General features: G+C 32.5%; 1 protein-coding gene across 2 annotated transcripts; it reads left to right on the top strand.

Annotated features, from left to right (window-relative positions):
- The first annotated feature begins 1,253 nt into the window (after positions 1–1,253).
- LOC128551902 (T-cell-specific guanine nucleotide triphosphate-binding protein 2-like) lies at positions 1,254–50,239 on the top strand. 2 transcript variants are annotated; one of them, XR_008368917.1, is made up of 3 exons: positions 1,254–1,379; positions 47,235–47,471; positions 48,362–50,239. XR_008368917.1 is itself a non-coding variant. In XM_053532854.1 (2 exons), the coding sequence occupies exons 1-2, from the start codon at positions 1,345–1,347 to the stop codon at positions 19,725–19,727; spliced, it is 1,254 nt and encodes a 417-aa protein (XP_053388829.1). In that variant the 5' UTR covers positions 1,319–1,344; the 3' UTR covers positions 19,728–19,904. The 2 variants fall into 2 exon arrangements, 1 of the variants encoding a protein (XP_053388829.1); XM_053532854.1 differs by lacking the exons at positions 47,235–47,471; positions 48,362–50,239 and adding an exon at positions 18,509–19,904 and having other exon boundaries at positions 1,319–1,379.
- Positions 50,240–67,237: the final 16,998 nt, after the last annotated feature.

Below are 67,237 nucleotides of genomic sequence, written 5' to 3' on the forward strand. Positions count from 1 at the left end.
GATCGATCTTCCTATTGCATTGCCATCAAGCAATTCATAAAGTACGATAATTAAAAAGATTGACAAAAATTATTACTAAGATCAGTGCGAACTTGGATGCATTCTTACAATTTAAAACAGGAACAACAGTAGCAAAGGTAAAATTAGTGTAGCATGAAACTTCATAATAAAGCCTCTGTACTTTTCCTTACAACATTACTCTTTACTAGGTGTATAAGCATTTGTAAGCCGTTTAAATATTATACATTTTGCAACAAGAAAACCAGCAGGAAAACTCTGACTACAATTGTGGTTTGGCATTCGATATTAGCAGGCATATATATATGTCACACAGAATTCATGTTTCGAAAACAAATGCTGTTTTACCTGAAGGCTTTGTTTGTTATTCATGCCGTTCTTCATCCCGGTAAATGTAAACGTGTTTTATGAATACACACTTCCGTATGAATTTATATGTTATTGTTAAATTGTTAGGATATTAAAGCTCGACAATTAAACCATTTTAGTACATTCTTCTGAAATGGAGTTATTATACCGAGAGAAATGAGGTGTCAGTTTAAGTGCATTACGATGTAATGTGATTAACATGCGATTTAGTAGTCCTTATATGACTTCCCATATCATCTTATCACATTTTATAACACTTTCTTCCGTAAGTTACTTTGACTAGTATTATTTTGACTCCACACATTTTCACCACTATTCAGCATCAAACAGAGGAATAATTTCCGAGTAAGCACTTCATTATTGTGGTCAACCAAGGGCAAGTAAGTGTGCTCTTGTGCCTATCTGATGCGCTCATAGTACATATTGTAGCGCTCATTATGAAAGATAATCTGTTAGTAAGATCTTGTTTTAACTGTCTTATTCAATACTATCATTCAATCCAGAACACGGACACTTTTTCGTTTTAAAATGATTTTAGTAAATTCTAAAGAAAGAAACTTGGGTTTAAATTCTTTAATTCCACTTAACTTGTTTTGGGCTACTTTGACAAATACAAAAACAAAATTCTATACTTCTTTTTTATTGATAAATATGAAAATAATAACACTAGACCATTTTGTTTTAGTAAAACTCTTACATTTTATTTGCATGCGCTAAATTACTTTTTTCATAACCCTTATCAATTATCTTTTTATCTCCATCACTATCACTTCATTCTTATTGCCTTTTATAGTATCTTTATCTCTAGAGTAAATCGGATGTGTCATTTTGGCCTGTTTTGGCAGCATGTTCTTAACTGTTCCATATTAACACTCACCATATAGAGAACTTTGATTGACTTAGACAATGTGTTTACTTATTTTGCAGTTCTACACCTTCAAACGAAAACGACGTACTATGGATGTTTATCAATACTGTGAACCCTTCATTTCGTAAGTAATTTCATATTTGCTTTAATGTCTAATGAGGGGTCTCCGTGGCCGAGTGGTTAAGGTCGCTGACTTAAAACCACTTGCTCCTCACCGACTAACCGATGTGGCTTTGAGCCTCACTCGGGGCGTTGAATTCTTCATGTGAGGAAGCCATGGAAGGTCGTTGGTTCTACCAAGTTACAGTATCACTCAAAGTGACATAGCTGAGATAATTTACATTATATAATTATTGCACTAAGTACATTTATTTGTATCCTTGCATTAACTTGTTTTCAGATTTAAAAAGTAAATTATTGTTTAAGATTTGACCTGCAGTTTAAAGACGCATAAATTAATTAAAACATAAAGATTTCTAAATTATTCGTTTTTGATTGTGTATACAGAAGCATTTTGCTTTTTTCGAACTAAAATAAACATATTATACGTGTTCAACTAGAGTTATAGAAATTCAATGATAAATGAAATGCAATGCCAGTTTTAACATCAGTAATATTTTTTCTGCTTCTTTAACCCATGACGTTTACAAAATCCCAAAGAAGAATTGCGGCTAAACATTCTATCTATATTTGGGTCGAACGTACCAACAAAACTAGTCAGTAATGCTGAAAATTCAGATTATGTTTAAAATTTGTAATAGTTTATTTTGAACCCGGGTTTTATTAGACGTTTCCCACATGATTTCTTCTTGAGATATATAACAATACAAATTTTAGTATTATAATTAATCTGAAGAAATTGTTTTTTTCTTTATTTTCCTAATATCTTAGGTCTGAATTTATCATCAAGAACACAATAGCGTGTGCATCTATTTACTAATATAATAATAAGTATTACGAGTGGAAGTAATGGGTAATACGTATGTACGTAGTAGCAAAAACAAGTGCACGCAATAGCTAATGCATACGCGGAATTCTAGAAGTACTGTTTCACGATCCTGATTGCCCATACTGCGGTGTTGATGATTGCTGCATTACCATGTACCTACGTATTAGTCATTAAGTGCTCACATATTAGCTATTTCGTGCGCACGTATTACTTATAACATAAGCATGTGCTCACTAAGTAACATTTGTATTGGGTTTAACGTCACACTTCACAGTCACATGGCGATTTTGTAACTTTTCGCTGTGGAGGAAGACCCCAAGTACTCTTCTGAACATTATTTCATGTACGGACGGACTACTTGGTAGAATTGCCGACATTTTGCAAGCAAACTTGATGGTTTTCTCACATGAAATAATTTTACGTCCAAAGCGAGAATGCTAAAATATGGTGTAAATGGGCAAGTGATTCGAAATGAAGTCAGCAACCTTACCACTCACCACTCGATCGCAGAGGCCGACCTTCTAATACGTACGCATGGAACTGCATGAAGCATCTTTTTTCTGTGTCACCCTCAAATGTCCCTTTAAAAGTTTTTGTATTCTTTATACAAATCCTGTCAAACATTGAGTCTATAAAAAGATCCTTTTCAAGCATATCTAACATAGCCAAACAAAATCTGTTCATAAAGAAATAAACAAAATGCAAAACTGTATGAAATTCAAAATAGATCATACATTTTCATTAATTGCAGCTAAAATAGAAAGAGCGGAAAACCACAGTTCGCCCAATACGACATAAATAAAAATATTCCAGGCTCAGTTTGATTGTGACGGTAATTGAAATTTGCAAGCTGTCGTCCACGCCCTTTAGTCACGGGTTGAGAAGAACTTTACATTTACACATGTTATAAGTATAGCATATAATTTAGTGACATCCGAAAATGTAACACGAGGAAAGAAACTGTAAAACAGCGACAAGATCAGAAATTTAGTTAAGTACGTGAGTCAACCACGAAAGTATAAGAGCTTGGAGTAAATGCCCGAGTTTAAATTTGTTGTTAGAGTAAAAGCAAAATTATCATTTTTTAAGATTAGACCTGCAGTTTAAAGAAATAAAATAGTTTTTGGTTATTCAGCTTCTTTCAGTAAATCAATTTGTCAATCGACAATGATTAAATCAGTCAACCTAACGCTTGATGTGCTCTTAGATACTAATATGTAATTATTTCGATGTATACAGCAGTCTTCAGAATGATCAGCAGAGTCAGTTGCCAATTAAATTCATGTGCGAAAAACCGAACATTTTGGCAACTGGCTCATCTAGAGGTTTTGAAGACTGCTCCAAATGGTAAAAGAGCTGGATATTGATATCTAAGAGCAAATTAAGCGTTAAATTGAATGATTTTATCAGGAGATTCAGTTGTCATTTCGCCTGAGGGTAACCAATAGCCTACATGTTATTCGACATTTTTCAATTAATCAATTTTCAGTCAAAAATGAAAAACAGTCCTTTTTACCATTGGCTTGTTCTGAAATATCAATATCTTACCATTTAAATGTATTCAGCAGTCTTAGCAACGACCAGGAGAGCCAGTTGGCAATTCGCGATGTTTCAGAAAATATTTTTCATAGGCGTAAAAGATAAAATCACAATAGAACGCTTTATTTGCTCTTAGTTTTCAATCAAGTTCGTGGAATCTAGTAGCTTAGTTCCAATTCTTCATAAAATTTGAAAAATCTAGACAAACCGGACAAAAGTACCAAATTTTGCACACAGGTAGTTTGGACCAACACAAGACTTTTGGCTGTAAGGGCCAAGGTCACAGCTCTTTGGAATTCTATTTTTAGAACATTCAAAATGGCCGCCATTAAAACAAATAGCTATTTTAGCAAAAGTTAGTTTTTATCTTATTCTTGGTACATATTTATGCGTAAACTGATTCATACATACTCTAAGAGTCAAGTGATACATTGGCAGGAAGTGATGTCAATTTTCACGTCCGTCTGTTTGTAAATCCGTCCGTCTGTATGTCAAAAATGCTGTTTATAAACAGCATACTTGTGATTATAACTATAAGATGAGCCCCGTAATGTGCAGCTTGACTTTAATTATGTATTGGTGCATCTGTCTGTCTGTCTATTTTTGGGTGAAGCATGTTTTTATTTGTTCCGTCCGTCTGTCCGCCCGTCCGTCGCAAAATTCATATATTTCAGAACAGCTTTTTTGGCTAAATCTGAGTGTTTTTTAAGATTTTTGACATTATTTATTCTATAAATTGTTAAATGTCTATTGACGTTTGGAATATCCAAGTGACTGTTCCTGAAATACCCTGTTAAAAATGAAAACGAAATGTATAAAAACGATTTGTTTTAACTGTTTATAGGGCCATAATGGCTTTGTTTATTATGTGACTGCCGCATGTGCTGTTATAAACATAAAATATATTAGTAACTTGTTAAATCTTATTTTTGATACTTTATTAATAACATATTTTTCAAAGGTATTTAAAGTATGATTCATAAAGTATAAAAAGTATTACTGAGTCCGTTCCTTTTTATAACCTCCCTTTTATGCAAAAGGATAAATACATGTGCAGTACTGAAAGAAGTGCTTTTCCAACCATGTAATTACCATGCATATTCTCTTTTTTATGAGAGTTGCTGTATCGGGTTTTAACATTATGGAATTTTAACACAGTGAAGTTCACCTAAACAGACGTGACAAAATATCATATTGAAAAGTACTTTAGGCATATTGAACAACTGTTAAAGATGGTTGAGGGGGAACATTTTCTTAATGTCTATTCAAATCATGTTTGATACATGTACCTATTTCTTAATGTCTTATGTAGAGAGCACCAATTACTACATGTACCTATATTATCTAAAACAACTGTGTAGATGGCAAAGTTTTTAATGGTGAGATTGTCATTCTTATCTTTTATCTATGTGTCAACGGGGCTGTTGCATTCTAGGGGTTATTTGAAGGTTAGAGAGTTAGGTGTAAGGTAATTTCATAACATTACTAACTGCAAATTGCTTTATTTATCAATATAATGGTGATAATTGTATATTACATTGTATTTTACATGTTGAGGAAGAATGCTATGCTTATAAATGACTTATGCATAGATCAATCATTAATTTAAGTATATCTGAAATAAATTACCTAACTGCCCGAACAATGCCATTTTAAGCCAGTGTGATGCAAACATATTAAATTAACATTGAAGATAAAGGGAAACTAGTTTATTCCATTTCTTTTATTGCTGGTGTAAATTCTGCATGCTGTTTTCAATCTTTTAAAAATGAATTGAGGTCATTAATCTAAGTGGGACATTTCTAAGTATTTAAAAGGCAAGACATGTATGCTGCAATCAAGGCTTTGACTGTGTCATTATGCTTTACAATTTTATTGCATAGTATTTCCATTTATATATTCATAAGGAGTATGTCATAAAGGTGCATATACTTCTGACGATATAAATTGTAGTGTAATAGCATAATTACTTGGGAGCTTTTAGTGATAAATGTCAGCATTCTATATCTTTCTATATCTCCTTTTGGCTTTTAATCATCATACAGAAGAAAATGTCTATATAAAAGAAGAGGCTTTTTAAAATAGAAATAAATCATTATGTTAAAAAAATGCATGTGCATACATCTATTCCTCTCTTGTCTATATGAATAACTATAGCTTTTTAGTTTATACTAATTTTTTTAAGCTCATTTGTGATGAAAGCTAGAAGCCACACTCGAATCCTGGAAAACCGAGTACTGGTGTCATTTGAGAAGGTTTAGTTATGATCCAAGGCGGTATCAAACTCTGGGTTGAGCGGCCAATACCTTAACCTCTAGACAACCGCTTCCCTTACCTATAGTTTATTGACGAGTGACTCATCCCAACAAAAATGTACCAGTACCAGAAGGCTCTGGCATGATATGTGACCAGGATAAACATGAATAGTATCACACCAGAAGATGTCGGTTTGATGATTTGAACAGGAAAAATGTCCTGTGTGGTCAAAGCTTTTAGTTGCAAGTAATGTTAAATTTGTTTGAGGCAACTATTTGTTCATGTAAAAGATGAAGAAAGGGTGCATATAAACCATGCAAACACCTCTAAATGATAAATTATAATAAGAACCCAGTAAATAAAGACATAATCATTAAATAAAAGTTTTAACTTTCCATTACAATTATAAAGCTTTTCAAGATACATGTATATAGATATGACCATATTGATACTTAGCTATATCAAAGTAAAACTATTTGAATAATTATAGAGATTTTATATAAATATATGTAATATGAGTTCTATTATGGGAATTACAAAGCTAATCACAAAGCTTATTTAGTCACCGTATGACCTAGAGTTGTGTTAATGCGATGCTAAAACTACCAAAAAACAAAAGAACAAAGCTTATTATTTGATACATGTATATGATGCAAAAGAACCATAAATGAAAATGAACCATTTCTCCCAATATACTTTATTTCAATAGAAGGATGAATGGAATTGCCATCTGCATGTTATCTGAGGCACTAGCGGACAAGAAATGCTGCCTTTATATCATTTGATCTACACTGTACAACAGTAATATTAAACTGATGTTGCGTCCCACATGCGGTTTCATTATGACTACAAATACAGAGCGGACACGATTTTTCGATAGACAGACAGACAGACGGACGAACGAAACAAAATGGAACATATTTTCTACAAACCTTTAGTCGGTTACACATATTTGTCACCTCTTGATCGAGATCAAGCAGCACATTACAGGGCTTATTATGTAAGCACGTAAAAGCGTATGGTTTTAAAAAAGAAGACATTTTAACGTACGTACGGACGAATGTACAGACAGACTGTTATGTAGCATGACCTAACTTTATGCAAATGCATCACTTTACCCTAAGAGTAAGTATGAATCAGTTTACACATAAATATGTATCAAGAATAAGACAAAAATTATATTTTTCTAAAATAGCTATTTGTTTTATTGGCGGCCATTTTTAATTTTCTAAACATAGAATTCCAAAGAGCTGTGACCTTGGCCCTTACAGTCAGAAGTCTTATATTGTTTCAAGCTAATGTTGTGACCTTGGCCCTTACAGCCAAAAGTCTTATATTGTCCCAAGCTACCGTGGTCTCGTTATGACTAAAAATACAGAGCGGACACGACTTTGCGATAGACAGACAGACAGATAGACAGACGGACGAACGAAACAAAAATGGAACATATCTTCTACAAAAATTAGTCTTTACACATATTTATCTCCTCTAGACCAATCGAGATCAGGCAGCACATTACAGGGCTTATGATGTATGTACGTAAAAGCGTAGGGTTTTAAAAAAGATGACATTTTTAACGTACGTACGGACGAATGTACAGACAGACTGTTATGTAGCATGACCTTACTTTATGCAAATGCATCACTTGACCCTAAGAGTAAGTATGAATCAGTTTACACATAAACATGTATCATGAATGAGATAATAACTAACTTTTACTAAAATAGCTATTTGTTTTAATGGCGGCCATTTTGAATGTTCTAAAAATAGAATTCCAAAGAGCTGTGACCTTGGCCCTTACAGCCAAAAGTCTTATATTGCCCCAAGCTACCGTTTTACAAAATCTGGTACTTTTGTCCAGCCTGTCTAGATCTTTCAAAATTGGCACTCTACTATAGGTCTCTACAGGTCATGAAGCACATTCGTTTCAAAGACTTAACCGTTTTCTGGCAAATGCTCGGAGAGGAAATAACTGTTCAAGGTCACAGTCACTTTGGCTTTTAATCTTCTAAATCCAAAGTAAGTACGGGACCACCTACTTGTAACGACCAACCATCTAGCAGTGTCTAAACAAAAACATGATCCTGTACTGGTCCGACGAAGTCAGTGTTGACAGTTTCTTATGCCTTCTGATCCCATTATATATATTCATCATCTGCTTGTTTTGACCAACTCCCTGCTAGCTTTAAGGACCACCGGTGGCTCCGTCGTTCATATGACTGAATAATTGTTGAGAAAGACGTTAAACACACACACACACACACACACACACACACACACACACACACACACACACACACACACAGAGTCGTTCTCCAGTAATTAATCGGATACCATTTTATGTTCAGACAACTAAAAAACCTACACCGATGTGCAAAAGACTCAGTCCTGTTTCGTGTGCACTTTGTTGTTTGATATCCAGTCTGCAATCGGGTGAATGTGTCTTGAGGGACGGAGAGCGGGAGTGCTTATTATCAAATATATGTAATGCAATGCGATTAAATGATGCTGAAAAGCTAATGGCATCACGCTGTCGAGGTAACTACGTCGCGCTTTTTAACGATAAGGTAGGAAAATTGTAACGGTGATGCAAAAATTATTATATCATTGAAAACGTAAGCAAAAAAAATGTATATGTTCAGAATAGTTTCTTAATATATGTGATAACGAGAAACCTCTTTGTTGTAATTTTGCCCATATTGTTATATACATAGTTATGTTAACGCAATGAAAATGGAGCAAGGACAAAATTAGTGTATTAGCTATTCTATTTAATAGCAAAGATTATATTGACAGTCATGTTTTGCTTAAAAGCAAACAAATAGCTAAGATGGCATTATGTCTTTCATCAGTGTCATGTTATATCAAAAATATGTTGATGCAGTCAAACAATGTAAACACGGTTATTTTGAAATTGGATTTGTAACAGTGCACAGCATGAAAAGTGTAACGTTAACATTAAGGAATAACAAATCTTTAGGGAGACAGTCAGCTTGACTATTAGGAAAGATTACACAATTGCTAAAACCCTCTTCATTGCATTCAAAAATCATTACAAAACACGTATCAAAATACGTGTCCAAATTTAGAGTTGATTGTGATACAATAATTAATAGTTTACGACAGCTTTAATGTCTTAAAGAGTCATTGATTGTAATATTCTTGTAGAACACACCGAAATTAGCATAATTCACTTCTAAACCAATACAGATTTAAGATAATATTTCGGACAAAATTTGGTTCAATACTCTGCTACATATTATTGAACTATATGTCAGAGTAAAAGCTATTAGATTCGAGAAAAAGAAAAAGTATACAAAGTACTTAGCTGCCTTAGAATAAAAAGGAATACAGACTTCAAACTCAAGTTATCGATTAAAAGTGAAATTTTAAAGATGGAAACATCTTTTATAAATAATTTTATAACAAAAAAGAAGAAAAGAAAACATATCATTACGATCTTGTACCTAGATAAAAAATGAACATCTAAAACTGAATATTTTGAAGCTCTGGAGATGAAGAATCAAGATTCACATGATACTGCCGATTTCAGAAAACCCCGCCGAATGGGCGTCTACATCAAACGCAGGTAGTAAATGACGTAGCTGTCACCCTAGTTAACCATGAGAGGGTAATTTGGTCACGCTTGTAGTTTGCTCCGCCCAAAAGTATATTTCCATCGTTCACAGTGGTTTAAAGTTACAGAAAAGAAGCGAGAAAAGCAGCCGTGTAAAGGGTTAGTTATAGAAGTAAAATATTACGCGAGTTTATTTCAAGATAATCCTGCATAATCATGATAATACATACATACATGTGCATGTACATATACGCAGCATATACAAAACTATTAAGATTACAGATTTGAACTGTCTGAAGATCGACATTGATGTATATAATTTGTATTGATAGCAACTTTCGACGAAATACAACAAAACTGCTACCACAAATTTTGTCTGTTAAGGTTTCATGCATTTATTTTAAATTGATGTATCAAGTCTTCGTAAAATGTCCACGGATGTCGGTCATGGAATTTATTTCGAACATACTCGATGTTGTCTTTACACATCGAACTATAAGGTTCGTTTTTTGATTTTACTTTCAATTGTGAGAAAACAAAATAGGCAATATTTATTTATTCATTTATTTATTTATTTAGTCGGATTACTTCTTCCATGTTTAAAGTGGGTTAATTCAGGTTGTCTAAGATGCTGTGTATTTCGATTTTTCCAAGTTCGACGCCGAGAATTGTCGAAGTTGGACAAGCTTATGATAAGAAAACTATAGTTATGATTTTAATGTAACAAAAGCACATGTGATTCTGATTAAATGCATATCATAGTCAAATGGTACGATCGTTAAATACTAGTATTTGTGACAGGCAAAAGTATCTTACAAACGCTGTGAACATAGAGGTTCAATTTTTTACTATCACAGTTTTAAATCAAAAGATAAAAATATATACTTTTACCGATATTTTCTCTCAAACGAGTCCTCTTTTGAGATATGTAAGTTCTATAGAATCTATTTTGTATTTACGACATAATCTGTAAAATACCAAACCAAAGGATCGACATCGATTAGAATTTCATTGGAAAAGTTTTCCATATAAAACATTATACATTATTTTATAGAAATCCGTCAAGTTATTACTGCATACAGAAGACATGTGGTACGCAATGTCATGAATACTAAAGTAGAGATAAAAATAACCTGTTAGTCGACCTCATCGCCCTTAATAATCTTGAGAGTTCTATACCGACTTCCGCTTTATTGCAACTACATGCCCGTATGATTTCTAGAATCCGAATTATAGTATTCATCCATCGTGTGACCGCCCCCGTAGTCGAGTGGTTAGTCGCTGACTTGAAATCATTGTAACCTTCACATATTTCTTTATGTGAGAAAGTTGGAAGTTTCTTACGGAGGACGGGAGTCTAGTACTGGTTTTTCCCAGGAGCGACGGTTAGGTAAACTGCCCACCCAACATACAGAAGAACTGTTGAAAACGGGCACCCAAGAAAATAAATAAATGAATTTCCGTCGTGAGCAAGTTTCTTGGCAAGGAAACTTACTTAGTCATGAATCCCGAATCAAATTTCAATTCGCTTTCAATCCAACACTTTAGGCTTTTAACTTCATGTACAACGACTACATGACCGGAAGTTGAATTGTTGATAAGTAGGACCAAATACATGTTCATAGTACGAAAACAAATGATTCCAGTTAATTCAAGCCTGTCTTTAGAATCACATGTTTGCTAGATTTTCAAGCACACAAACCTTTATATCTTGAGTAATGTATTTAAAAAGGGCATTTATGTTTATTGAATATTTTATTTTTTAACATGAAAAGTGATGCCCATCAGGCAATGATTTACTATTTACATGTGTAATTTTACAAGTGTAAACACATCTTTTGATCCTCATGCACCCGCTTAATTTGCTTAGAGCCATATTTTGGGTCCCGTGCGATTGGAAAAATGATTAATGGCGACATATACCAAACTGTTCAGTAATGTCTGAAGTTCATTTTAAGCCATGTCGCCAGTCCGAATTCCGCGACTGGACCGAGTTATGACGTCATCAAAATGGCGGCCATTTCTTAGAAATAGATCTATCATCATCTTCAAATGACTGATAAGAGTTTAATTTTGATGCTAAAAGTGAGTTTTTTTGTAGTTTACATCGTACACACACAATATTATCTCGCATTTTGTTATTCTGAATAAAGATAACGTCATTTATACAATGTTAATGATATATTATGCCCAAATTTCATATCTGAATATATGAAAATTACCGTACTATCGATGTGATAGTAAAATAAACATGTTTGTGAGTAATGTTAAAATACTACATACTAATAAATGTGTAACAAAATCTATAAGAAGATAATCTGGAAGCACAGAAGCAACCAAGCAAGGTAATAGCAGACTCGGTTTGATTGAGTCTGTTCATAAAAGGATATAGAAAGTGCGACATCCATTACGCTCACTAGCGTCGGCCTAAGCGAGACTCTATTACATAGGTATTGAATGAACTCCATGATCCCAAAAGACCAGAAAATATAACAACCTTGAATCCAAGTACCGGGAGACTTTTTACAGCCGCCACATAAACACAGTATGAATATGTTACGCCACCACAAATATGGAAGTTTGTTTGGAACAAGTGGTCGTTACTATACAGACATGTAATTGTGACTGCAGCGAACAAATTTAGTTTATATATTTACGGCTGAGTTAAAAAATGTTTGATGAGGATTTTCTAGATTTAAATCAATACTGTATGCAATGATGAAATATTTACGTGAGCATAGTACATCTTTAAAGGAACATGGAATAAAACATATTCTTTGACAAAGTCATTTCTATGCTGTTTCGTAATAAAATGTAAATTAAATACTAGTATAGAATCCCGTTTCATAATAATAAATTTACATAACTGAACACAATGTTAATAACAAAAAACAACTTCATGCCAAAAACACCATTACCTCGCTGGGGCTTGAACTCAATACCCTTCAAAAATTGTATATTTAATAATATTCTGTAATATAATTCTATATGTGCGTTATTTCACGAATCTTTCTGAGTGAGTGAACGCTTTTCTTTCGAATGAACTCTTGTTTTTTCTATTACCACTATAGAATAAAACCCAGTAGTAGGTATAACTATATATGATTTAACTTTTATATTTAGTAATTACTTTCTACTTTCGTTGCTGTTGATGTGACATTCATATATCGGCGCTATTCACCCATTTAAATCGATGTGTCGCGAAACCTTTAAACCATGAAATATCGCTCTTTCGTAAAACAGACATAGCATCCAGTGAAAACTGACACGTCTATGGGGCATTTACAACCGTTTCAGAAATGTTCTAATCTCAGAAAAAACATCAATAAATTTGCTTCAAATATTTCATTGAAAATAATCTAACTTCTGTTGTAATTATCTTTTTAACTAATATTGTTTTGTACCTGTAAAGATATATCAACATGTCTGATCAGGAGCAGATCTTTGCAGGATATGGAAAGTATGTATCATATGTTAACTGTACGGTGATAAAATGTATGCTAGCGCTTATACAACGTTCTTTTCTACTATTCGAGAACGCATCTGATATAGTGATCGTGATATGACATGATAGACTGACTTTGCACCTTGGTAAAGAGATTGTGATAGAGCCGCGGCAAGTAAGTACACAGTAGTTCGCGCTACAATCAAGTACGAACCTATTGTTATTGCAAAAGCGGTATTGAAAATAAACAAACTCTCCTAGTACTTACTAGAAGTTATGATGATCCTTTCAGGGTATCAACCTGTTTGTTTTCTGTCAAGAAAGGCAATCGCAAATATCAGTTGTTCAAAGAGACCAATGCTCTGTCGGTAAAAAATACAACTTAATCTTAACACTTCAAATACGTCTAAATTCGGCAATAATCACAAAATATGCTAATGCGAATATCGATATTTAAAAAATTATTGGGGATAACATGTTATTAACTCCATGACTTGACAAATACAAAATAGTCGCACAAACTTCAGAAATAGAGTTATTGTCGACGAAAAGAACACATTGCAACTAAGTTTTGGACGGAAAGATTATTGTACAAGATCTTTCCTCTACAGCTATATACTTTAGGGAAAATGATACTAAGTCCTGGTATTTAAAGGATCAGTATCAGTTACTGCTGATAATCAAGATCTTCTTTGGAAGTCCATACCTATTTTATTGCACGTTTTCCTCGTTGGGTGATTCTGGGTCCTTCCGCGGAAAGCAAAAGTGACAATTTGAACATGTCGTAGACAGTCGCGTTCTCAACTCGTCACAGAATCTTACGTGTTCTATCCTTGCATGTACTCAAACATCCACAAACCTTCTGCAGCTGTTCGTGGTCATAGCTAATATCATTTAAAACTTGCAGTCGGTGTATTATGCATTCAACATTAAGAAGTACTGAAGTAAAAATACTACTTAAAACACATCAAAAGCAGATAATAACCAGCCAGTAATAACATATATTAATCGTTCTCTACTTAAGGTGAATACATATTTAAAAACAAAACTTTGTAAATGGTCGCCATACATTCTTAGCCGTTGAAAAATGTGATTTCAAGGAAGGTACTTGTGATAGCAAGAGTGCTGTCATAGAACTATTACGAAAATGCTCCAAACATGTTATGAGATATTGTTTGCAAGCCCTTGACCATTGATAAAATTATCTTAGAACTTTCAAGAGTTAAATCAGCATACCAGACAATGGAAAATGCTTTATCACCCAACCGTGACACCAATCATGAAAAGTTTCCTTCTCGCAAATTGCATGCCACAGACCAGCTTAAAATGGCCAAAATATTCCAAAATGACGGGAACAATGGAAGCTGTGGATTGTTCAAAGACTCTATTATTGTTCAATAAGTTTTGAGGTCCTATGGAAACTACCAATCTAACATTTTAAAGGCTTCTATCAATATAAAACATATCTACCGGGAACGAAACGTTATAAGAAAAGTAGGGGTTGCTAATCATTACATTGATTAAGTGCAGATGTTTAAAATCATTGTGCAGTTCAACGCGATACGAATGCTGAGCCGGCAAATTGGTATAGAATAATGTTTATGTGTAGCAGAAAATGAGCTTTGTTCAATTACAGGGTACATAAATATTGAAATTGACATTTATTCATCACTAGGTAGTTTAAAGCACATATAAAAACTACACTACTGTTGGAATATGATGATATTCGTATATTTTAAAGGTTAAGCCTACACGAAACAAATATATTCAACAAAAAATAAATTTGTTAAAAAAAGTGGGTGGGGTAAGATATATTTTGATTATTTCACACCATTTAATTGTTTATATACTTCAATATTGTTATTATACTGACAGCATATATTCCAGGATAGAAATTAAGGAAAATAATATGAAAATCTGTAGTGTAACGTAAGTAAATTTTAAGATAAGCAAAGTTATATTTTCAAATTTGGCCGCCATTTTGATGACGTCTTAGATCGGTCCAGTCGCGGAACTCGGAATGGCGACATGTCTTTTTGTGACCTTCGGACATTGTCTAACAATTTGGTATATGTCGCTATTAATCTTTTTTCCGATCGCACGGGATTCCCGTTCTGTATACACTATTTGATTTGAAACTGATTCTGAGATACGGCTAAAACCTTATATCATCAATTTAAAAACCATAAATGCATTGTATGACTGACTTTTCAGTTACTTGTCTCGCGTCTAGGGCGGAGTTTATGTAAATGACGGTTACGAAATTAGCCACTCACGATAGGAAAATCGATATCAGTCAGTGACTACATGTGTATGATGCAAACACTGAATCGGCGCCGTATTCTGAAATCAGCAGTATTTCTGTGGTTTTGTATAAAATAATATGGATAGATATTAAAACATGTTTCAGTCTAAAGTAAACGAGATAATAAATTTCTTGACATCCACTTACCATTTTCGGAAAACATTACAGTTTAGGTCTTCCTGCTCGCTACAAGCTAATATTGTCTCAGATGTTACACTACGAAATCACTCCAATTCATCCCAAATTAACCTGTATGTTTATACTTTAATTCTATCTCTGTAATTAAGTCATCAAACTTTTATTTTGTACTCTGTTTTCTGGCCCCTCTCTTGTTGCATTACATCTGCCTTACCATTTTTTTCAAAGTCAATCTCCAGTTAAAAAAGATCACAATAGTATTCCTCTGCTTAGTATGTACTTGTATTTTGATGTGTGAAAACATACTGTTTAAACCAGAAAAAAAAAACATTCAGGAGAAAAGGTTGTTCGAAACCAGCTAGCTGACGTATTAAAACGATCATTTGTTATAATCCTGAAGAACTTCGAGGTCTTCGTGATCAGTTGAGCTATAAACACTATACAACAGTTTTAAAATAATGTTTCTAGTGTTTTTTTCTGCATTTAGCATCTGCGTGAATTCCACTTTGTGAATGTTATAGCCTTAAATGTAAAAATCTTTTACATCTTCAAATTTAAATTTGAAAGTTTGATAATAAAGTCTTAACATTATCTTAAATATTAAGTTACATTCTAAAATCTTAAACATTAAAATACATTTTTTTATTCAATATTATTTTTTAAATGTTGATTTTTTTTTACATATTAAAATCCAACTCACTTGCTTCTTATTATCGTTTGATTTACCACGGTTCCGAGTTCAGATGTGCAAGAATTGAATCACGTGAAGCTTAGCCGGAGTGGTTGATAAGACGATAAAATACGAGTTGTTTAATTTCAATCTTACATGCTTATTAAAAATTAATGATAAAAATTATGCTGAACTTTGTTCATAAGTGATGTAATGAAAGAGGGGTCATGCGACTATGTGACGTCCCCTGTTCGCGCGACAACCGTTGTTTATCGCAACTCTCGCCTTTCCTTTTTCATTTAACGAACAAAAAAATCAAGCTCTGTTAGAATATATCACTTTTGTTTATATGTAGATAAGATGAATTCATGTGGTACTACGAATTATGATATAATGTTGAGAGACTTAATAACTTATAAATAGCATTCATATAATGTTTTCGCCAGGCACCTGTCTAACATCACTGATAAAACACGATATTTTCAAAGCTGTCATTTCCGACGTTTGTTTGTTGGTTTGTTCGTTTGTTTGTCTTTCGTTTAACACCATTTCAACAGTATTTCATTCATGTAACAGCGGGCAGTTAATCTAATAAATGTTCCTGGATTCTATGCCAGTACAAACAGTTTTCCGAAAGTACCTTCCAACTTCCCCACATGAATCAGAGGTGGAGGACGAATGATTTCAAACACATTGTCTTTTATAAAATCGTCAAGAATAACATATGCCCCGCCCGGGTCTCGAACGTACGATACCGCGATCTGTAGTTCTGCGCTCTACCTACTGATGTATGCGGGCGGGCTATTTAAATAAGAAGTTATATATAGTCTACCTACCGTCTGCTTTTCCTCTTTCTTGTACATTAGACACCTGGTTTAATCTTCTAAGTAGACTCCACATAAAATTGAATAAATTTATTTGTTTAAGACCAGCCGCATGATCTAAATAGCATGTATAGACTGAATACAAATATCTCTACTTTTTCGACTAAGTGTTGGTTGAATGTTTGCAAGTCAGCTAATATCTTAATGAACACATACATAAGATCTTCAAATGATCTTAAACTTGCAAGTCACTTTGTGAACTGATGGCATAACCCTCCCGATGTATATCAAAACAATTTTTAAAAAATCCCAACTTCTATAGAATATTGAATATTTTCAGCCAATATTATATAACTTGATATTTCATATGTTAGCTATATAATGCTAATTTTTCTGTCTTATGTCGTATAATTGCTATGTGATTAACGCAGTAGAGAGCTTTTATACATAACAAAAGACTAGATGATGATTATATTTAATACATTCTACCAAGTAGGCACTTGTTTCTTACTTATAATTAACAGATGGAAGTACGTTGAACTTCGCAGTTGTGACAATGTCTCCGAAAGATAATGGATTTCCTTGCATATTTACGAAAAGAGTGTAATCTGTCTACCTAATGTAAAAGAGACCCGGCTAAGTCGTAAATTTCTTGCAACAGTCTATGTACGTCAGACTCAAAACGAAGTATGAAATTTCTCAAGATTTAGTCATCAACATAAATTTCGGGCAAACTAACAGTTGTTGTACTACTGCTACAACTATTACTACTAATAATAATAACATATCGCATTTAAGTGACAAAAACTCACTTCTGAGAAGGCCTTTATATAAACTGTATTGATAAAAATACACAAGAGAAATAAATGCAACTTTTATCAACTAATGACTGACAAACCATTATATTTGTATCTTCAGCAAAAGTTAGAAAAATGAATGTGCAAGTAATGTGTAGTATTTTCTGTATCTTATATTTTCTGTATTTGCATCGCATTATGTTAAAAAAGTATGATCATAAAATCATACTGAATTACAAAACAGCTTAGATTTTTTTCAAAGATCTTAATAAATCTCGAACGCATGTTTTTGTGTTATAACGTCTGTTCAGTAATTTAGTGCCATCATGGCCATCTTGTTGCGAACAAAGTCTATATATGTTTAGAACAAAGTGTTGTCTAGTCCAGCAATTATGAGAAGAGTTTTTCGTCATTTTTACTGCACATATTAAACACCCAATCCTTCTTTAAACGCATTGGTGATTTCAAAAATAAATATTAGAAATTGAACGTAGGAAGTCTGTCAAGATTTTCGCTTGACATATTCCCGGCAAGTGTTGACGGAACCTCAAAAAGTACGTTTTCAAAACGCTTCAGTTTTGAGTTCACAATTTTAATTTGATCTTTCAAAGTGCGTACACGGTTATTTGTTACATGTAAAAATACGCGTGTAGTAAATGGCCAGTAATAAAACGCGTGTAGAATAGAGTTACACAACGAACGGTCAAGAGTGCATGCCGTCCGAAAATAACGTTACAATGTTTGCATTTTCAGAATACTGACTCAACAGTTTGGAAGTGAAAAGCCATTAGAAACTCAAAGTTTTGATGAAGCTGAATGCAAACAGGAGTTTGAAAGAAACGGCCTATCAGGTTTAAATAGCAAACTAACCAAGGAATTAGAGAAGTGGAAAACAATCCCAATACATATAGCGGTGACGGGAAAATCTGGCTGTGGAAAATCCTCATTTATCAACGCATTACGAAATTTGAATGCAGAAAGTGCAAATGCAGCGATGGTTGGGACAAAGGACACCACGAAGCGTTTAACGCCATATAAACACCCAGAGAACGAGAAATTTATCATTTGGGATTTGCCTGGAGTAGGGACTCCAGAATTTCCGAAAAAATCGTACATGAAGGCTGTAGAGTATACGATGTATGACTTTTTCATTATTTTGTGTAGCAAGAGATTCGAAGAGACCGACTTGTGGCTTGCAGAAGAAGTAAAGAAGCAAAATAAAAAGTTTTATTTTGCTCGAACACACATCGACGAAGACCTTAGAAATGAAAAGAGAGATTATCCAACCTCTTTTATAGAAGAAAACGTGCTGTCAATGATGCGCAAAGACTGCGAAGACAAACTGCAATGTAAAGGTCTCCTTTCTTCGTCGGAAGTATTTCTGATCGATAACTCTGAAACCGACTCGTTTGAATTTTCAGCCTTGAAAGAAACTCTTCTTGTTTCATTAGATTCTCTCAAGTCAGAGACAGATGCTCTGAAGAAGGAAGCAATCGCTTTAACTCTTACATCAGCTACAAAGAAGTTTATGGATGAAAAGAAAAAAAGTCTTCTCAGACGGATTCCGCAAGTATGTCTCGCTATAACAAATGCTGAAAATGATTGTGAGCAAAAGAGAATATTCAAAGAAACACTGGAAAATTATCAGAAGCAATTCAATATTGACGAAGCAAGTCTAAACGAGAATAAAGCCCTAATGATGCTTACGAAGACAGACATTGAACATTTTCGAATTGTATATGATAATTTTGAATCTAGCCCTGGGAGATATGTTAAAACACCAACAGAGGAAAGGACTGAAACCCGTGCATGGGAGCGTTTCAAGGACTTTTTTACGAGTCTGTTGTCGAAAGAACAGACACTTATATACTTGTATAGTAAGGCAGCTTTAAAAAGAAATTTAGAATACTTTCATCAACAGGCTAAAAAAGTATATGATGCGAAGTTGGCACGAAAAATTGTAAAGAAATAAAAGTTTAAAAAAACACACACATTTCATGCACGTGTTGACTACCTAGACACTTCATGATTGTTTCACAAACACCACAGTTCATCAAGGTATATTGAACAATGAGTAGCAAAGGAAAATCTGAGAGATTGTTTGTCAAATGTTTTTTGTTGTTTTACGGCGAAAAATTATTTAAGCTAGGTTTCTATTATCTTGAAAATGTATAGGGACTTCCAGGCGTTAATTTGTTAAAAGGGACCTGATTTAAAAATTTAAAAGAACATATAGCATGTCTATGTAGATTTTGTATTCATCGTCATGTCGAGTATTCTGAACAAATTTTCAGAAAATGTCAGTTCCTCTAACACTCATATATCATTCACTTGTACACTGACGCCTTAAGTAAATCTTAACAAATTCAAGGGGATTAGTGTAGTTCCGTAAGTGTAATGCTGTCAATTTTGGTTATTATCAATCTCGTTTGAGGCGTTCTTGCCATTTGCATTCAGTTTAAAATTTAGTTAAGATTGTTTGATGAAGTTTAGTTAATATGTAAGTAAGCTCGATTTAAGTTGATTATGTATTTACAAAGTTTCTTTTCTGATGTCTATGATATGCTGCAGCTGATTTTCCTATCAGATATGCACTGAAACAAGATGCCCCTAAGTCGCTTACCTGAGAAACACAACATAACAGTGTAAACATGTTTGACCTAGTGATTTCGTGGAGACAAATATTCTGACCAATCATTCATTAAGGTTGGACCAAAAATGTGGTCTCTTGAGTGTAAACAAGTATTCTTTGATTTAACCTAATGACCTAGTGTTTGGCCCCACATGATCCAGATTCACACTTGTCCAAGATTCCTTAAAAACAAACATTCGAACAAAGTTTTGTAAGATTTGAGCAAAAATGTGGCCTCTAGAGTGTATACAAGCTTTTCCTTTGATTTGACTTAGTGACCTAGTTTTTGGCCCTACGTGATCCAGATTCGAAATCGTTCCAGACTGTATAATAAAAACATTCTGACTAAGTTTTGTGACCTAGTTTTAAACCCAAAGTTACTAAGATAAAAACATTTCCGAGACTTTATACAGATAAACATTCTGACAAAGTTTCATGTACTTAAAATGAACAATGCAGCCCCTATTGCATACACAAGTTTATTTTCATTTTAACAGGTGACCTAGTTTTTGATCCCAGATGACCCAGATTCAAAACTGGGCCAAAGTACATTAAGATAAACATTTTGACCAAATTTCATGAAGATATGATCATAAACGTGGCCTCTAAAGTGTTTTCAAGCTTTTCCTTTGATTTGACTGAATGACCTAGTTTTTGATCCATCACGAATCAGATTCGAACGTGAACTAGAGGTCATCAAGACAAACAATGTGATCAAATTTCATGAAGATCCAGTGTAAAATGCAGTCCAAATTGCATACACAAAGTTTTTCTTTGATTTGACCATGCGTCCTAGGTTTTGACCCCAGATTACCAATATTCACCAAGATTTTATCAAGGCAGCCATTCTGACTAAATTTTATGAATATCCAGTGTACAATGCAGCGCCTATTTCGTACACAAGGTTTTTCTTTGATTTGACCGGGTTACCTAGTTTTTTATCCAAGATAACCCATATTCAAACTTGACCTAGATTTTATCAAGGCAATCATTCTGACTATATTTCATGAAGATCGGTTGAAATATACAGTCCCTATTGCATACACAAGCTTTTTCTTTGATTTGACCTAGTGACCTAGTTTTGGACCTCAGATGACTTATGTTCGAACTTGACCTAGATTATATCAAAGCAATCATTCTGACCAACTTTAATATAGATCAATTGAAAAATACAGCCTCTATCGCATACACAAGGTTTTTCTTTGATTTGACCTAGTGACCTAGTTTTTGATCCCAGATGACCCATATTCAAAGTAAACCTAGATTTCATCAAGGCAGTTATTCTTAATAAATTGCATGAATATCCAGTTTAAAATGCAGCCACTATTGCAAACAAAAGGTTTTTCTTTAATTTGACCGGGTGACCTAGTTATTAATCCTAGATAACCCATATTCAAACTTGACCTAGATTTTATCCTGACAAACATTCTGATAAAATTTTATGAAGATCCGGTGTACAGTGCAGACCCAATTGCATACACAAGTTTTTTCATTGACCTAAAGGTCATCAAGACAAACATTGTGATCAAATTTCATGAAGATCCACTATAAAATGCAGTCCATATTGCATACACAAGTTTTCATGAAGATTAATTGAAAAATACAGCCTATATCGCATACACAAGTTTTTTTGTTTGATTTGACCTAGTGACCTAGTGTTTGATTCGAATGATCCATATTCAAACATGACTTAGATTGTATCAAGGCAATCATTCTGACTAAATTTCATGAAGATCGGTTGAAAAATACAGCCTCTATGGCATACACAATCTAAATGCTGACAGACAGACGACAGACGCCGGACATCAAGCGATCACAATAACTCACCTGAGCATTGCTCAGGTGAGTTAAACAGTGCTTCTTGCAAAAACAAATCGACTGCAAGATGTCTAGCTAAAAAATCAAGGTCAAACCTGGAGGTCAAATGCTAATAAGGTTTCGTCCTGTCCGGATTGTAACTCAAATATCCATAAAGGAATTTATCATTACCTGGCTTAAATGGTCCCCATAATGAGACAAAGTATCGAGCATAACCTTGAGACCCTAGCTTAATCGTCACTGTCACTAAGGTCAAAGGTTAACATGGACTTAGGCGGGTATGATTCGTGTCCAGTCTATAACGCTATCAAGGGATTATATTATTACCCGGCATAAATGTTCCCCATAATAAGATGATGTGCCACGCGCAATACTGAGAGGTCCCTTACTTAAAAGTCAAGTTTGGTTCTAGGAAGAGTTTTTTGTCTGTCCGCTCCATAAGACAGCCTTCCTTCAAGAAAGTTTAATATTAGTAGGCACAAATGTTCTCCATAATAGGACGACATGTCATAAAAAACACACATCCTAACACAAATTCCAAGATAACATTTAGAGGTCAAAGTTAATGGGGTCTGTTCCGTGCCTGCTCAAACCTCTGCCATCCATCAAGGAATTTTAATGTTACATGGCATAAATGTTATCCGTAACTGGTTTATGTGTCATGCGCAACACCAAGATCACTAGCTCGCTGAAAGAATAATGTCAAACTGGAGGTAAAACGTTAACATTTTCTGTTCCGTGTCCTCAATCTTAACTCTTCAATCCATCAAGCTTGGCATATATGTTCCCCATAATGAGATGATATGTCAAGCGCAAGATCCAGTCCCCTAGCACCAAGGTTATACTTAGGAGTCAATGACTACGTTATTTTTCTTATCTAGTCTTTAACTTGCATCGATGTGTAAGTAACTTTACATAAACATACAACGTACAAATGTAGTAAGCTGATGTGTCATAGGTGCCCAATTAGAAAAATGTCGGTGTATTTTCTTCAGAATAACTTCCTTTTGACACGATGACATGTCTCGGTATACTTTTTTCTCTATGTTCCACCATATTTGAAAATGAAATGTTATTACAGATATTTTTATATTGATATATGTAAAAAGCAATTATCTACTGTAAATTTCAATATATACAAATTTAGCAATTCAGTCATTTTGCGTTATAACACATTGTATATATAACACATTATTACATAGTCATTTTAGCTCGACTATTCCGCGTCGGCGTCCCGATTTGGTTAAGGTTTTGTATGTAAGTTGGTATCTCAGTAACCACTTGTGGGAATGGATTGAAACTTCACACACTTATTCACTGTGATAAACTGACTTACATTGCACAGGTTCGGTAACTAAATTTTGCAATTTTACAACATTATGCCCCATTTTCGACTTAGAAAATTTTGGCTAAGGTTTAGTTTGTAAGCTAGTATATCAGTACTCACTAATGGGAATGGATTGAAACTTCACACACTTGTTCACTGTCATGATCTGACATGCACTAAGCAGGTCCCATAACTCTACTTTGTTGTTTTTTTTCTCAAAATTATGCCCCTTTTTCGACTTAGCATTTTTTGGTTAAGTTTTTTGTATGTAAGCTGGTATCTCAGTATCCACTAATTGGAATGGATTGAAACTTCACACACTTGTTCACTGTTATAATCTAACATGAACTGTGAAGGTCCCATAACTCTACTTTGCAATTATACAAAAATATACCCCTTTTTCGACTTAGCAGTTTTTTGTTAAGTTTTTGTAAGTAAGCTGGTATCTCAGTATTCACTGATGGGAAAGGATTGAAACTTCACACACTTGTTCACTGTCATGTTATGACATACAGTGCAAAGGGTCAATAACTCTACTTTGCATTTTACAAAATTATGCCCCTTTTTCAATTTAGCAGTTTTTGGTTAAATTCTTATATGTAAGCTGGTATCTCCGTACCTACTAATGGGAATGGATTGAAACTTCACACACTGTCCACTGTCATGAGCAGATAAGCACTGTGCAGGTTCCATAACCCTATTTTGCATTTTTATAAAAATATGCCCTTTTTCGACTTTTGTATTCACTCAACTGACAAGGCTGTTGAATAGTCGAGCACTGCTGTCCTCCGACAGCTCTTGTTACTCCGTTATGCATAGAACCGGAAACGCCAATATTTTTTCCATATTGACGTCTGAATTTCATATCGGGTGCATGACGTCATTTTAGTGAATTGAGGTATTTTTGTAATTTACGTGAGTTTAGTATAATATTAAAATGCGTAGATATGTATGTAATAAAATCATAATTAGCATTGCATCGAAAAATATGCACTGGAATAAAATTGCGCTCCTAAAGTCGCACAATATTTCCGCTGCAGAACTCGTTCATATTTCTTGATACAAAGCTAATAACCTTTAGATATTGTATAAATATCAACATATTTATCCAAGATTTAGGTAATGCAGGTGTTCCGTAGATATGATACAAGCTTTTAACACGAAAATTTCATGCATGTGTTTATATATGAGGATAAGTGCATATGTATTTGCTAAGTGTAATACTAGTCTTATTCGTGTGTGTGTGCGTCTGTGTGTATGTGCGTGCGCGCGTGCGTGCGTGTGTGCGTGCGTGTGTGTGTGTGCGTGTGTGTGTGCATGTGTGTGTGTGTGTGTGTGTGTTTGACGTCTTTTTCAACAATTTGTCAGTCATATACGCCGGTGTCTACTTGTAGCAGTAAGCACAATGCCCAACTTTGTAGTGCTGCCTCATTCGAATATCACGCCGTAGATACGTGGCATGACACTCCACCCAGTCACATTATATATTATACTGACACCGGGCTGACCAGTCCTAGCACTATCCTCTTAATACTGAGCGCCAAGCGAGGAAGCTACTAGTACCATTTTAACGTCTTTGGTATGCGAATTAATCCGATGCCGAATCCGAATCTGACTTCAGGTATACTTAGGGACTTTCTCAAAACATTTAGTGGTTTAAATGATAAAAATGGTTGTTAGCTAACATTTTAACGTTGAGCTTTTCTGTCGATTGACTACATTTTTATGCTTCCAGAAGGGCGAGCATATAGTTGCCGCTTCGTCCGTTCTTCCGTCCGTCCGTCCGTCCGTCACACTTGTCCGGGGTATAACTTGAAAAGTATTATTCGTTTGATTGAAACTTCACATAATCATAGAAGCCATTGACGAAAATTGCAGTGTCAAAGAACCATAACTCTACTTTACCTAGTTTTTTAACTACATGTATCTCCCTTTATTATACAAAATAAGGCTTGTCCAGAGCATTACTTGAAAAGTATTAATGGCATTTCATTGAAACTTCACAAAATGATAGAGGCCATTGACGGAAAATGCAGTGTCAAATAACCATAACTGCAGGTTATATAGCAATAATTCAGTCAAAATGTGCTTTCGTGGTGTAGCCGAAAGAAGTCCCTAATAAAAAGATCTTAATTTTTCCATTTAACGCGCATTTGCGCGTAATCCGGGGGTCAAATGGGTATTATTTCACTGGTGGAATCAATTTTACATGAAATAAGACACTTTTCATGCTTATATTTGCATGTTTTCGAGTTGTTTACTTGAAAACGAAAGTAGGGTGTTTTTCTGCGGACCGCTTTCTGAAATGCGGCAATATGAGGATACCTAACTTCAGTTGCCTTGCATCTAGAAACTGTATCAAAATTGATATGAAGTAGCTAAATCTTATATAAAACAAAGAACAATTTCTTTCATGAGTATACTCAGTATAGCCTCTACCTTACCTACTTATTGAATTATCTCCCTCAAGCAAATGCATCGGGGAGCATCATCCGGTTTTACCGATTCCTTGTACTAAACTGTCTACCATACTTACCAAGTTGTCGTCCGAATAAATGCAAACTTTTTACTGTCTACAGATCATACTGAAGACATTAAACAGATCGCAACCACACGTTTTTCAGAATTTTGTCTACCATATTTCTAAGTAATGTGAAATCATTTTTGTTCACGCAGGACGATTTTTTTGCGTATTTCGAGCTAAGAACAATGCGCGAATTTAAGACCGCGCTATTATTTAACCATTTAAAATATAGTTATCCGAATTTATTTCCTGTCCGAAATATATATATGTTATAAGACCCTTGTATTTCCATCTTTCTCAAAACGTTACAGTTTATAGACAGTTAATTAAAGGTTGTCTTGATAGCAACTTATTTTTTTATCAAAATGGATTATGAAATCTGATTAAATTATTTATATTAATTGGTTAGTTGGTCATTCTTTACGAACGCTTCGATTACCTACGCTGGTTTTATATCGTTGTCATCGTCTTACAAATGCTGCGAAATATTTCTGGCAGAAACACTATTGGGGAGCTCAATACGGTTTATGGTGCGCACCCAACCTCACTCTTACCCCCACCATGTTCAAAAGACACGGAACAGTGTAAATAAAAGTAATCCCCGCCAGGTGAATATAAGTCTGCCTTTATTCATTTTTGAAAATTCACACCCTTTTTGCGGCGTTTATATACAATGGAAATCTTCCACTGTTACCTTTAAACAGATGCATTTCTAGTATTTTGACGTACACACATAACGTTAACAAGCGTTATTATGAATATTCCGTTCAGGTGTGCCTTTGTATACCACAAAATCAGTAAACTAGGGCGGATTTTGGTTTCGAACTTATATTTTTAAAAGACAATGCTACGAAAATGTCCCTATGGAATATGGCGAATTTTTACCAAATCATAAAACAAGGCGTATCTCTTTTTATATGAGGAACTTTTAACTTGTTCTATCAAACGGTGCATACAACACATTTTTCTTTATACAATTCGAACCAGCAGCTACCGAACTACCCTATTATGTTTTCCGTGTGCACGAATATAAGACGAATGTTTTCTTCCTTATGTTAACAGGGTATTTTTAATGGTTTTCATATACAATACAAGGTGGACGGATAGCTCAGTGGTTTGCACACTGGCCTTCCAATCCTGAGGTCGGGGGTTCGATCCCCGGCAGCTACTCGGGAATTTTCAGAAACGCTTTTCAGTGTTTCCCACCCAACTAGAGGTGTACTGGTCAGGAACCCAGGCAATCCTTGCGTGTATCAGTGCTATACACTGGGCACGTTAAAGAACCAGGCTGTCTATTCGCAACGAGCTAGGCTAAGTTAGCCGGACAAGCCTGTATCTGATTTCTGATCTCTCTGTCATGGGGGCTTTGTCTCACTCTGTCCCTATGGTCAGATCGCTCTGTGTCTGTACTAGAGGATGCATTATGCGCCCTGTGTGGCTGCATTTGAACTATGTAAAGCGCCTTTGAACGTGGAATTGATCATGAAAAGGGTGCTATATAAATCTGGTATAATAATAATAATAATAATAATATTCATATCATTATAAATTAACAGATAAAATCAGACTACGTTACAACATGAGAGACATCTTAACCTATTAACAAATATAATGTTCTGCTTTGATGACTACATCTCTGTAGATTCTTCTCGACTTGAGAATGTTTAGGATAAGGTAGAATGAAGGTAGAATGTTTAGGATAAGGTGTTATACATTGTCATCAATTTGTTTGAAATGAAAATCATATTTTTGCTTAATTTTAATAGGCTAATTTTAAGTAAAACTTCTTTTATAGAATGTTCTATAATGGTATTTTCCCATGAAAATATATAACATATTATACATGTTTATGATAATTATCCCCCACACCAAAGAGAAAGTTTTACATGTACCATATTTTTATAAACATCGACATCTAATAAGGATATATGCAATCATTTTCAAGTTTAGTAATTTAAAAACAAAACATTTGGTAAGTTAGTGCCAATTACCTAAAACAACAGAAAATCTCACGTAGGTCGGAAGTGGAAAACGAATTTAGGCTCCGCTAACATATTTCTTTTGTTTAATTGACTGAACTGTAAATTGCAATGTACCTGTATTGTACTTTCAAAGTGTTTACTGAGCAGCGATACAGCTAAATATGGATTCCTCCTGGTTATAGAGTTGTAATGTCATGTTTGCAAATGCAAGAACCGGGTTTTTTTACATAGCCGGTCTTCATAAACGAATGAGTTAGCATCACTTTGTCCTGTGCACATCATTCTCGTGCACGGTACATCTTTTACAGAAAAAAACTAAAAGGTTCCACACTAAGTCTTATCTCGACATAAAATTGTGAAGTATTCCTCTGACGAAATGAAATATAGAGGCGATACAAGGAAAATAACAACATATGTTCGATTTGCCCAATGGAAAAGCGTAAATTGAATATTGTTTTAGTTCAGTCTGTTAAGAAGATAAGTACTCAAATTAAAGTAATTAGAAAAAAAACGAATGTTATGTAATTGGAAAATATTAAAAAGAAAAATGTTGACTGGCAGAGTTCAACACGATATTCGAACGTGTTCTTCTAATCCGAAACTCGGCTGCTTTACCTACTTCGTTATCCATGCATTTTACGAATTATTTCTGGATAATCAATAAAAACTAGAACTGGCCCGAAACATGCAAACCAAAAGTCCTAAGAATTTATCTTGTACAATGTTTCCATGATCTGTCAAAATTTTGTGTTTCTGTTGTTTCCTATAGTAAACCGGTACCTCAAAACGTCGCGTATGTTACATAAGTAGTAAAACTTTAAACTCCTGCGGACTCTTAAAACAAAAACAAAAGGTTTACGTACGCTTTGCTACCAACGGTATCGTTGAATGAACTGTGTTAAATAATTGACATCGTAATATTTTATTTTATTTTACTTCTAGCGCCGATCAAGGTCTGCCCGATTAGCTTATTTTTCTTCCATTCAATTTCTTATTTTATATCCTTGGGTCATATTTTTTTTAATTACAATTTGTATCTTAGTTGATATGTAATCTTATTTCAAAACTGATTTTATTTGATTTTATAATACCTCAAGCATGCCATCATGTATGTTTTATGAACGGCTTCCGTCTAAGTATTAGATTTTATTTAAAATTAAAAAAAAAAACATATCTTAAAGCAGTCATACAAGTCTTTATACATTGTATCTTTCTGATTATTTTTTTGTTTTGTTTTGTTTTGTTTTTGGTGGGTTAACGTTGTGGAAGTGTCTGTACGTAGTACAACATTATTTATATTTCTTCTAAAGAGAATTTCTTTTCCGTCAGCTTAGTTTAACATATCCCTTCGGATTTTAGGTTATCGATGCTTGGAATAGCGTGGAATTTGCTTTGAAATCGGCAGTCGTAAATCGACATTCAATGTGCTAAGATCTCCAACTTTACATTACCTACCGGCTTCTTTGATTTGCTAAGGTCTATAAACGCCTTATAGACAACTTAAGAGATCTAGAACAATTACCAGACCTATTTCTGTTGTTTACACGAAATTTTTATGACGAAAAATACCAAGTGCCTGTGGCGGGATTTGAATTCGGGTTGCTCGGGTGCTAATCCAGTCCTCTAACCACTGAGTCAAAGAGTCGACACACGTACGCAGTCGTCAGAGATTAAATTTTTATGCCTTTGAATATTACTATATATTTTGCACAGTACAATATTTTCTCGGTCTTATGCCGTTTTCTAGATTCTACTTATATTGACTTTACATCCACGAGTAACTGATAGCTTTTTCATGTGAATCAGATGTGGAGGACCAGAACGACATTATGTTTATTCAAATCGTTGCCATGCCACAGGGAAAAAGGCCTCGAACTACAAACCTCTTAATTAGTAGTACTGTGTTATCTGTTTGAGTTCAATATTTTATATCGACTAGATAAAGTTGCGATTATTTTTCACAAAACAGTACATCTTGTAGTATGTCCAAGACAGACTTTTATTCATAGGTAGCTATTGTCAAAGATGAATTAAAAGTCTTTTAGACTAGAAGTACATTCGTATTGAGGCATGTCTCTATAAACTATACATTATAACTTCTGCAAATACAAAGCTGTCACAAACTGACATACGGGCCTCAAAGTATCTTACATAAAGTATAAAGACAGGTATTGCATAATTTTTTGGTAAATGTTTGAGTTATTGGGGTAATTGTCAGATTTCACACTTAAAATACTTTTCATGATTTTCTGCATTTGATAATTTTCAATGTAAATTTCATTAAATTCGGTTCAGTAATAAGGAAGTTATTAATTTTTAAGCTTCAGCAATTTATGTTTTTATCCCCAAAACTACTGTAACGGGCCTTAATTTGTACAATTTACTTTCCCGCTTTATTAGTCAATATCACGGCTCTGTCGTGATTCACGTGCAGAAACAAATATTTTTGCGGGACATAAACATACAAATTTACATGTCTAGATATGCTAAGTGCACACCACATTACCGACTGACAGCATGTCACTCCAGAATTATTCTTAAAGTTTGTAGAAATTATTTATTGCACGATCGAGGTAAGAAGTTTATTTGTTAGATTTTTGTATTATTGTTTTAAGGGGACGCATATTGCTACATTCACAGTTCATACAGAAATGCGGAAGGGGTGCATATTCAAGAAATCGATGGTGGGAAAATAAAAAACATATTCCTAAACTGATATAATACTGATGGACACCTGTAATATTCAGTATTTTGTGGATAAGGATGTGGTACTATGAATGTAATAGGAAAACAGAGGTCTTTGTGAAAGTACATTCAACACAAAATATTAAGCTTTTGTATAAGGAAAACACAGGTTTTTTACAATAACAGTGTTCCAAATAATGTTGAAGGGATGAGATTTTCTTTCTAACACACCAGGTTTGCTTAAACATGTAAAAATTTAACGCCACGTCATTTCAGCTCGGGATGGACGCCATATTTCTCATTGATAAAAATGTAAACAAAAAAAAAATCAGAGTGGGATTAGCATTGCAAGGGCATAACATGACATTCTACACAATGAATACATTAGAACAGATATCTAAGATGCTACACAGGTCAGGCGGGTTAAATGCATAATGGCGATCACTTGAAATTCATCTTGAAAAAGGTGGTTAATTTTAGTTTATTTACATGGTTTTTAATTTTCCCACGACTTCTGGGCGATTCACTGCAAATGTATTACTGCGCCGGACGAAAGATAACTCTAATAAACAACGGGAGACAACTTAGGTGTCAGCACGTGTACGATTTTTAAAAAAACATGTCGATGATTATAATTTCTTATCAAATAATGAATCCTATTCAGATATTCGTCTTTAATATTAGAAAATTATTAATTTCTGTGGACATTTGTCAAAAGATATTACTTACATTGGACTACTTTGCGCATCAAACTGGTTTCCGCTTCAGTTGTGAGGCACTTCCGTTATACTTTTTGACAACAATAACAAAACACAAAATGAATCAATAAAGTCACTTATAAACCGACTGCTACTTAAATCAGTGTAAGTAAAGTTGTTGTTACAACATTATACATGTTCGTTACGTTATGAGATAAAGTTTATCTTGAACTGCATAATCCATTAATTACGTTTAGATGATATTGCATTTACAACTTATTTGACCCCATTTTTTTACGTGAATGACAGCATTCTCGTGCAACTCGTGCAAACAGAGTTATGAAAAGTATGGTGGAGAATTCAAGGACAAATTATAAATGACATTAAAGTGAGGATAACTGTATATTCGTCCAGTTTTGATCATTGACATGCCTGCTGTGTATTAGTAACTTTTGTGAACAAGATTAGAATGTTACTTTTGGACATATACACATTGATTGGACCTCTCAACCAAATTTCATACCTTATTTTAGGGATTTTTAAGACAATACATTTTCAAAAGTTTGTTGAATGTGTTTTGATATTTAAGTGCATTGTAGTTCATGAATACCAAGTTAAAAATTAATAATGGCAACATTTCTAGGCCCTTATTGTAAGCCACTAGACTTCTGTAACGATAAATGTTAAATGTATTAAGGGGAATATACTCTTTTAGTTTTGGAATGTGGCATTCCTTGACCACCGTATCTTTTCTTATGCACTACTTTGTAAACAAACTAAATAATGTGTTTTAGCTTACATATGCGAAATGAAAAGCAAGACAGTGACCATATTTCACATTCTTTCTTTAAATTAGAATCTGTAGGACATTGATAAATGTTTGGACAAGGTGAAGCACTATTATTTTCGCACCAAAAAGTCTTAATTGTTGACTTTGAATGTACACAATAAGTCTTATGTAATTCAACAATAACTTTCTTGTTTCAGTTTTCTCATTTTTATTTTAGTGAGCAATCCTTTTTGTACTTATAACAGTTGAAACGGTATCCATTTCATGTACCAAAACCTTGTACTTTTTTGCAGGTAAATTTTATCATACCCCACCCACTTTTTTCTATTTTCAAAGTATGCGTCCCCTTAATTATAATTTCCTTTAGTAATTTTTTATTCATTCTAAAGAAATTTGTAAAATGTTTACTTTTCGACAAGCTAGTAGCTGATTTCGGGTTGTCAGGCTATTTTATTAAATTTTTCTGACTTTGTAAATCATTTTTTTCGAAAGAGGGATCTAGGATATTTCGTTTGTATTTTGTGTCAAATTCATATCGAAAGTTGTGTAAGTGCTTTTCACATATTTCGTATTCGTCTTTTGTTCGTTGTACTCTATGTAATGCCGGTACTGCATTGTATTGTATGTTATAAAATATAAATGTATGGTTTGACTAGTATGGTACCGTGTATCTAATATTAAACTGCAAATTTATAGATATTGTGTGTCCGTGTGTTGCATAACTATTAAGTGTCCGTTTTTTTACATGGTAGTCGATAATACAAAGTTATCGTTCCTACCGGCTGTTGCATTGTGTTTATTTGTATTGCAGTACGTTAATTTGTTGTTGTAAATAATAGCTGCATTTAATTATTCTCTTGTCTGTAAAAGCAATATATGATTTTTCATCATTATCTTCTCACATTCTTTATCATACACTAATATAAACAGCAAAAGAAACTAGCCAGATGTAAACCTGGGGTATTTTTTAATTTAAAAAAAAAAAATTATAAATTTGACTTGTTTTCTTCATACCACATTAAACTTGAAGAACTTCACGTGTTAATTTTAAATAAAATCGATCAACCGTGAAGTCAGTAGTCCCAAATTGGCCATTTTGCACGAAATTCTGGCTAAATCCTCTGCGCGTCTGTTGCATTGTAACACCCCAATTGCGCGATCACGCTGAATTTGATTCAGCCGTGCCATGTAACCAACAATATTTTTTAAACTTTATGCTTTTTTTCGAGTGAGTCAATTACCAATGTTTCCAATGACAATAAAATTTTGCAAAGAAAATCATTAATTACAAACGCACGTGAATTTCGTGCAAAACGTCTATTGCGGGACTACTAACCTCACAGTTGATCGATTTTTTAAATTTACCACGTGAAGTTCTTTAAGTGTAAATGTGGTATGAAGAAAACATGTCAAGTTAATAAATTTAAGCTTTTTATTTAAAAATACACCGGTTGCTGTTCAGTATACTTTAGCTTAAGATCGATCCACACCTTAGGACCGGAATGTAGAATTTCGACGGAAAAGTATGAAATTTGGCTCAGATATAGATCAAACTCTATATTTTCAGAATGTATGTTTCTTTTTCGATTTTACGTTTGTGCGTCTACGTTAAAAGCGCCATCTGGTGGCACCCGATTTTTCACGTTAATTGCCCGTTTTTCTGTCAAAATTTCAATAATATTTTGGCGATTTTATTATTTTTTTTCGATTGCGCATTTAGATGTCTGTTCCAATGTATTTGACGAAATCTAAATGTATTTATTGCATTAAAAGACCGTCAGTTTTCTGAAAACAAATTAGCTGACGCCGAAATCGTTATAAAATTTGTACGTGCAAATTTACGCATTTTGTCCTATAACTTCCTTTCCGTGCGGTCAAAGTATTTCATTTTTTGAAATAGTCTGCTGCTGTATCCGCCCTTTAAAATAATCAAATAAAAAAGGCATGTGTTCTCGTTAGATTATTTGCTAAAAAAAACTTTGAAAATCATAGTTAAATGCCGAAAAACGCGACGCGAAAGACTGTAGAAACCATGACGATACCGTGCTAAATATGTTTCGTTAATACAGTGTAACAGAATACTGTAAATTTTCTACAGTACTGTAATATTCTAATAATAATTCTAAACGGTGTGGCAGATAAAATGATTTCTCAGATGGTTGAAGTTTACATTTTTAGTGACCACACAGTTTATTTAAAACGAGAAGCTTCACAAATATGTTCACATAATTTGATGGCGTAATTTTGTTCTACAGGTCAGAGTTAATTTTTCATTACTTAGAAATTCTATACCACAGACGCTATTTGCAATAAATCCTTACTTCTACAAGTTCAGTATTCATTACTCTTTCTTTTACCCAATCCGCTTAGCTCAGTAGAAGGAGGGCAGATCTGTGCATCGTGAGTTCGGTTCCCCGGGTAGGGCGTGACGATTTGATAGAAGGCACTAGTCCGAAATTATTCTTCCTCCATCTCTGATTTATGTGGTGAAGATAGAAGTTATTTGTTGAGAATACAAAATCAAGGAACACTGGTTAGGTTACCTGCCCTGAAGACTGGTTGTCGTTCGAATCTGCTTCATTAAGAAGACACCTATATTAACTAATAAGATATTTATGGCATAAGCGACCTCTGATGGAATTCTATACAGGTACTTGTTAAAATTAAAAGGTTGAGATAAATCAGATAAAGGATTTTCACTATGTTCTGTCGTTTATTTTATTTTATTTTATTTTATTTTTTTGTAAATGTTAATGTAATGTGCATCGATACATGAGTTTGCATGTATTATTATTAACTTGCGAGATAAATCATTTCACTTGTAACGTTGAATAAAATCATTAATTATAGTTTTAAAGGCCTCTTTTGATTAAATTCTACCTACAATAGGTTAAAAATGAGTTTGTCTTGATCACGAGAATCAGAAAATCCTTTGAATTACGCTTCTTTATCTGGGGTAGGAGTAGAGTAATGTAATTCAGCGCAAAGGGTAATGGGGTGTTGATTTTGTCGCATTCTCATATGTTTAATATAATCTAAACACTACACAGAAATTATTTCGCTAATGTAACAGAGTTTTAAAGGCTATTTTGATTTAATTTTAATCGCAAAAATAAAATAGTAGGTTTATCCTAAAAGGAGGAGATACATGTAAAAATACTCAATTTCGCTATCTTATGATTCTGGGGGTAGGGGTAGCGTAACGTAATTTTACGCGAAAATGAATTCGGTAACCCCATAATCATCCTCAAGCAGTATTATCGAAAAACAGAGCTTGGCAAAGAACAGAAAATGGGCTCGCTAGAAATAGTTTTTTCAGGTATACGGTAATTAACTTTGATCATTACATGTTTTGTTTTATACCTAAAAGAATGCTTATAATTTGAAAAAAAGTGCTAAAGCTCTTCACAGAGATGATGTTATTATCTAAATGATCTTTGCTTAGTATTTGGCCGCACCGCTCCCCCTCCCCAAACCCAACGAAGTTGTGGGACGGTTATTTCGGAGTCAATTTGACCGTCGGTGTCTATGCTTAAATCTTGCGACGCTTTGCTGATTTACAACCCCTCATAGCAAAAGAGTGTGTGGTGAACTACATAAACAATTGACTTGTAGATTTCTTGGAGTAACGATCTGAAACTTGATGAGCAAATGTAGAAGTGTTTGACGCATTCTTCATGTTACACATTTCTGATGTACATCCACGCGCGGTTCCACATTTCGTTCAGAAATCGGTTGAAATATGGTGAATGATCACCAGTATGGGTAGAACAGCGTAACAGAATTTCATGTGACACATTCCTGATTCGCACCTCATGCGCTTGTCAACATTTTTTCAGGTATTAGGTTCGAAATGAGCATTCTCGCTTACAAGGGTAAAAATGTATGATAGATTTTCCATAAGACACAATTTTTATGCGCATCCCATTCCTATCATTACGCTATTGGGTGGGCAGGGCGGGTTTTTTGTTACCTTAAGTGATTTTATAGTGTCAATTTTCCATCACCCAGAAGATGAATACTTCGTTTCAGTTTCAAAGTCAAACGTTTAACCCATCGGAATCAAGGTCAAACTTCAAGGTCGGTCATATGAATTTTGCTACTTGGTAATGTTTTTCATTTATATCTGAACAGTTGTGCTACTGTTTTAACACTGTCAAATTGTACAGCCATGCATACAAACAGATCGTCGTCACAAAAACAGAGAAAGTATGGTAAAAGCAAAGTTGCGGCTAAGGAATATTGTTTTGTACAAAATAATTCACATCTATTTTCGTGTTAAAAAAGTTTTGAAAGGCGGATTAAATTAAAAGAAGTTCACGTGCTGATTAAAACATTAGAAAGTTCACGTGCTGTTATATAAGCTTTACACCATAATAGAAAACATAATAATTATTTTATATATTTCTTTGACATCTTTCAACTCAATCTGGTCTATTGAAATATATAATATACGCTTACTTTTTTACCTGATCTCTTACATACTGTGCCGCGTGCTGAAATAATCTAAATTACAATATCCAGTTACATGTATTTTCTTGTGTATTTAATATGTGAAAGTTGAAATACATTAAATAGAGCACTGTGTACTGTGAATTGTAGTTATGTCCTTGATTAGAAACATAGAAATAACTTGTTATAGATAATCTTCCCTGAAACATAAATTTTGATAAAATTTGTTATAAATTGTCGAAAGCTTCCAGTGATGTATCACGGTTATTATGTTCCATGTCTAAATAGGTGCTTGCATAATAATAAATTGAACATAAAACTTATTGCTTCAGTCATAACTGATAATTTTGAATGAAATTTGAGAAAACAGGGGTTTACCTTTTCAACCGCCGTGAATAAAAACAACAACAAAAAAGAAATTTACTTGCGTTAATAAATGACGCAATACATCAAAGCTCTATGTCGGCGTATCAAAAATAATATCAGTTTGAAAAGTCTGTATTTGTGATAAAATAGACTGGTGTACAGTTGAAAAAAAAACCCATATAAAAACGGTTTTATCTGAAGCCGTAGTTACCCCGATTTTTGTTACAGTCTTGACTTGCTAAATATCTTGTAACGTCGTGCCTTGTGACGGCCCGTCCTGTAACGACGTTATATAATGTCCTTAAAAACGTCGCGCTTTTCGACATTTAACTATGATTTTCAAAGAGTTTTAGCAAAAAATCCAACGAGAACACATGCCTTTTTTATTTGATAATTTTAAAGGGTGGACATTACCACAGACGCTTTCAAAAAACGAAACACTTTGACCGCACGGAAAAAAAAAGTTATAGGACAAAATGCGTGAATTTGCACGTACAAATTTTATAACGATTTCGGCGTCAGCCAATTTGTTTTCAGAAAAATGACGGTCTTATAATGCACTAAATACATTTAAATTTTGCCAAATACATTTGAACAGACAACTAAATGCGCAAACGAAAAAAAATAATGAAATTGCCAAAAATTTATTGAAATTATGACAGAAAAACGAGCAATTGACGTGAAAAATCGGGTGCCACCAGATGGCGCTTTCAACGTAAACGCACAAACGTAAAATCAAAAAAAGACATACCTTCTGAAAATATAGAGTTTGATCTATATTTGAGCCAAATTTAATACTTTTCCGTCGAAATTCTGCATTCCGGTCCTAAGGTGTGGATCGACTTTAAATAAGTCCAGTAAGTAATTAACTTGCGAATTGATAGAAATACTAAGTGACGTATTGCATTTTCAAGTGACGTATGCATCTACTAGCGCGTATACTTTGTTACATTTATACGGCAATGTATTACTGGCACGTAGTATCTATGGGAGCCTGCAGAGGTAGGGTGTACCCAACATAGCAGTTTGTGTTTATATTTGTATTTGCTATGGTGCTTACCACATTTTACCTTCTTCCACCAGACGACATATTTCCTGTTAATGTCACGACCGAGAAGTATTATACCCGTGGTTTATTTATCTCGCCTGGATGTAAGGATCTACGTCCGATGGCTGTGCCTTAACCGCCAAGCTGTTGATCTTTGTAAACGACTGAGATAGCTCAGTGATACAAACGCCGGATATGTGCCCGTATCCCGATTTGATGGGACAGTATTTTAAGTTGTGTAATTCTTTTACATGCTTTTACGTGCTAGTAATTGGAAACTGAAACATATGTGAAACCTCTCTGTGAAACTTTATTATAAATATTTGACTCAAACATATTTTACTGCAATCCCTTATAGATATTGAGCTTAACAATTTCTTCCTTTCTTTTTATTAATTATTTATTTACTTTTCATTGTAAATATTCATTCATGTAAATAAACTTGTAAATATTGTACTAGGTGTTCTATGGTACTAATAAGTTCTGCCCACAGTTTGACAATCCTGTCACAAAAGCTGTATATAAATGCCGAATATATTTCTGGCTTTCCAACTAGTGCTAGACTTTGACCCTGATCAGGCTGATTAGTTCCAAAAGAAATGTGTTCAGATATTCAGAACCTGTCTTCCTAGGGGAGAAGATTTGAAAAATGTGGGCCTACTTCAAAGGTGACTAACACAATTTTATAATGTAGCATTTGCTTGTAATTTGGTATTTTGACGAGTGAAAGGAGCTTTTCAATTCACATATTCATAAAACGTACGATCATAATGGGCCTGATAATAAGAATAAATTAAGCTTTTCAAAAATACTGTTCTTTTCTTATGTCTTATGTTACTGTTATATCACGATCAAGTTAAAATACACCCATCCTATGGTTGCTGATTTAGGACAATTTGTTACGTCTTGATGGTGTGCTCACAGTTTGTTTTTTAGCACATTTCGTTGTGTTGTTTTGTCGCGCGCCGGATCGGGGTATATTACCTCGGTCGGATTATTTTGCCCGAATCGAGGAAATACAAGAACAACAGAAAGAACACAACACGTTTCAGTACCTCTAGAAAAGTGCTAACATTTATATTTATATAGTTTATATTTTTGATAAGTATACCTATATGTCATCAATACATACACGCCTGTGTACAAATTTATCTGTTTTCCTTTTGTAAAAAAAATCTTGTATGCATTTATCTTACAAAGTTGTCATGATGGTATGAGCATAAGCACTTTCTTAATTAAAAGTTATCAAAACTTCAGTGTTTTCCTATTTTTCTTATGTTACCCCGTTAAACCGACCGGTTCATATTATTTATCCCCATCAAGATGATATACTCCTGGGAGAAATGCCCAGCCTGCTAAGACCCAATTATGCGATTTGTGTGTAACGTCATGGGCACGCACCGTTTACTGACTAAAGTGATACGATGACACGCTTTTCTTGTAGTAATGTAATGATAAATCGATATTAATACATTTATACGGCAATGTATATTGAAGTTGCAAATTAAAGACCTAAATAAACTTACAGTTTCTTCAAAAATGTGGGGGAAAAAACACTGAAAAAAATGCCATTCGCGTCAAATTCTGACCACTTGACTAGACATACATTGCTGACCTTAGAAAGACGCTTTAAGGTACTTCCGCAAATTGAAATTAGAAATTTATGTGAAAAATCAGAATCCTCGAAACAGCTTTCGAAATGCAAAGACATAAAATATATAAGACAAAAGTTGAAAAGATATATCTCTAGGTAAACTTGCGAGCATGAAAGCTACGCTGAACCCTATCTCCACAGTGCTTTGGAAGAAAATGAGTGAACATTTTTGTTGCAACATTTTGGTATCGTATGCAACCTAAATTGCTATAAAATATTTATTTTCAAATCAAAGAAATGCAAAAATAGTGCACACGAGCGTTACTTTTTCAAGAAAATGTCGTTAAACATTCTAATGCACAAAACACGTGCACAGTTTTTCTAAAATATTTCGCCGCCATGTTTATTTCAATGATTGTTCTTTTACCTCAGATTTCCTTACTGAAATATGTATGTCTCCTTATTCATGGTTAGAGATATTCATTTAGTATAGTTTTTCACTGTCCGATTTCCTTAATCTGTTACCGATCATTCTCATTTAAAGAATAAACGCAATGTGTAATGATAGTTTTTCGCTTTACACACCTCTCTTGGACAAGAAAGCCGTTCCACTTAAAATGTGTATGCATCCGCTTGCAAAATATTAACGAAAGATCGGAACTTTTTCTAAAATAAAGTTGAATTTCAATCATTTTCAAAAACTGGAAATATTGCACATTGTGTTGAATTTATAAATAAAACAAAAATTCCCCAAATAAACCATTTTAGAACTTTTCCGGGAACTACAAGTTTCAGCCGAACAACGCATTTCAAGATGACACAAAACTGATTTCTCTTCGTAAACAATGTCAAAATTCACCTGTGGAACATTGCTGAAAAAGTAAAAGTGCTTACTTGTTTCAGTTTTACGTCCTGTAGAAAACAATCAACTTTCAACTTTAAATGTATATATGTTCTATAATTATTCCAATATAAAAAAACGTCCGATCTTTTCCGTGAGAAATAAAACGAAGCAAATTGAACTATTTGTTTACATTTCAACCATGTGAAATTAAAGGCATGTACTATCACGGGACTCCCGTGCATTTTGAACCTCGTGGTGAATAAACTGAATTTACTTTAAAGTATGGTGTCTCAGATGAGCCAGTTATTTGTTAATTTCAGAGAACATACATTAAAGAAGTGTTTATGAGATTATGCACATGTACGAATATTTACTTGTCTACTTTATATTAACGACGATAGAAAGCAAGTGTGCACTCGGCAAATAGCAAGTCTATTATTTTCAGGTGTATACTGAACACTAATCCCAATGTTCGTAATTTTCAGATAAAGAACTCGTTATCCTTGGTTTCGTAGACAGTCTTAGTACTGGACCGCTGCTTCCGCTGACAACACCGCAGTAATCACTAATGTAAAGTCAGTGTCCATTTCTATGCCGGAATTTCAATACACATTTATTATCAGTTTAAATCTATGAAAGTGTGAAAAAAATATCATTGTTTAACGAAGAACCAAGATACAGAAAAGTTACTTTTGAGATATTGCTGACTTTAATCATCAGGTTTTCGCGTGAGAAGTTCAACTGATTGCATTTTGTAAAATGTTTCGTAGTTATCTACAATTGTATACAAATTGTATTACCTCCTAACATATTTGGCTGTACATTTTTTATGCGATTTATTCTCACTGTGTTTTTAAAAAACATCCTGTATAAATTTCTCATATTGTATAAAAAGTCGATAGATCAAAATTGGTTACTAGTAGTTTACGACGCATGAAACATCTAATAAGGAATCACTATACACATCGAACTTGTCCCGGACCAGTATGCGGAAATACTGTGGCCAAATGTTTTAAGATTGTCTAAAAATATTTGCATATATCGTGATAAAGCAAATATTTCGATTGTTTTTATAATTTATAAATATACAATCACGTATGTGTGAGAAAGTTACGTTAAGTTATTTCGATAGTTACCGCAGGAAGTGCCGAAAATTCCATTTCCACCAAATTTTCCGTGAGATAAGCAGCGCGTAAGTACATAAATTCCGCTATAATAAATTTAACCTTTCTTATACTTGCACAATCCTTAAAAAGAATTTTGGATCGTTGCCAAATCTTGTTCACATTAAGTCTGAGATTTCTCTTACAATTTTAGGCAGTTTGGTACACCATATGTAAAAAAAAATATTGTCCGCACATTGCACTACTTTTATGTATGCTGAAAATAGCAATATGTACAGATTTATTTTCGTTTTAATACATGAGGTGGTCAGATTTGAAAACAGATTTTGTACTAAGCTAAGTTCTATTTAGTAAGACAATTCTCCTATGCACTAATTGAAACTTTGAACTAACTTCTGCCATTCATGAATTTTTAATAAAATATTTTGAAAAGATTTATAAATCTAACCAAAAATTTGGAAAAATACAGGTAAAATATCTTCTTTGTTTGTTTCCAAATTTTAGTTTTACTTTTTATACAGCTACGTTTAGTTCAGGTCTTACAAACTGAGCTGTTTTTGTACTCTGGAACAGCTGCATTTGAAAGCTTTTGTTCACTATATTTTCACACCTCAAATGAAGGTCACCCTAAATTCAAGATGGCGGAAGTACCTTAATCTGTTCAATGTTTGCCAAATGTGCACGGATCTTTCATGCAATACAAATGTCATGTCCTTATTGCTGACAAAAATATTTATAGGTGCGTAGCAAGTTGGGCATATATTTCAGATTTGTGAAACGTTTGTAACATGTATGTATAATTAAAAAAATAATTAAAAGAAGGAACACAACCATATGTGCTACAATTTATAGGATATATAATATTTTTTTGTATAATTAAAAAAATAATTAATTTTTTTTTGTATATATATAATAATTTTAATTATTTTTTAATTATTTTTTTAATTATATATACATATTATATATCCTATAAATTGTAACACATTTGGTCGTGTTCCTTCTTTTAATTACTTTTTTTAATTATACATACATGTTACAAACGTTTCACAAATCTGAAACTAATCTGGACTATGTAAAACAAAGGAGTATGTAGGTAAGGCAGTTATGATTCTCGGAAAAGATTGCATGGTGTTTATAGACATGTGAGGACAGGTCTATAAACACAATGAAGACCTATTCCTCAAACAATAACTATTACTTACCAGGTCTTAAGTAAACTTTTAATACATACCCAAGTATGTATGTTGAAGTGTACAACGAGAATTTCTATATCTTTTAACAACAATCAGCTTGGACTTCTATGTCTAATCGTTTTATTGTTTTTATTTTTTTGTGAATATTAAATGAGCCGCAAGATCAGTTTTGTTTGAGTTTAGTGCCTTTTTCAACAGTATTTCAGTTATATAAAGGCGGACAGTTAACCTAACCACTGTTCCTGGATTCTGTACCAGTACTTACTTGTTCTCCGCAAGTAACTGCCAACTTCTCCACATACATCAGAGGAGGTGGAGGTCAAAATGACATCTGACACAATGCCTTCTATTAAATCGTCACAGAGAAAATACGCCACACAAGGGGTTCGAACTCATGATCCCGCATTCCGTAGATTTGCGCTATCTCTATTGTGCAAAGCGGGTGAGTTATAGTACCTGACAATTTTAGCTCATATTTCAATTTATTTCTTACACTTGCCTATCAGATGTTTTGTAACACTCTTTTACTTATCTAATATAAACAACTGCTGAACATATAGTTCTGATATATATTTCCATGTATTATATACCCTTCTCAAATGCGCTCATTTGATTGGTTGAAATGAGTGCACGCGCGGGTCCGCAAAAAGCGATATTGATCTGCAAAAGTGATAATGACTCTTGTGATATCACTTTTTGTGGCCCCCACCCTCCACCCCATGAGTGGTGGGCATATAGATTTGGTCTTGTCCGTGCGTCCGTCCGACATTCGTGACGCGCCTAGCTCAAAAAGTATTTTATATAAATTGATGAAACCTTGCATGAGTCTTTATCATGATATGAACTTGCACACCTCCTATTTTGCGTCTGGCTCCGCCCCCTACTTCCAGTTATGGCCCTGAAATAGTCAAAAATGCACATTTTCACCTTGTGACAGGCCTAGCTTAAAAAGTATTTAATATAGATTCACGAAACCTTGAATGAGTCTTAATCATGATATGAACTTGCGCACCTCCTATTTTTCATCGGGTCCACCCCCTATTTACAGAGTTATGGCCCCTGAAATAGTCAAAAATGCACATTTTCATCTTGTGACGCGCCTAGCTCAAAAAGTATTTAATATAAATTTATTAAACCTTGCATGAGTCTTTATCATGATATGAACTTGCGCACCTCATATTTCTCATCTGGGTCCGTCCCCTATTTCCAGAGTTATGGCCCCTGAAATAGTCAAAAATGCACATTTTCACCTTGTGACGCGCCTACCTAAAAAAGTATTATATATAACTTGTTTAAATCTTGCATGAGTCTTTATCATGATGTGACCTTGCACACTTGGCATTCTTCTTGAGAATCTTTAAGTTAGCGCTTATTACAGGGTTATGGCCCTTGAAATAGCCAAAATAGTGGATTTTTTGTTTGTGATGCTCATAGCTCATAAAAGTATATGGCCTAGTATAATTAATCCTTTTCATAAAATGTTTGTTGAGGCTATACCCCCTTAAGACTGCAAATATTTGAATTATTGCCCCTTATTTGTGACAAATGTACCCGTGGGGGCACACCCTGTGTCCTACAGACACATTGTAGTTCTTATATGTATGAAATATGGGCCAGTCAAATGAATGCATTTGAGAAGGGCATATAATATAAAAATTATAGACTTATGTTTCGGTCAATATGTGTTTTACGGACCTGTAAAGATGATATCGACCACGGACTGCGTCCTCGGTCAATATCATTTTACAGGTCCGTGAAAACACATATTGACCTCAACGTAAGTCAATAACTGTATAATATCTATACATATCAAATCAGCTTATCTGCAGTTACATTGTACTTAACAATTTGTTTTATGTGTTTCAATTCCAGTATCTTTAACTTCAGAAAAAAAATCTTCCGTTAAGGATTACCTTCAGACATTTGTAATGGTTCCCCATTTTTGTGCCCCCCCCCCCCCCCCATGAGTGGTGGGGGCATATAGATTTGGTCTTGTCCGTCCGTCTGTCCGTCCGTCCGTCCGAAGTTCGTGACACGCCTAGCTCAAAAAGTGTTTGATATAAATTCATGAAACCTTGCATGAGTCTTTATCATGATATGAACTTGCGCACCTCCTATTTTTCGTCTGGCTCCGCCCCCTATTTTTAGAGTTATGGCCCCTGAAATAGTCAAAAATGCACATTATATCCTTGTGACGCGCCTAGCTCAAAAAGTATTTGATATAAATTCATGAAACCTTGCATGTGTATTAATCATGATATGAACTTGCGCACCTCCTATTTTTCATTTTGGTCCGCCCCCCAATTTGAGAGTTATGGCCCCTGAAATAGTCAAAAATGCACATTTTCACCTTGTGACACGCCTAGCTCAAAAAGTATTTCATATAAATTGATGAAACCTTGCATGAGTCTTTATCATGATATGAACTTGCGCACCTCCTATTTTTCATCTGGCTCCGCCCCCTATTTTAGAGTTATGGCCCCTGAAATAGTCAAAAATGCATATTTTCACCTTGTGACACGCCTAGCTCAAAAAGTATTTGATATAGATTCATGAAACCTTGCATGTATATTAATCATGATATGAACTTGCGCACCTCCTATTTTTCATTTGGGTCCGCCCCCTATTTTCAGAGTTATGGCCCCTGAAATAGTCAAAAATGCACATTTTCACGTTGTGACACGCCTAGCTCAAAAAGTATTTCATATAAATTGATGAAACCTTGCATGATTCTTTATCATGATATGAACTTGCGCACCTCCTATTTTTCATTTTGCTCCGCCCCCTATTTTTCAGTTTTGGCCCCTGAAATAGTCAAAAATGCACATTTTCACCTTGTGACGCGCCTAGCTCAAAAAGTATTTGATATAGATTCATGAAACCTTGCATGTATATTAATCATGATAAGAACTTGCGCACCTCCTATTTTTCTTTGGGTCTGCCTCCTATTTTTTTAGTTATGGCCCCTGAAATAGTCAAAAATGCACATTTTCACCTTGTGACACCCCTAGCTAAAAAAGTATTTCATATAAATTGATGAAACCTTGCATGAGTCTATATCAAGATATGAACTTGCGTACCTCCTATTTTTTCGTCTGGCTATGCCCCCTATTTTTAGAGTTATGGCCCCTGAAATAGTCAAAAATGCACATTTTCACCTTGTGACACGCCTAGCTCAAAAAGTATTTAATATAAATGGTTGAAAACTTGCATAAGTCTTTATCATGATATAAACTTGCACACCTCTAATTTTTTGGCTGGTCCCATCCCTATTTTTAAAGTTATGGCCCCTGAAATAGTAAAAAAATGCACTTTTTCACCTAATTATGTGCCTAGCTCAAAAAGTATTAGATGTAAATTCAGGAAACCTTGCAGGAGTCTTTATCATGATGTGGCCTTGCACTCTTGGCATTCTTCTTGAGAATCTTACTCTTATTACAGAGTTATGGCCCTTGAAATAGCCAGAATAGTGGATTTTTTGTTTGTGATGCTCATAGCTCAAAAAGTATAGGGCCTAGAATAATGAACCCTTTTCATAAAATGTTTGTTGAGGCTATACCCCATTAAGACTGCAAACATTTGAATTATTGCCCCTTATTTGTGACTAATGTACCAGTGGGGGGCACACCCTGTGTCCTACAGACACATTCTAGTTAAAACATACACTCGTTTCCAGTTTTCATACAGTCTTTGAATTTACTGATGTTACGTCAAACGTTATATGAATATAGTCATTAAATTATGCTTATGTCCAACTGACCAGTAATTATGAATCCAGCGTTTTTTAAGTGACCAAGCAAAACATTTTATTCACATACATATATATTCAAAAGCCGTAAGACCAACCCAGTGCTTCTTTCATTTCGAGTATTACTTTATCATCATAATTGTTCGAGCATCTGTTCTTTTCTCAAGTATAGGTTCCTTTCCCATGTACACCGCCGTATGAACACATCTGCTGATGAAACTAAATCGCATTTTGTACTTTTTACATGTATAAATGTTTTGATCTGCTCAATCCTGGATTAGAGGGCGTGTACGGTAGCTTGCACAGTCCCATCCCGATGGTTATGTTTGTTCACCATGAACATTCTCGATTAATGTCTGCAACATTTTCATTTTTGTCGTATTGGGCGATCCGTGGTTTTCCTCTTCTTTTTCTATTTTAAACATATATAAGTAGTAATTTTGGAGATAATTCATTTTATATTTTCCTATTTTTGAAACATTTATTTTCAATAGATTTCACTGGATTTTTGGACTTACATGTCGTCAGTAAAAGCAGTTACATCTTCCTGGTCATAAACGAGAAGGATGGAAGACGAACTACTTAAGGGCACTTCCCAAATGAAAAGTTTTGCAACAACCCTTTAGCAATTATTTTCTCGTTGTTTATTTTCAGGAATGGCAGTAATAATGCGTGACACCATTCATCGACAACAGAAATAGAAAGTACATCCAACCAGTTCAGAGGAATAGTTGTTTACAGATTTTTTTAGCCGAGATAACCTTTTCGCTATATATATACTATGTACATAATGGAACAAAAGACCATGCCATGTGGCGATCATCTCTTTTGACAAACCGTTAGAATTGAAACAATTTTTGAAGAGAGTCGCCTAATGGAATGAACATTTAGGTAATCTAATTTTAAAATCGGACGAACGGTCGTTTAGACTGTTTTCTATTTTTGCATCCGTAGCCATATTTTAGTAGAATTCCAATATTGGACATTTATGTGAAATAATAAAAAATCGGGCCAGATTTTATCACTTTCTATATACATATGGCGAAGAGACAAACCCTCAGGTGGCTATATCTTTTTATTAATCAACTTAGTCTATTTCGGAAAGGGTAAAATATTTTTGAAATCTTGCAGGGAATTTCAGACATTCAAAATGATTTTTAAACTTTTCAATATAATTATTTTATATATTAACCTTAAAAGAAACAGTCCCATCCCGATGGTTATGTTTGTTTACCAACTGCGCTGGTTTAGAAAAAAAATGAGGTTTTTCAAAAGAATATTAAATTTCTGTGAAATAATTAAAGAAAACATTTAAAATTTTCCTCTTTGGATGCAACAACAACTGTTGTCATTTATTGAACAATTTAATTTAGAACACCCAAGGACCATCCCTGTATTCTCTGTAATATGAGCTATTAGATAAACTTTAATTGTACTACAATCTGTTATTTACTTCAGTTTACTATCAACAGCAAGATAAAAGATTTTCCGGCATAATCTAAACATGTTTTCGTTAAACATGCCTGAATCCGTTCAGGGCACTGTCTCCAAGAAATTTTCATCAGTAAGAATACTGCTTAGCAATAAAAGTCTCCTACCGGAGGGGGCATGTTTCCAAGCTGCTGCTATAGGGAACACATTTTTACATTGAAACTTTATTTTCCAAAGAACTTACCGTCCACAAACCAGGTTTCATAAAAAACTCTTGCAGTTTAAAGTTCATGTTCATGTTTTTTAATTGTTTCATGATAAAAAGTCTTGTACTTTAAACTTCATTGCAGAGTCCGATATGTGTGACTAACAGAGCACAAACAGGTGGAGAAGGGACGTACAGTTTACGGAGAATGTTTTTTAAAAAACACGTGTGTAATATATCTATATTAAAAAGTCTCATGGAACAAATTCTTATCCTGTTTCAGTCATCACAGCTTGATTTACTTTATGGTAATTTTTACTTTGTTTTTGCCAAAGTGTCAAATAACAAGAGTCATGTCGAACCAAAAACAAAATGTAAAACGAAAAATAGTAGCCCGTACCAATGGTCAGGTTTGTCATGTGTAACTGCCCTTACTGTGAAAAGAGCCTGTTAAGGCCTATGCTATTTTGTCATAATTATGTAAAATTCCTATGTAAAACTGAAATTGTCATAACAAGACGAGAAATGCACGGGGATCAAAGAGAAACTAATAATAATGAGAAAATGTATCTCCAAGTAAATTATAAAGTATCAAAAACACTCAAAAGCATGTCCCAACAGTGTACTAGAAGAAAATGCATAGAAATTTTCGGTGCAAGTATTTGGTACCGTAAGTCTCTCATATTTATACAATATATATATTAATAAATCCAGGATATGTCAGTGTAAATGAGCTGAGCGTTAGTTTTCTAAGAAATCGTCGTAAAACTGTATTACACAAATCACACGTGCACCGCTTTTTTACAAAAATATGTCCGCCATGTTTTCTTCAGTGAACGAAATAAAAGTAGTGTTTTACCTTGGATTTCCTTATTGTATAGTACGATTCACTTTCTAATCTAAATAAAGCATCACTTTTTTTTATAACATCCCACCGTCCGATCTTTCTGATCACTTAACGATCACTCACAATTATTAAATAAATCCAACGTGTCATCAAAATTATCACTTTACACGGCTTCATGGACATCACGGCCTACTAACATTAAATTTGTAATCATGAGCCAACCAAACAAATGATGAAAGATCGGGACTTTTTTAAAGATATGTTATATTTTCTGCAATTTTCTGATATTCTAACCTTTAAACAATCGAATAGTATGCACAGAAATAACGAGGAATTTATGCAATATACCTTTTAGTTTAAATTTTGGACCTATCTTTTTCCAGCCCAACAACAGACACGTATATGTCACAAACCCGGCTTGTCCTCGAGTAAAATGTCAGAGGTTACTAGAACATAAATACAATAAATAAACAATCGCTTACAATGTTTTTGTAAGTCATGTAAGCGCTTACAATGTTTTTGTAAGTCCTGTAAGATGAAACGGCTTATGTTTATACATTAGTAGTATAAGAAATACCGCTTCTGGAACAATTTGACCCCACTTGACCCCTTGCCCCTCTTTTAAAAAATCCAATGCCGGACAATTCAAAAAACCGCCTTTGTTTTTTATTGAACGTAAGTGGACTAAAGCGTCCCCAGAAGTTTTTAGATTAAAATAAAGTACTGAAAAATATATATTTAACTTTAAAAAATATATATTTAACTTTAAAAAATATCTTAAAACCGATATTAACTTTAAACACTATCATTAATTCTCTCTGGTGAGAAACCAATAACCGTCCGCGTCATTTTTGCCAGCGTGGCAATTCTCCCTGGCGGTTATTGATTTCTCACTAGAGAGAATTAATGTTCCTGATTTTAGTTACTATATAAGTTAAGCCGTGTCGAGTTTTATCCCTTTGATCAAATAAAAAGTTTTACCGAATTAATCATATGTAGGATTGTTTTACAATTTCTGCAGGATATTAATGTTAGTTAATGAAACATGAAATAGGAAGTGATTGTTTATTCATTATGTTTTACATTGTTTACTCTCAGTGTTTTATACAATAAAGCATAAATATTTATACCATCTTGTAACATTTTAATGAAAAATAAACAATAATATCCACAGAGCGTACTTGTTTTGTCTTGATATTGTATGATTTAAATTTAAATACATATAATATAGATGAGTTTACAAAATAAAATATATTGTTTGAAAGAAAGAAGATTTACTGATAATATAAATCCTCATTATGTTACAGCAAAAAACGGGAAAAGAATGATAATGGCTACCTGTTCATCTTGTGGAAGAATGAAATCAAAGTTTGTTAAAAGTACAGGGGGCAATTTAGATATTCACAAAGCAATGTTACCTTTACTACCTAAGAAAGGTTTGACACTTCCAGGATATAGCTATTGTGGGCCGGGAAATCCTTTAGATAATGGACCTCCTATCAACGAACTGGACGCAGCATGTAACACCCACGACTTTTGTTATGACTGCGGTGTAAAAAAGGGTATATGCGACAAACAAATGCTTTCCAACTTAAATAACACTAAATCAAAAACATTTGGAGAAAAGATTGCAAAACATTTAGTTGTAAAACCTGCAATTAAAACGAAATATAAACTTGGATTGGGACATAAGTCCCCGGGAGCTGGAAGCTCACTAGGACAAAAACGAAAGTCAAAAAACGGGAAAAGGGGTAGAGTATACCCCCGAAATCAGATGGAGTGATAAATTAGCAGAAGAATTACACAAACCAATTAAACGAAAATTTAGGAAACGAAGAGTAATAGTCAATGATATTGATGATACTTGGTCTGCTGATTTAGTTGATATGCAAGCCTTTTCAAAATATAATAAAGGTGTAAAGTACTTGTTAACCGTTATTGATATATTCAGTAAATATGCTTGGGTTATTCCATTAAAGAATAAAACTGGAGAATCTGTTACTGAAGCATTTGAAAAAATAATTACTGAAGATAGAATTCAGGGACGAAAGTCCCCGAAGACTGCAAGGATTCCACAAAATTTATGGGTAGATGAAGGAAAAGAATTTTATAATAAAAAGTTTGAATCATTTTTAAATACAAATAAGATTAATATGTATCATACATTTAATGAAGGTAAGGCTGTAGTAATTGAAAGATTCAATAGAACTTTAAAAAGAATAATGTGGAAATATTTTACAGCAAATAATACTTATACTTATTTAGATAATTTGCAGATAATTTGCAGGATATGGTTGATAAATATAATAAAACAAAACACTCTAGTATAAAAATGACACCAACCGAAGCCAGTAAAAACTTAAATAAAGGTACTGTTTACTTTAACTTATATGGTAATTTAAAGATACCAAAGAGTAAAACAAGAAGTTTTTAGAATAGAAAAAGTTATTAGACGAGACTATAAGAAAAAACAAGCTTTAGTAAAATGGAAAGGTTACAATGAAAAATTTAATAGTTGGGTTCCGTTTAATGAATTGGAAGAAATTTAAATTGAAAATATATTATATAAATGAGTCATAAAAATCTAATTTCTAATAATGGAATAGAAACAATAGATCAATTAATTATTCACCTAACTAAACTAGCTGCTGCTTACAGAAAAAGTTATAAATTTTGTGGGAGAGTAAGTACTGGGTTATATATTACAACAAGTATCTTTGATTGTTCAGCTGCATTAGCACTTGTTCCAGCTATTCCTATATTTGTAGCAGTTGTTGGTGTTGTTCCACCAGTAATTACCATATTTACTAATAGACTAAAACTTGACGACAAGAAATTTATTTTAAAAACACATCATCACAAAATAAAACAACTAATAACAAAAGCATGGATTGCAGCTTTAGCTGTTCATAACCCTAATGATCCTGGAAAAGTAAATAAAGAAGAAGAGAAAAAAGTTATTCAAGATATTTTTACAATACTGTTAGAAATGCAGAAAGAAAAAAAATTATTTAATGCCCTTTGAAACATATATGAAGGAATTTAAACTTAACGGATATAAAAGTAAAAAAGAAGAAGAGTTATATTAAAACTAAAGTTTTAAAAACTTTAATTAAAGATTTTTTCTATTAGTATTTAATATAAATGAGAAAAATTATATCAGTTGAAGGTAATATTGCATCAGGAAAAAGTACGTTTTTAGATATTATTAAAGAATATAATCCTAATTTTAATATAATTCCAGAACCAATTCATGAATGGCAAAATGTTATGGACCCAAGCGGAAATTCATATAACCTTTTTGAACTTGCTGCTAAAGAACCTCTAAAATATTCATTTCCTTTTCAATTAGCAACTTTAAACAGTCACATAAAAATGTTAAATTCTGCTAAAAAATTTGATGGTGTTTCTTTTCTTGAACGATGTTATTTAACTAACAACAACGTTAAACAATATCACGACAACGATGTTATAAATGACCCCGAGTGGGCAGTATACAATCTTTTCTTAACTGATCATGTTATTAAAATACATGGAAAAAACCCAATTGATACTTTTATTTATGTTAAAACCGATCCTAAAATAGTTTTCAAAGACTTCAAAAAAGAAACAGAACTGAGAAAACAGAGTTGGTTTAGATTATTTAGAAAAACTACACAAATTACACGAAGAATGGTTAAACAAATGTCTCAAGAAGTATTAAAATTTTAACAGTTGATAACAATTTAGAAAAAATAACTTTAAAATCTTATTCAAAAGATATAGATAATATAAACAAATTTCTCAATCAATATAATTTCTTTAACGTGCGTTTTTAGAGGTTTTTTTCTATAAGTATATTATATAGATGGTTAATAGAAAGATAGATAGAATGATTATGTCAAAATTATCTAGCACTTTAGGAGAAATAATGAATCCAGACAATAATTCATATAAAAAGTACTCAAAAAAAGAAACGTTATTAAACCAAAACTTAATCAAATAGTTAGCGATGAATATAAAAATCATGTCATTGATAAATTACAAAATGTTATAGATCCTTATCTATTAGAAAGGAATTTATTTGAATGGGACTGTGGTTGTCTATTAATTGAAGAAGAAAATGTCGAAAGGTTATGTGATTGTCCCAGACCAAATAATCATCGAAACAACTCTAAAAGAGTTATTGCAACCGATTGTGACACTAATGAAGAAAAAAATATATAAAAAGCACTTACGCAGCATTTAAAGACCTTGATATTAATTCAGGTTAATAAAAATGTGCTGTGAAGGGAAAAACAGAGTAAAAAGTGGAATATCAAAAACTAATGGAAAAAGATATAAATTTAAATATTTTATTTCTTCTTAAACTTTATTTATTTTATTATTTTTTTAACCCTTTTTTGCTTAACGAATTTTTTTTTTCTAAATATAATATATAGATGGAAATTGAGAGATCTATAAAGCAATTTTATAAGAAATTTGAAATTAAAATTGAATATAGACAAGATCCAAAAAATCAATTATATTTAACTATAAACGACTCTTATGAAATACTTAAAGCTGAACTTAAAGCTTTAAAAGGTATAAAAATAAATATCGTACTAAAAATAACTTTTGCGAAAATGAGTAAAACAGATACAATATATAAATCAGCTTATTTTCAATCAAAGGCTTTAGAAATTATTAATACAAATGAAATAAAAAACACTTTACGTCAAGCTTTTGATGAAATAATAAATAGAATTGGTAATTGGATTTCAGAAGGAAGTGGTTGGAGAATAGAGTCAGTTGACGCTCATTATATAAATAGATATAAGTATAGTCCGTTGGTTGCTTCAAGTTATTTAGAGTTACCAAAATTATTACAAAATCCGAAGAAAGGATTAATAAACATTAAGAATGATGATAACGAATGTTTTAGATGATGTCATTTAGCTTACAAATTTCCTGTTAAAGAAAAACCGTCATAGAGTTTCAAAATATGAAGAACATATAAACGATCTTGATTATACTGGAATTAAATTTCCTGTTACATTAAATCAAATACCTAAAATAGAAGTTTTAAATGATATTTCATTTAATATATTTGGTTATGAAGAACCTACGGGAATTTATCCATTGTACATATCAAAATATCAATACGAAGAACACTGTGACATGTTGCTAATTAACAATAACGAAATATCACACTATGTTTGGATAAAATACTTTAATAGATTAATGTTTAAAAAAACAAAAGATCAACATAAAAAACATTTTTGTAGATCTTGCCTGCAACACTTTACCCAAGAAAGAATATTAAAAGAACATGTTGAAAATTGTTTAGATATCAATGGTGTTCAGGGTGTTAAAATGCCACCAGAAGGTAGTAAAGTAGAATTTAAAAGCTACCACAAACAATAAGAAGTACCCTTTGTTATCTATGCTGATTTTGAATCAGTAACTAGAAAAATATCAACTGCTTTGCCATCATCTAAATCTTCATTTATCGAACCATATCAAAAACATATAGATTGTGGTTACGGTTATAAAGTTGCTTGTTGCTATGACGACAAATATACCAAACCAACTCAGATTCACAGAGGCCCTAATGCGGTTTATAAATTTATAGAAAAAATGCTCGAGGAAGAAGAGCATTGTAAGAAAATATTTAGAGATAATTTTAACAAAGATTTAAGAATGTCTGAAAAAGACTCAGCCGAATTTAAAAAACAGAAATCTTGCCACATCTGTGGAAAAGAATATATAGAAGATTCAATCAAAGTACGTGATCACTGTCATATAACAGGAAAATTCAGAGGAAGTGCTCACTCAGAATGTAATATTGATTTTAGACTTACACACAAAATTCCTGTTATTTTTCATAATTTAAGAGGTTATGACGGTCATTTTATTATGCAACAAATAGGAAAATTCAAAAAAGAAATTAATGTTATTCCTAACAATATGGAAAGATATATGACATTTATGATTTCCGACTTGGCCTTTATTGATTCAGTCCAATTTATGTCTCAATCATTGGATAACTTAGTAAAAAATATTCCAGAATTTAAATGTTTATCTCAAGAATTTGATAACATTGCGAAGCTGGAACCTTCGGTTGCACTTAATTTATTAAAAACAAAAGGTATTTATCCATATGATTACATGGATTCATTTAAAAAATTCAAAGAAACAGAATTACCTCCTAAAAAGAGTTTTATTCAATTTTAAATGAAACACACATATCTAATGAAGAATATGAACATGTAAAAATGTTTGGAATAAATTTAAAATTAAAACAATGGGAGAATATCACGATCTATATTTAAAATCTGACGTATTACTTTTAGCTGATGCATTCGAAAATTTTAGAAGGTTGTGTTTAGAGTACTACAAATTAGACCCTTGTCATTATTTTAGTAGTCCTGGTTTAGCTTGGGATGCAATGTTAAAAATGACTGGAATTAAGTTAGATTTGATAACTGATATTGATATGTATCTTTTTATTGAAAAGGGACTGAGAGGAGGAATAAGCTATATTTCAAACAGATACAGTAAAGCAAACAATAAATATATGAAAGATTATGATCCTAAATTAGAATCTAAATACATTATGTACCTCGACGCTAATAATCTTTACGGTTGGGCCATGTGTCGACCTTTGCCCTCTGGAAACTTTAAATTCATATCCGAAAAACAATTCAAGAAATTAATTGTAAAATGTAAAACTAACTTTATAGTTGAATGTGATCTTGAATATCCAAAAGATTTACATGCTGTACATAATGATTATCCTTTGGCTCCTGAAAAAATTAAAATACCAGACGAGTGGCTTTCAAATTATTGTAAAAATATTAAAACAGAATTTGAAATAGGAAAAAGTAATGTAAAAAAAATTAGTTCCAACTTTAATGAAAAAACAAAATTATGTTGTTCATTATAAAAATCTTGAACTATATACACAATTAGGGTTAAAAGTAACAAAAATACATAAAATATTAACTTTTGACAAAAGTCCTTGGTTAAAAAAATATATTGATTTTAATACTCAAAAAAGATCTAAAGCAAAAAACTCATTTGAAAAAGACTTTTTTAAGTTAATGAACAACTCTGTATTCGGTAAGACGATGCAGAATTTACGCAAGAGGGTTAATATTAAATTAACTCATGATGAAAATATTTTATTGAAGTATATAGCAAAACCTTCATTTGTTAGTTCAACGATGTTTAACAAGAATTTATTTGGTATTCATAGAATAAAAGAAAGCTTGTTATTAAACAGACCTTGTTATGTTGGAATGTGCATTCTAGATTTATCAAAATATTTAATGTATGATTTTCATTATAATTACATTAAGGAACAGTACGAGGATTTAGCAAAGCTTTTATTCACTGACACTGATTCATTATGTTATGAAATAAAAACCGAAAGATGCATATGAGGATTTTCATAAGGACAAAGATTTATTTGATAATAGTGATTATGATCCTGAATCAAAATTTTATTTCGACAATAATAAAAAAGTAATTGGAAAATTTAAAGATGAAGCTGTTGGTATTCCAATCGTTGAATTTGTTGGATTACGTAGTAAAATGTATTCATATTTATTAGAAAACGAAGTTAATGTTAAAAAATGTAAAGGAATTAAAAAACATGTTGATAAGAAAACAATAGTTCATAAAAATTATAAAGATACTTTGTTTAATTCAACCCAAGGTAATCATACCTTTAAAGTTATTCGTTCTGATAAGCATAATATTTCCAGTTATGTTATAAATAAAACATCTTTATCATGTTATGACGATAAAAGATATATTCTTGATAATGGTATTGATACATTATCTTACGGTTATACAGAACCATAAATTGTTAACTGAATATTTTTAACGTTTAAAGAATCAATATAAATAACATCATTAATTTTAAATTTATTAGCATAATTGATAGAAACAGATTCATTTTTTCTGTTAGTTTTGGCATTGTAACTTTGAAGAATTATATTTTCTTTATTTTTTAGTTGTAATTTAGCTTCTCCTTTATCTAATTTAATTCCATCAACAAGAATAATTAAAATACAATTAAAATTAATTGTTACATTATTACCATTTTGAACTAAACCAGGACTAGCATTTACAGTTTTCCATTGAAATAATCCACTATCGATATCTTCAGTATAACATGTTAAGAACAATGGAGGTTTTGTTCTTATTTGTCTTTCTATTTTACTTACTTTTTCGTTTATATTATTGAATATTCCCATTATATTAATTATTCCAGTTAAATAAAAATACAGTAATTAATTAAAGTTTTAATTAAGATTTTAATTCAAAAGTTTACTTTCTTTATAATTTATATATTCCTCCAATATGTAGAATTTGGCATAACTATCCGTCATAAGACTAAATGATACTTCTGTAGATGATGAATCGTCATAAGGATGAATGTCAAACATTGTTCTTTCTGTTAAATAAAAAAAAAATTTCTGATACACACATACATTGTTAAATATGAGCCCTTTTTCATCAAACTTGGATGTTATATTTACACTCCCACCGGGAAATGTACCTGTAAAACCATCTTGCCACCACCTAAAAAGAAAATGTGATATTTTGCATTTTTCCAACTGTCCGGGCGCCACTATAATAAACCTGATATATATTACATAAGTTCCAGCTTTTTTGACTGAAAACACATTTTTTAAAGATACATCCGGTACAGCTAGTTTATATTCTTGGTTTATGTTTATAAAATCTTTATAATCTACGATATTTCCAGATTCTAAATTAAATGCATTAAAATATCCCATACCACTTTTAATTATATTATATAATGAATATATCCAGACACCGTGACGATCAAAATACTTTTTCATTTTTATATATGAATGTGTTACAAAGGATTTTGGTTCTCCTTCATTATAACCGCTGTTATATTCAAAAAGAAACACTTCACGTCTTACTTTTTCCAGTTCAGATTTATATTCTGCAAATTTATTTTCATGTTCGAGAATTACTTCAGCTAAATCATCAACTCGTTTTGTTGTAGCAACTTCAGAAGCAGACAAATTGTCAACAACACCTTTTTTCTAGCTAATTGTGTTTCTTGTTTTAAGAAAACATTTTTTACTTTTGTAATTTCTTCTGCATCAGTAGAAATTGCTTGGGTATTAGTGGTTATTGCTTTAGTATTAGCAGTAATTAACTCTCCTTGTTTAACTGATTTTTCAACTGTATAGTCCAGATCATTATTTTGTTTTTCAACTTTAGCATTAAATTCATTAATATCTTCTTGTAATAAACCTGTAAGTTTACTTAAGTCCACATACTTTAAATTGTGACGTGTGTCAACAGTACTAATTAAGGTTCGAAGTTGTTTCTTTAAATTTTTAGTTGATCATTAATTATGTTAATTGCTTCAGTATTAGCAGTAATTGATTCTCCTTGTTTAACTGATTTTTCAACTACAAAGTCCAGTTCATTTTTATGTTCTTCAACTTTAGCATTAAGCTGTGTCATATTTTCTTGTATTTTTTTTGTAATATTACTTAAATCTGCATACTTTAAGTTGTGACGTGTGTCAACAGTACTAACCCAAATTCGAATTTGTTTTTTAAAGTCATCTATTTTAGAGCTGAGCTCTTTTTTAAGGTTATTTAATGCAGTGTCATGGTCATCACCTCTTTGTGAAGTTGCCTTTTCCAGTTCAGATTTATATTCTGCAAATTTATTTGAAAATGTATCGAGTAAATATTGGTGTTTTTTCAGTTTCAGTGTTTAGTTTATTTATTTCTGTTCTGATTTCTAACTGATACATATTTTGTAACTTTTCTCGGCTTCAATAATCTTGTCTTTTAGTTCTTCATGTTTAAATCATACTATCTTTAATTCTTGAATTTGAGTGAATGAAATGTTTAAATTGACCCGAAATACTTCTTTTATGTTTTTCGTCTCTCAAATCAGATTTCTCTTCAAGTTCTTTAATAGAATCAACCATAGCTTTCATTTCTTTTTCAATTTTATTAATTGAACTATTAATAATGAATTCTTTTTAAAATCTTTTGTTAATTCTTCAATATTCTTTACTTCTGTTTCTAATGACTGTTTTATACTTTTGATATCTTCAAGATTATAGTCATCTATTACACTTTGAACTTTTTTAAACATAAATCGTCTTGAAACTGCATCGTTGGGTTTATCTGGATCTCCTAGGTTTATAAGGTTATTACCTCCCATATCCAATGCTCTGTTCATTGTGTTATCAAGTTCCTTATTTCTGTGAAGATATGATTCCGTTTCCTTTTTAAGTTTTTTATAATTGTTTTTTAGTAGCATAATCACTTAAATCAATATCAAATTTAACTTTACTTATACTGTCAGGTTCACTTATTTGTTTTACATCATTAAAAACTCCATCTAATATTACAGTAAAGTTTTTTCTTAAAAACTTCCTTGGTTTGTCAATATATAAAAAATCATTATTTTTGATTTGTTGCGTTGCAAATTTAAAAGAGTTAGGGTTAATATTTTGTTCATTACAAATCATATCATTTTCTCGTTTACTTGGACTTTCAAATAAAATATAATGTGAACAGTTAATTCGAATATCTTTTGGTGCTTTATAGTAAGACTGACTTAAATAAATAACACAACAGTTTTTGTGACGTCCTTGAATAAAGTATTTTGTTATTTCATTCTGAACCTTTTTATCTTCACATACAAAATCATCAAATATTACTACTTTTTGTTTTTCTGGTTCAAGGCTATCGCATGGTTCAATTTGGCTGGAATCAGCTGAATATTCAAGTATTTCATTTGGATCTACTTTAATTCTTTTTGCAATTTGACTTAAGTCATTTATTAAATCCTGATATTTAGATTGTTCTAGGTTTTTAGCATATAGGTATAATTTATCATAATATATAAGAGGTTTTCGTATCATATGCATTAATGTATTTGTTTTTCCAGATCCAGAAGATCCACATATTAACATTCTAAAACATGAATCCGGCATAAAAGGATAATGTTGTTTAAAGTTATTGTGCTTGGCATTACTTTTTGTATCATAATTTGGAATTTCCATTTATATATAATATTACATTATCTTACATTATCTTACATTACTTTCGATTATCTTACATTATCTAACATTATTATATAAATGCATTCAAAACTTAATGAAATAAGAATAAGAAAAAACTTAGTCGGGCAAAAGATGAGAAATTTAGAAGAAGAAATAATGAGAGAAAAAATTTAAAAAGCTACAAATCGGGATATCTACACTGAAATTTATAAACCAATTACTGAAGGAATAGAAAGTCAAAAAGAAAAATTATCAAGCCAGTTAAAAGCATTACCTGGAATAAAACAACAATTAGCGTTACTAGGTGATGAAATGAAAGACATACAAACATATCAAGGTTTACCACAGCTATTCCAAGAACCGCAACCAATTACATGGTCTCCTGAAGAACTGGCGAGGGAATATAAAAAATACAGGGAAATAAACAAAGAACCTACTGAAAAAAAATTAAAAAAGTACTGAAAGATTATGAAAAAGAACAAGCTTTAAAATCGGCTTCTTATATACCGATAGATTGGGGAGATGAATCTGTTGGACGGGTTCCTCAAGATGAACTAAAAGATTAGAAGATTATGGAAGAGAAAAGATGGGAATAACTAAAACAACTGATGAATCAGAAGAATTAGAACAAGAATTGCCATTTGATACATTCGATCCAAAGGTATTAAATAAAGAAATTGATTTAAAACTTAAAGATAAAAAATATAACACACCACAAGAAGTATTTGAATATTTTCAAAGCAAATCTAAAAATCCTGATGAAAGAATGACTAGGGAAGAAGTAGAGGGTATCATAGAACATGTATCGGATGAAATAAAAAAACTGGGTAATGAAACTGGTGCAATAACCAGAATGATAAATCCCACAGATCTTAATCTGAAGCAAAAGGAAGCAATTATAGCCGAGAAGAAAAATTTAAAAAGATATAGAGAAACGATTAAAGATATTCTTAATCAAGGAAAGTATATGGGAAAAGGAATAAAACATCATAATCAAAAACAAAGTTTTCTTAAAGAACCAAAGGTTCTGAATCCGTATAAAGTTTCATCAAATGGACAATATGGTAATTTAATTATTAACTTAAATAAGCTTTATGGCAAAACAAATTAATTGCTAAAGATAGAATAACTGGAAAAGAAGTAATTAATACTAAAGTAGATAATGATTTGATTGATTTGATTAATAAAAGATATAACAATAATAAAAAACATTCAATCCATTCTAGAAAAATATTTAAAGAATTAACAGAAAAATCAGGATTACCTATCAATAAAAGATCTATGAAATTTAAAAAAGTAATTAGGGGACAGGGCTATGACGTTTTGTCATGTAATCTAGAAGAATTGGTTAATGACTTGGAGTTAATTTGTGGTTCATTTGATGCTGGAAACAATAATGAAGAACTAAAAAATGAAGGTATTAGTATAATTGATGAATTATTAAAAATGAATAAATTGTTACCAGAACAACATGAAATGTTATATAAAAAATATTTTTCTTGAATATATAAATGGAACAAAAAATAGTATTAAGTTCTGAAACTGTTAAAGATGATAATAAAAATACTCCAAGTGATTTAACAATCAGATTTAGTCGTTCTTTAGTTTTAGATAAAAATAAAACTTATGTTGTTGGTTTGGATAGTATTAACACTATGACTTACTCTTGGCATAATATTAGTGATGAATATGATAATAAAAGAATTCGTTATAATAATGGTAAGGATTGGAAAGATATTATATTTACAAATGGTTCTTACAGTCGCACTGATATTAATAATTATATCAAAGAAACCTTAATAAATAATGATGATTTTAAATTTGATAAATCAGACATTGCTCCAATAAGTTTAGAATTTGATTTAAGTAGTTTTAAGGTTTTGATTTCAATTAAAGATAATTTTATGTTGGATTTAAGAATGTCAAATTTTCATACATTGCTTGGATTTGAGAAAAAAGCATTGAGAAATACTGAATGGGGAACTACAACACCAAATATAACTAACTCTGTGGATACAATTTACATTCATTGTGATCTTATTGATAATTCACTTGTTGATGGTAATTTTAGTGATATTATCTATGCTTTAAGTACTGCAGATTTAACAAGAGCTTATCCATTTACAAAAGAGCCAAACAGAGTCGGATATTCTGAAATTAATAAATATATTATAAATTCAATAAGAATATATATTACAGATGTGTTTGGTAGAATAATTAATTTTAATGAGGTTGAAACAAGTTTTACATTAATATTAAAAGAAATTAATTAAAATTTAGTTTTATATAATGTACAAGAAAGTTTATGATAAAAATAAAGGAATATTTGTTTATGTTGATGCTCACACGGGAGAAGAAAATGTACGTGGCTCAGGTATCTTTGACACTTTAACAAAATTGTTTTCAAGTGGAGTTGCATCTTCAATTAACACAGCTAGAAAAAAAACTCTGGAAACTGCAGGAAAAGCAGCGCTAGAAAGTGGAACAAAAAAGGTTGGAACAGAAGTTGGAAATTTAGCTGCTAATAAAATTGTTGAAAAATTTAAAAAGAAAACTTCTCCGGCAGTTGGTAATTTAATTGCTAAGGAATTACAAGAAAAGAATAACAGTAAAAATAATAAGAAGGATGATATTAATATGAGAATAAATAGAATATTGTCAGGATCGGGGACGCGTAAACGTATTAACAGATTAATTTATAAAAAATAAAATAATATATAATATACACATGTTTAGAACAAAACAATATTGTGAAAGATACGAACTAACTCCTATTCAATTAGATACAGCTTTAATATCTGTCTTGGGAAATAATGTTAAGCAACAAAAAAACGGATATCACTTTACAATTACTGATAGAAGCTCATATTTTGATTGGTTTAACGGCTATTTTGAAGTAAGTTTTAAAGTTAATAAGCTTGCTGATGGTGCTAATTATGCTGATGGAGATCATGTTGCTTTAATTAACAATGCGGCTTCATTAATTGATCAGTTAGTGGTTAAACAAAATGGAAAAATTGTATATGATTGTAATAATTTATACAAAGTAATAAATGTAAAAAAATTAGTTGAACTATCTAAGGATTATGCAGAAACAACTGGAACAAATGAACTTATTTATTTAGACGTTAACATTAATGCTGAAGATAGAAAAGACGAGGCTGCATATAATAGTGGTTTTGCTTCTAGAAAGTTATCAATCCAGGGTGGTAATGAGGTAAATGTTAAAATTCCATTAAATAATTATTCATTTTTTCGGGGTTTAGAAACTAATATTATACCTCCAAGTCAAATTCAAATAACACTGCAGCTGACGGATGATGATGAATTAATTTTTAGAGCTGGTGGAGATCCAGGTAGGGTAATTATAACTAAATTAATTTTGTGGGTTCCACGTCTAATTTTCAATGGATTTGGACTTAATCTAATTGCTGAAAGATTTACAAAAGCAAGATGGTCATACCTTCGGGAAATGGTGACACAATCAACTGATACACAACAAAATAATATAACCTTTAGAATAACAGCTGGTATAACAAAACCACAACATGTGTTTGTTTATTTACAACGACCTGACAAAAGTAATTCACAAGAACATAATCCACATTTATTAGATACATTTAAAATTAATGCAGCAAATGATAATTGCACTTTGAGCTCTTGTCGTCTTGAAGTTGGTAATGGTGTTTTTTATCCAGAAACAGAATACACAAGTATATCAAGAATATATGACGATGTAATTAATTATTATTATAAACAAAATAATAAGACTACTGGAAGTCTGTTAAATAGATCAAACTTTTATAGTTTATTTGGATTTGTTAATTTTAACTTGGAATATAAAAAGGAAGTAATAACAGAAGATCCTAAGCATATTACATTAACAGCTAAGTTAAATGCTGCACCAACAGCTAATATTCGTGTTTATGCAATTGTATTGTATGAAGAAACAGTTGAAATAAATACTACTGGAAATGAACTTGTTATTGTTTAAATAAAATCAAATTAAAATAAAGTAAAAATTAAAATAAATATAAAGTATATAATGTCATCAAATTATATTGAATATAAGGTTAACCTAACAGATGGGCAAAAGAAACATTTAGCACAGGCTTATAATAATAAAATTCCACATATGTTTAGATTAAAACATGAACAATTACGTGGAAACTTCCCTTTACTTTTAACAAAAACACAAATTAATCAAATTGAAAAGTCTATTAAAAATAAGAAGGGATTAGAAATTGCAATTTCAAAAAAACAAATGTCCAGTCAAGGTCAAAATGGTGGATTTTTAGGAGCTTTGGCTGGTTTAATAGAAAAAACAATTCTTCCAATGGCAGCAAAAATAGCTCCAAAAATATTAGCTCCTCTAGGCATCGGTGCTTTATCAGGACTTGCCAGTACTGGTGTAAGTAAAATACTTGGAAATGGTATGATTTCGGTAGGTAATGATAAGAAAAATATTATATCGCCATATCTTACACCTAATCAAAGAAAGCAAATAGTAGGGTCTGGGGTGATTAAATTAACACGAAAACAGAAACAAAATTGCGGCTTTCTGGGTATGCTGGCTGCTAGTCTAGGAATACCTTTGATTACATCTTTGTTAAGTGGAAAAGGACTACAGATTGATTCTCAACGGAGACCTTACAGACAAATTCCTATAGTAAAAAAAAAATAAAAATTTATAAACAAACCAATTTCTAACTTTGAAATTGAACAATGGGTAAAACAACTCGGTATAACAAACTTTAGGGGTGTATTTAGTAGAAATAATTTACCAGGTTTACCAAAACCAAAAGCAAAGGACGAGTGCGGAATTATAAATTTGGACGACTCTGTTGGACCTGGATACTTTGTACTTTGATCCATTTGGACTTCCTCCGCCGAAAGAAGTATTTAGATATATACCTGGGGTTAAGTATAACAACATACAATATCAAGACAAAACAAGTACACTCTGTGGTTATTATTGTTTATTTTTCATTAAAATGTTACAAGATGGTATAAATATTTATGATTTATTGTATAAAACACTGTAAAACATAATGAACAAACAATCACTTCCTATTTCATGTTTCATTAACTAACATTAATATCCTGCAGAAATTGTAAAACAATCCTACATATGATTAATTCGGTAAAACTTTTTATTTGATCAAAGGGATAAAACTCGACACGGCTTAACTTATATAGTAACTAAAATCAGGAACATTAATTCTCTCTAGTGAGAAATCAATAACCGCCAGGGAGAATTGCCACGCTGGCAAAAATGACGCGGACGGTTATTGGTTTCTCACTAGAGAGAATTAATGATAGTGTGTAAAGTTAATATCGGTTTTAAGATATTTTTTAAAGTTAAATATATATTTTTTAAAGTTAAATATATATTTTTCAGTACTTTATTTTAATCTAAAAACTTCTGGGGACGCTTTAGTCCGCTTACGTTCAATAAAAAACAAAGGCGGTTTTTTGAAATGTCCGGCATTGGATTTTTTAAAAGAGTGGCAAGGGGTCAAGTGGGGTCAAATTGTTCCAGAAACGGTATTTCTTATACTACTTACATTCATATATATTCCGTAATCGGGAACATTGACAATCACAGTCCGATCGTTTCCTCGAACATGAAAACTGTAACTTTTATTCCTTTGTTTACATTTCAAACATGACGATTCACATATACGTTCAAGAACGTAAATTTCCTGCTTTCCGACCCACATGGTGTGTAAACTTTTGTAATTAAAAGTATGGTATATTCGGCAAACCATTTGTAATTTCTGACAGTAAATATCATTTTGAGTATCATTTATGTTCACGAAATTTAATTGAATATTTAAGTTTTATACTTGCAAAAAAAACGTGATGGTCATGGTCGCTGGCTTCGAATTCCCCGCCCATTACCGACGTGGAATGGAACCCTCACTTGACGTGTAAAACGTTTCACGTAAGGAAGCCATCCAGCTGAGGTTAGTGTCTCGATCTAGGTACTAGTCTAAGCCCTAAAACATGTCTGGAGGCGCACTTGGAGTCTTTTCCCACCAACAACACCTGGGAAAAGTTCATTGTGTCGTTTCGGTGTTACTCTCATCATACAAAATAAAAATAGTCCCCGTTTTCTTTGTTTGTTTGTTTATATTTTTATATAAATCAATATGCAAAAGTGCATTTGTTTGTTTCAGTGTAATGTGAAAATATATAATTACAATTATATATCAACAGTGAACGTCACATGCATTATATTTTCACGAGGTTAATTAATGCTTTGATCTTATATGTAAAACACACATATTCCTAGTGTTTAAAAGGTAAAAGTAAAGGTCTTGTTTATTAGAGTGCCACTTTTATTGAAAGGACCAGCCAATTTGGCTTATGAGACATCGTTATTGTGCTTTCCAATTACCTCCCAAATCCTACCACTATGCCAGGCGCCATGCGGATAGAAGTCGGTAACCATTCATTCAGCTCGCAGCTCAAGAACCGGCCTTATCGGATCGAATCCCATGACAATCACGTGAAATTATATGTTAAGTGTAAATAGTATGTATTCACAGTGCAAATCATCCATGCTAATTAGGTCAAATGTTGTTATTATTTGCCGGCTTCGGATTGGATGAAAACTGTATAGGGAAACCCGTAGCATTCAATGAGACTTCAGCTGATTGGTTAAAAATGTGTTGCTTTGAATCATGAAAATATCCTTGAAATCTGGAAATATAATGTTTTCTGTGCATTTTGAAGTATTTTATAGCTGCCTGGCTATATATTTAACTTTGAAATTAGCAATTTAGTGAAGTAAGTACTTGTTGGAATTCGCCACTAAATTCCATGCACAGTTGAGGATGGTTGTCTTTGAATGGAAATAGAAAAAAATGAATCCTGCATGCCCATGTAAAAATGTTATTTTTTTGTGTCTGGAAGGCTATTTGACAGGGTAAATGGCACCTCATGTGTCAACAAAAGTTTTGAGGGGGTCATACAGAGTCATTTCTTACAATGTAAGCCTATGGAAAAATTAATAGCAGTGTCTGACCTAAAGAAGGTTTCATTTCAACTGTGACTTAACTGAAGTAACAGGTACAGAAAATAGATTTTGCTATTTAACATGCTTCTGCTGTTGTTTTTAACAG

This window comes from Mercenaria mercenaria, unplaced genomic scaffold (genome assembly GCF_021730395.1).
Source record: "Mercenaria mercenaria strain notata unplaced genomic scaffold, MADL_Memer_1 contig_1821, whole genome shotgun sequence".
Lineage (NCBI taxonomy): Eukaryota > Metazoa > Mollusca > Bivalvia > Venerida > Veneridae > Mercenaria > Mercenaria mercenaria.

What these genes read in the sequence shown, in the direction of transcription:
- LOC128551902 (XM_053532854.1), top strand. Translation starts at nt 1,345, where the DNA reads ATGGATGTTTATCAATACTGTGAACCCTTCATTTC. An exon ending in TACTGTGAACCCTTCATTTC is followed by an intron (nt 1,380 to 18,508) that starts GTAAGTAATTTC and finishes TTGCATTTTCAG; the next exon opens with AATACTGACTCAACAGTTTG.